Source organism: Rhipicephalus microplus, chromosome 7 (genome assembly GCF_043290135.1).
Source record: "Rhipicephalus microplus isolate Deutch F79 chromosome 7, USDA_Rmic, whole genome shotgun sequence".
NCBI classification, from domain to species: domain Eukaryota; kingdom Metazoa; phylum Arthropoda; class Arachnida; order Ixodida; family Ixodidae; genus Rhipicephalus; species Rhipicephalus microplus.
This window is the reverse complement of record NC_134706.1, coordinates 82,372,566-82,444,654: the sequence shown is the minus strand read 5'-3', so window position 1 is coordinate 82,444,654 and position 72,089 is coordinate 82,372,566. Positions and strand designations below refer to the sequence as shown.

General features: G+C 46.9%; 1 protein-coding gene across 1 annotated transcript; it reads right to left on the bottom strand.

Moving 5' to 3' along the window:
* Positions 1-23,129: 23,129 nt before the first annotated feature.
* On the bottom strand, positions 23,130-54,922 carry LOC119179169 (putative phospholipase B-like 2). Its single transcript, XM_037430241.2, has 12 exons — positions 54,745-54,922; positions 53,928-54,118; positions 50,815-51,061; positions 46,844-46,947; positions 44,262-44,479; positions 42,922-43,013; positions 38,435-38,592; positions 37,610-37,702; positions 33,537-33,608; positions 28,553-28,705; positions 26,669-26,828; positions 23,130-24,251 (listed from the first exon to the last, which is right to left on the bottom strand). Exons 2-12 carry the CDS (start codon positions 54,098-54,100, stop codon positions 24,006-24,008), a joined length of 1,716 nt encoding a protein of 571 aa, XP_037286138.2. The 5' UTR covers positions 54,101-54,118; positions 54,745-54,922; the 3' UTR covers positions 23,130-24,005.
* Positions 54,923-72,089: the final 17,167 nt, after the last annotated feature.

Below are 72,089 nucleotides of genomic sequence, written 5' to 3'. Positions count from 1 at the left end.
AAATGTACAACCGTTTTTTTTTTTGTCTTGAGATATCCGTAAACAACGTGTTCATAGGGGTGCGCACAGGGAGATCAAAGGGGGTGAGAAAGACGTGAGTGTACTAGCTTTAATGACCTAATCGGAGGAGAAGTCTTGCCCAGTTAGTAGCACCTGCCCGCTCCGGGTGCGTTTTGACCAGCTGGACTCGATATCATTTTCTGTAAATAAAGTTCAAGGACCTTGGAGATGTGCTTCTAGGGCCTAGAAATAAACTGAAGCACTACTGTAGCCCCTCAATGAAAACTTATCCGAGAAAACATATATGCGAGCTGGATATGCTCTCCCAAGTGTTCTTGTCAATCTCTCCATTTTCCTCTTTTCTTCTGCCTCTCTTTTCGCCGACTTTACCTCTCCCTGTTCCCATCCGTAATAAATGATCCGCTGTTCAAATACCAGATTACTGTAACACAAACGCTTACTAGTAACTACTCCTTAATTCACATCTGGCTATACACAATGTACAGAACACGGGTGTACAGCAATAGTGATAGGCACTGTATGCGTTTTTGCGCATGCGTATCAGGCTACCAGGGAAACCGTCGAAACTTTTGCATCCACAAAAAAGGCCCTACTTGTGTTAACGTGCATTCCATAGCCCTGCATGGCAGAATTTTTTTTTGCGAATAGACTCATTGTTTGCCACAGATCGTTCTTCAGTTTTATTACTTCCCACAGATTGTTGTAGGTTTTTGTTCGCTTATATAATCTCTGATGACGTCATCGACCTGCGTCCACGTGGTATATAGGCTGGGCTTTGCCATATGCGCTTCTGTGCTTTGATATGTGGGATTTAACGTCCCAAAACCACCATATGAATATGAGAGACGCCATAGTCCAGGGCTCCAGAAATTTCGATCTCCTGGGGTTCTTTAACGTGCACTCAAATCTGAGCACACGGGCCTACAACATTTCCGCCTACATCGCAAATGCAGCCGCCGCTGCCGGCATTCGATCTCGCGACCTGCGAGTCAGCAGCCGAGTACCATAGCCACTAGACCACCGTGGCGGAGCTATGCACTTCTGTGCTCATAAACTTCTTGGGAGACAGCGCTGTGGTTCCTGCCCCCTTCCTGATCTCTGTCCTTGTTTTTGTCTCGCTGAAAGCATCTGACGGGCTTAACTACATGCAACTCGCCAAAGTATCAGTCCCTCTGTAGTGGAAAACCTTGTGCTCACCTATGAAGTCTCTACATTATCATGGTAGCCGCAGCAACAACAAAAAAAGGGCTGATGACTCACTATTTGGTGTTTCCCTGGACGTGTTTAGTGCACGCGGACGATCTGTTCCCTCCGTGGGAATTGGCAACCGGAGGCGTGCTGCCGCAACGAGCTCAAGCAACTAAAATGAGTTCGAGCACAAAGAGGCATCTGTTGTTTGCAGAGTTCTACACCATCAACCCAATAGTGTGAGTGCAATGTATTGTTTTTTAGATATCTCTTGATAATGTCAAGGACCGCTGGGAAAAGTGCACCGTACGTTGCTTCAAACCAGCGTCAAGGTGGTGATTCGAGGCTGCAGCATTTTCGCTGATAGCAGGGATGTTACGGTTATCCTTTCTGGTCTTGACGATCGCTTTGGGGTGAGAAGGAAATGGAAAAAATATAGGTGGCAAATCTGTTCTTTTGCCACTTTTGTTCGACGTCCACTCTACAATAACACATATGTTCAGAAGCTCGAAAAATCCAAGTATTGGTCTTTGTGGTGGCAGCACTATCCGGAAAATCAGGGCACAGTTATATAAAATGTTTAGTACTGTTACAAGCTGCCACTCTAGCGTCGCCAGCGCGAAGTCGGCGACGGGAATGACAGCAGGTTGGTTCGTTCCGTACGCAAGCAGAGACAGTGAAGAGATCAGAGACGTGAGAAAACAAAACAAACTTTACTCTAGTGATATTGCAGCAACACGGGATCTAATACAACACTTCTATACAACTAACAAAATACAACGACACTTGATACAATTAAAGAAATATATAACAGAAACAATAATTCAGCTTACGAGAGAGAACTATTACAACCTACACAAACTAACAAGAATAGAACGACGGAGTAGAAAGTTCGAAGATATAAAACAGGTGAAGGCATACGTGTGATGACCGGCAGCGTTGTGTCCCCGACGATCGGATGCGAGAAGTCGAAGAGAGTTCTGGCACGACTGCGATGTCGGCGGTGTTGCAACGCTGGTGGCTCCGGGAGGCTAGTGCTTGCAGGTGACTTCGAGCAGGTTGAGCTAACTCGAGGCGAAGTCCCGATGTCTACGTTGCAGACGTTAATATCGCGTCACAACTAGACGAACGGCTAAGTTTAGGTGGCCAGCCGATACAGAGCCACACTAAAAACTTCTAGAAGAGATGCTTGTTGATCTGTTTCTACACCATCTTGGTCAGCGACTAGTCTGCCTAGCAGGGCAAAATCCTGTGCTTAAATCCCCCTCGTGTCTCCTCGCTCTTTTCCTTGGGGACAAGATACCTCTACCTGGGTCCAATCATGCGCGTTTAATTGAGGGGAAACTCCGCCCCAAAAATATTTTGACCCCACCCCTTTTTAATAGGGAGAGGGCCCGCAACTAGCGAGAGTGACAACCTGTCGGGTTGTTGTCATACGGCTTGGCCACCAGAGCGTTTCCCACGCTTTTCTCCGTGGGAACGGTCAACCACTTAGCTCTCAGCCGGGCGTCTTGTAGTCTAATCCTTGTACGGGGTATACCGCGGCCTTCTACGACCTTGCAGACGTCGCCACGGTTACAAAAGGATTAACTGTCGGCGGCGACGTTCTAAGGAGAGCACCCCAATTTTGCACTTATCGGTTCCCTTTCATGTGCCGCCGTTTCTCACGGTCAGTCGGGGAGTACGGCGCCCGTTAATTGCCGTGACGCGGTGTCGCCGAAAATAGCCGTCCGTGACATTGCCCCCCACTTTCAGAATGTTATTCATAACATTTGTTCGCACGGAGGGGAATTTTTCCGACAACAAGGAACAAAACACCACCAACAAGGGAGACATGAGGACTGTCCCTCTCATACACAACATAAGTAGGCAGAGTGCATCAAAGTAACAACAAAAGGAAAAACAAACAATGGTTAGAGTACCAGCTTCATTTACACGCAACAATATCAATGTGCCATACAAACAAGAAGAGGAAATAGCCGTGTACGGTAGCCATCAATACAGAATACACTGCACGAATGTATACTACAAAATAAAACGGAACAGGTGCACTCCTCAACTGTAGTGCAATCCTTCAATGTGCATTACAGCAAGTAAAAACAACCAATGCACCAAGCAACAAGAAAATAACTCAAAATACACTTCTTATACAATGAAATACGTACATACAAACGGAAAACAACCGACGGAAGGAAAAAAAAACAACATGCTCATAGACCTCAAGTCTCAATGCGCGCAACGACAACTGTGCCGGGTCACGCCAATCTTAATCAATTTACGAAATCATTCGGTTTATGCTAACATCTTCCTCAAATGCTCATTCATGCCACATCCCCATGGCAGTGGAGGCATACGATGCCACACTAAACCTTTGAAACAACTAGAAAAATGACACGTTTTCTCGGGTTTTACCTTCTGCAAATTTTCGCACTCATGATTAAACTAATTCGATGCTAACTTTCAGCTTTTGGCTCGGCGGTTTTCCTTTTGAAAACTTTACATCAAATCTCGTAACCTATACAAAATTAAAACGACTCAAACATGAATCTCCAATGTTGCCCTGAATAATTATACTTAGTACGCGCGTGCAACAATTACTCAACTGACCGTGCCCCCTTTTCTACAATATATTCGCCTGAATCGCACCCGATGGGGTCGCGGTCCCGGCGGTTTTTTCGAACACGCCAGAGGATACAAAATGCACAAACTCTAAGCAGTGCACTGTCGTCACACCTCATTTTCCACTTTGGCCTGTTCCCCTCAGGAATTTGAAAGGGACGCCAGAAACAGGGGGAAAACTGGGGCCACTGTCCCTTTGTGTTCGCCCCGACGCGGTTTTTAGCTTTTGTGATCTTTAGACGTTGACCCTTCGGACAAGGTCGCCTTCCTGAAGTTGTCGAACTAAAACGCGCCTTTAGTTTGGGTGATGCACCTCCTTTTCCTCCTCCAAAGCTGGCTCGCCGCTTGTGCCAGGCTGAACGCCACCATTGACGTTTCCTAAAACTGATTGAATGCCTACCCCTTCGTCTTTCTGGCGACGGGGTGGGACTAGTCCTAGGATTAGGCAGTGCCGAACGCTTTCGCTTCTTTCTTTTTCGGCGATGTTTGCTTGCCTCTTTTCTCTCAATGCCATCATCATGTCGCTTCGGGACCTCAAATGTTGGGAAGCTCGTTGGAGCTGGTGCTAGGTCTTCCCTCCCGATAACGCTTTTTGAACTCTGCGTCACGACGGACTGTCGGGCCAAATTAGCTTTGTTAATGCTGATGAAACCATTAACTGGGCCCTCTCCGATGGCATCGCTGCACTCCTGAAGCGTCGCGGTCTCGGTGTGTTTAGCCACTGTACTAACCCTATCTGCATGTGACGATCTCGAGACGTCCTCTCGAGGCATGAGGATGGTTTCCAGCTTCTTACAGAGTCCATTAGGGCTGCTGGCACACACCTCATCCTCGCTAGGACCGTTTTTTGATACTGTCTCTACCTCGAGACCGGCCAAGGCCTCGTTCTCTACATCATTTATATGGATGCATTCGAGAATATGCGGGCCCTTTTCTAGCGCGATTTCTGGTTCTGGCGTTTCATGACGCGCTTCAATGTCCAACGCTTTCCGACGCGCCTTGCTTCCAGACTCTTGTCTTTCTGCTTCGCGCTCTCTTTCAGACTCTTGTCTGAGCTGCCCTTCCCTTGTCCAGACAGAAGTTCCGAACATCCGGAGCATCTCTGCCTTAACTACCTCGTTGTTCGCGTTCTGCTGACTGAGTCGCGCAGCAGCTTCATTTGCCTCGCAAGGCAGAACCGTGGGTAGCCCTTGACACCATGTGTCTCGCTGAAATGACAGTTTCTCGCCGGCCTCGCCGTGCTCACTGCTGGATCGGCTCACCCTGCTACCCTCACTGAGGCGAATCTCTAATTGCAGTAACTGCACTTCCCGTTCTCCAGCTTCCCTTGCCGCTTCCTTTGCCGCTTCTCGTTCTTTCGCCCTTTCTTTCCTTGCCGCTTCTCGTTCTTTCGCCCTTTCTTCGCGTTCTCTCTCCCTTTCTTTTTCCCTTTTCTCCCGGGCCCGTGCCCGCTCTTCTCTGGCCTGCGCCAGTTCCTGCTGCTCCTTAATCCATTGTCTCAGTTCGGCGCCCTCGAGGTCTAACTGTTTACCGTACGCGATCCACTTATCAAAATTCATACACTCCATACTGCAACTGTCACTATAATGCCACTATAAAAACAGCGCAATCATTGCAGGATGCAACCGCTTCAACTGTGCGGCTCTATCACCATGCTGTCCGCACGGTTCTCATTCACCCCTCACTGTCCTACTCTTGTACGGAACGTCCTGTCTCGCGGACGCCAGTTTTGTTACAAGCTGCCACTCTAGCGTCGCCAGCGCGAAGTCGGCGACGGGAATGACAGCAGGTTGGTTCGTTCCGTACGCAAGCAGAGACAGTGAAGAGATCAGAGACGTGAGAAAACAAAACAAACTTTACTCTAGTGATATTGCAGCAACACGGGATCTAATACAACACTTCTATACAACTAACAAAATACAACGACACTTGATACAATTAAAGAAATATATAACAGAAACAATAATTCAGCTTACGAGAGAGAACTATTACAACCTACACAAACTAACAAGAATAGAACGACGGAGTAGAAAGTTCGAAGATATAAACAGGTGAAGGCATACGTGTGATGACCGGCAGCGTTGTGTCCCCGACGATCGGATGCGAGAAGTCGAAGAGAGTTCTGGCACGACTGCGATGTCGGCGGTGTTGCAACGCTGGTGGCTCCGGGAGGCTAGTGCTTGCAGGTGACTTCGAGCAGGTTGAGCTAACTCGAGGCGAAGTCCCGATGTCTACGTTGCAGACGTTAATATCGCGTCACAACTAGACGAACGGCTAAGTTAGGTGGCCAGCCGATACAGAGCCACACTAAAAACTTCTAGAAGAGATGCTTGTTGATCTGTTTCTACACCATCTTGGTCAGCGACTAGTCTGCCTAGCAGGGCAAAATCCTGTGCTTAAATCCCCCTCGTGTCTCCTCGCTCTTTTCCTTGGGGACAAGATACCTCTACCTGGGTCCAATCATGCGCGTTTAATTGAGGGGAAACTCCGCCCCAAAAATATTTTGACCCCACCCCTTTTTAATAGGGAGAGGGCCCGCAACTAGCGAGAGTGACAACCTGTCGGGTTGTTGTCATACGGCTTGGCCACCAGAGCGTTTCCCACGCTTTTCTCCGTGGGAACGGTCAACCACTTAGCTCTCAGCCGGGCGTCTTGTAGTCTAATCCTTGTACGGGGTATACCGCGGCCTTCTACGACCTTGCAGACGTCGCCACGGTTACAAAAGGATTAACTGTCGGCGGCGACGTTCTAAGGAGAGCACCCCAATTTTGCACTTATCGGTTCCCTTTCATGTGCCGCCGTTTCTCACGGTCAGTCGGGGAGTACGGCGCCCGTTAATTGCCGTGACGCGGTGTCGCCGAAAATAGCCGTCCGTGACAAGTACCCATAGATGGTATGTTGTTTTGTGTCGTGTTTTTCGTTTTACCTTCATTATTACTGCTTTGTTGGTATCGCATCCAGCCTGAAGTTGGAAAATATAAGGTCTTGGTACGTTCCCCTGGTGATTGTATGAAATGCTGTCGTATAAAATGCATCGTAGGGCATATCTAGACATTATATACTGCACGATCCAGTCGATGTTTGCGATTATCATCCTCATCTTCATCACTGCTACGGCACGCACCAACGCCGCCAACGGACAAGCCTCGTCCCTAATGAGTTTCGCCCCTAAAATTTCTTGCGACCCAGGGATCAAAATGTGGACCACCGACTTTCTGTGAACCCACCCGCAAATTATGTTACAGTGCCTTTATGTGTCTGCTCGTTCTACGCTATTCACAAGGGCATAGCCAGCAAATATTTTAATGATCGGGGAGGGGTCAAGCCAGACTTTATGTTTGTTTGTGCGTGCTTCTTTGCGCGTATATATGCGCAAGCAACATTGAAAACTTCGAATTGAGGGGAGGGAGGGGGAAAACCTGTCCCAGGCTTCGCCGCTGGCTACTCACTACGAAAATGGAGTACCAATGAGCCGAAACTGATGTGAGTTGAACAAGGAGACACGCACTTTTAAATCCAAAACATTTCTTAGTGAACTTTGGGGACTTCGAGCGTATCTATCTATCTATCTATCTATCTATCTATCTATCTATCTATCTATCTATCTATCTATCTATCTATCTAGCCGCCTACGACTTTTAGCTCTCCTGGCCGTTTCGATGATGATATAAATACCAAACTTGGTTTGCATAACATAACTGTATGAAGAACATATTTGTCTAGTCATAACATGAATATCATGACATGTATGTCATGAATGTCATTATTTACATTTCACTGTCCTGCAGCTCTTGCAGTGATTTCGTTCACATTGAATGTTACAAAACTGGTATAATATGACATGACTGCATGGTGAACACAAGCGACAGACCCTAACACGAAAATCATGACATGCGTGTCACGTAACAATATGATTACATGCCACGCTCATGATGCGCTGGTGGCCGTTTCGCTAGCTTCACTTATACCAAATTTGGTATTACGGGACGTAAAAGGATGACGGAGGTATGATACTGATGCAAACTTGATAACCATGAGATGCGTGTCATGTAACAACATGACTACATGCTACACTAATGGTGCGCTCACGGCCATTTCGCTAGCTTCACGTGTACCAAACTCGGTATTACGTGACGATAAGAGACAACATGGGTAAATGACACATGCAAACACGATAATCACGACATGCGTGTCATGTAACAACATGACTGCATGCCACACTCATGATGCGGTCGCGACCGTTTCACTAGCTTCAAATACGCCAAATTTGGTATTAAGTGACGCCAATGGATGACGTATGTGACTGGTGCAAAATTAATAATGATGACATGCATGTCATGTGAGAACGTTACTAGATGCCACAGTCACTGCGCTAATAAATTTCGACATGACGCGGTGCGCGTGCTCGCCGGCGTTCATTTCATCGCATCACTCCGGCGTTGCCACGGCCGACGCTGGTCCTGCCATATATATACTCGCAGGCGCGCACCTCGCTGCCTTGCTTTGACGCATGCGTCAAACATATCTTTTTGTAACAATTCTTGTTTCTCTGTGTATGTTGTGTTCCGTTTGCAAACGTAAACATATCTTTTCGTAACAGTATTTGGTGTATCTGTGGACGTTGCGTTCCGTGGCGATGTTCTGTTGGGTTGTAATTGATGTTCACTGTTCGTGAGAATAAATTTCTCTAAACACAGGCTCTCATCAAGTGTGAGGCCCACGGGACGGCTTCATGCTCTCCCATAGTAGAGAATCTAGTAATCAAAATTGATACGCACTTTTCCTAAGCACGGTACAGCTTATGGTTCTTCCAAACTAGAGTGCGTATCGTGCTCTAAAGCGTTTGCAATTCATTCTAAACACATTCCGCTCAAACCATCTTTTAGTTAGAATGGCTAACTGCTTTCCGATAGTAAAGTGGCAAGTGCTGTCAATCGTTAAAAATGTTTTCTAAACACACTTCAACAAGCGGCATACTCAGCTTTGCAGATCAGACTGATCATGGTTCAATACCTGACCAACAGATCAAAACGCATGGGTAAGAAACTTTTTGCAAAACGTGCCACTTCGGATTTATTGTGGTGCGGAAGGGGCACATTGGGCTTTCTATGCTGCTGCCTATAGCAATTATATGGACATGCGCGACTGTTTTTGGGGTGAAGCACCTTATATGCTCTCGGCTTGTCGGTGTGTCGTGTCTTCATCATGGTCCATCATGAACGGGTATCACTGTTGCGGAATCGACGCCCCATCTATTCTATTCTGATTCCATTCCGAATAATTGGTACTGGCCACATTTCCATTCCTTTCAATCTCTCAAAATGAAAAAAAAACTTGGCCCATTCCCACACCGGAAATGTCCGGGCAGTTCAATTAAATTCCTGTAATTCCAGTCACGTAAAAAATTATTACATCACCTCCCACAATAGGGAACCATGCGGGGCATGCGACGCAGTGCACGGGTCGACGTAAACTTCCGTTCATCACGGGCACCTTACCCGACGTTAACGCGTCCTTGCAAATAGATTACACCATGAATTCACTGTGTATTTTCCGTTGCTGTTACTCCTCCCGAACTCTTGTTGAAGCAGGCCACGCGAGAGTACGTGCCTACATCGCATGCCTGCAGAATCTCTATCCCCGACGCGATCTCGTAATTGCTGAGAGATTGTTAGGGGGAAAGGGGTCCACAGCCACTTTTAGCCACAGCCACAGTTAGAACGCGCTGGCACGCGCTGGCACTTTCTTACTAGGTTCCGATGCGTTGGTTCATCGCGCACATGCACAATCTCGTTCCTCGATGGACCACATGATTGCTAAGAGCGTGCAAGGGGAAGAGGCCACAGCGTCTTACCAGCCCCTTACACAGACTCGAACTTGTTGGCACGTGAGCGCGTTCTGGCAGTACTTGGGTCCGCTGTTGTGCCTGCGCAGTGAGGGTGGTTAGGCCCACCGGATTTAACTTCGCCGTAAGTTGCTTCGTATCTGAAAGACATCTTGACAGGTTCATCAAGTTACAAATGAACGATCCATAAATCGAATGTCATCAGGTGCTGTCATAACTGCGAAAGTGCGCAAAACACGTTCCCAATGTCCAGGGATAGTGGCTTGGTCACATATCTCGTGTAGTACAACCGCACTACCAATGTACTGTTATGCCAGCGAGTCCTCGTCAAACGTCCGTGCCTCTGAAACAGGCAATCTGGGTCAAGGCCAGCCCGCACTCCGCCGGGCGCGAACAACTCCACGGCGTGAACACGCGCGGCGCATCTGTGGCCCACGTGCATTGAGTCAGTTGCGCACGTGACAGCGAGCCGGCGTCCTCATGTCTGGTGGCCTGACGCATCGCGCGGCGAACCCCATTGGAGGAGCCTGCTCGGAAGACCAGCGGCGCTTCTGATTGGACATTTTAGTTGGGCCCGGTGTAAATAAAAGAAGCCCTGCGGCGCGTCGCGATCGGAGATCCTAGGAGAGGAGTCCCCGTGTCGGAGTGCCGACATGTGTGTGAGTCAGCGGTTCTAGGCGAAAGGCTGACCTATGTGTTAGAGAGAGGAGCTCGGCTCTTCGAGTCTCTGCCGGCCCCAGTGCCGAAATTGTAACGCCTCTGTATATATGCTGTACATAAACCTTGTTTAACTCACCGTCGTCTCGTCCGCTCGTCTCCTCAGCTCTGCGCAGAAGCAGTCGCGAGCTGAGAAACATACGCTACCAAACGGCTGGTGACCTTCCCGGCGGAGTTGAAAGCAGTGGCGCCTCCGGGGCCGTGTTGGCGTCGCCGTCTTTCGCAACAGTGGTGGCTTCGGCGGGATCGGTCCGCCGTTTCTCAACAGTGGTGGCTTCGGCGGGATCGGTCCGCCGTTTCTCAACAGTGGTTGGCAGCTGCGGGATCGGCCGGCGTCAGCGACATCGATGCGGTGAGTGCCTGATGTTTTCCCCTCAGTTCACCAGACTACTCTAGCTCAGGTTGTAGTAGTTTAGAGAAAGGGCTGTGTGAAGCATTGCAGTGAGCTTTGATCGTTTCAAGCCAAGTTGAAGTGCTTTGAAACCAAAGTTAATGCGGAGGTGGTAAACACGGGAGGGTGAAAAATTGCTTGCGCGTCTTGCTAGTAGGCTTATAGTGGGTACGGCAAGTAGATTCTTAACAGGGGCAAACAGCAAGAGGCTAGTGTGAACGATGGAGAACCTTAAAGTGAAGGAACTCATCGAAATTTGTGAGGAACTCGGCATTACTTTGGGCCGTGCGAAACGAAAGCAAGCGATCCTTGATATCATGAAGGATGAGGGAGTGTCGGCTGAGGAAGTCGATGAGGCCTGGGTGGATATTAAAGCACGCCGTGAGGAGGCTGAAAGGCGAGAAGTAGAAGCTCGCGAACGTGAGGAGGCTGAAAGGCGAGAAGCTCGTGAAGAAGCTGAAAGGCGCGAAGCTCGCGAAGAGGCTGAAAGGCGCGAAGCTCGCGAACGTGAAGAAGCTGAAAGGCGCGAAGCTCGCGAAGAAGCTGAAAGGCGCGAAGCTCGCGAACGTGAACAAGCTGAAAGGCGCGAAGCTCGCGAAGAAGCTGAAAGGCGCGAACGTCGCGAGGAGGCCGAGAGACAGGAGCGCCTTGAGATGAAACGACTAGAATTGGCAATCCTACAGTGTTCGCAGGCGCCTAGCGCAGCTTCTCCGACGATTCAGGTCAGCGGTATTAGAATTCGGGATCAACTGCCACCGTTCGTAGTAGGCGAGGACATGGCGAAGTATCTCGTCAAGTTTGAACACGTCTGTGAGCGAAATGCTTTGGAGCAGTCTCTTTGGGCGCGGAACCTGCTAGCTCTTCTTCCCGGCGAAGTGTCCGACGCGATAACTTGCTTGTCGAGGGAAGCGTTTGAGAGCTATGACGAGGTTAAGGAAGTGCTCTTGAGACGTTATAAGTTGTCACCCGAGGCTTTCAGGCAAAGGTTCCGGTATGCTAGAAAGGGGAATGAGTCACACGTTGACTTCGCGTTTCGTCTTAAAGCCGATTTGATTGAATGGCTCAAGGGCGAAGGTGTTTATGACGACCGCGATAAAGTGGTGGAATGCGTTGCACTGGAGCAATTCTACCGCTGCATCGAGGATAATGTCAGACTTTGGCTGCAGGACAGACTTGGGGAAGTACAGTTAAATAAGGCAGCTGAGTTAGCTGAGGAGTATTATACTCGCCGAAAGTTGCACAGCAGGGCAGTGCGCGTTGAAAAGGATGAGAGAAAAGAGGGCTTTTCAAAGAAACCTGATCAACGGAGACCCGCTCCGCACCGTAATTTCAAAAAGGACCCGTCTCTTACGAAGGACAGTGTAGGGGAAGGGCAAACAGAAGCGGAGAGATCGAGTGAGGTTTCTACCACACAGGCATTTGAATCGGAAAACAAACGGAAGCCGCTAATCTGCTACAACTGCAATAAGGAAGGGCACATCGCGAGAAACTGTCAGGAAAAGTTTGCCTTCGCAACAATCCGAGAATCAGAAAAAAACATGCGGTTGTTGGAGCCGTATCTCCAAGAAATTAGGGTGAATGAGAAAACGTGCCGAGCACTTAGAGACTCAGCGGCAACCATGGACGTTGTCCATCCTTCATTGGTGTCTCCGGATGACTTCACAGGAGAATGCGCGTGGATTAGGCAAGTCGCCGAGGTGCAGAGTGTTCGCTTACCAATCGCCACGGTTGTCATTGAAGGCCCGTTCGGTAAGCTTCGCACCGAAGCAGCTGTGTCTGCCGCGCTAAATGATCGTTTTCCTTATCTTTTCTCCAACAACTCAGAGCAGCTTCTCAAAGAGCAGGGCAAATCGTTCTTCCCCAACTTAGCGTGCATGGCTCTCACGCGATCGCAAGCGCGAAAGCTTTCGCGGAAGCTTGACCTGGTTCCATGCGGTGAACTCTCAAGTGACCTTGTCGGCGGGTCGACGGAACCCCAGAAAGGAAAGTTTCCGCATGAGTCATGTGAGCAGTCACGCGAGCGGCCCGTCGCCGAACCTAGCTGCGCGGTTTCCGGAGAAAGGGGAGACGACATGGCGCCATTGAGTCAGAGCGAGAGGGTTGCAACGCTCTCGCCTGTAGCGGAAAGTTGGAGCGAGCTGCCGAGAGTTGATCGAGAGACGCTCATCCGAGAGCAGCGTGAGGATCTCTCGATTGAAGCGCTAGTGGAAGGCCAAATTGAAGCGCGAGTGGAAAGCCAGAAAAATGCGGCAAAAGTGCTGTCGAAGGAGCACTACGAGGAATCGGTGAAGAAGAGTGCTTTTGAAGTTGATAATCAGATAACGCTGCTGCAGCCATCCAAAAGGAACAAGCTTGAGGTTGATTGGGAAGGGCCCGCCAAAGTATTATCGAAGCCTTGCGATACAAATTATGAAGTGAAATTAGGAAGGCGGCCGGACAAAATTTACAACTTGATGAAACCATGCGTTCAACATCAAGCGGTCGTAAATCTGTTGTTGAATGCTTCAGAGGAAGAGGAAGCAGAAATTTTGAGCTCTAGTGAGGTAATCGAAGGGGGATCGAAAGTAATCCGGGAGCAGATAAACCTAGAGCCTAGCTTAAGTGAAGAAGGACCTGAGAAAGAGGACCTGAGAAAGATTGTTTCCGAGTTTGGGTATGTGTTGTCGGACCGTCCCGGAGACACGACGGTGATCGAACACGATATCGAGCTAAGCGGTGAGGAGTCAATCAGTAGCGAGCCGTATCGTTGTTCCCCTGTGCAACGTCGAAAGTGTGAGCCGCTCTTGGTGCCGCATAGGTATCGTCGCCTAAAAGTGGCCGGTTACTGAAGTGGAGCATGTTGCTCCACAGCGCAACTTTGACGTTCGCTAAAGAAAAAAAAAAGGAAAGGTAAACGTTAATGCAGGTGCATTGAGCAGTGCGTTTAGTTAGTACCTTCTCAACCTTTCGGTTTCTGGCTGGCGATTCGGGGCAAAATTTTGACCTCATCACGACCTGGGCTGAGCGCTCTCGTTCAGAGGGATCTCAAGGGGCCAACTTTGTGGTATTCTAATTCGTTACGTTGTTGTACGTGGGAAAAAAATATTGAGTTGTCATTTTAAGAGTCTTGTGTCCCACATGTGCCTCTTGATGTAGAGGGAACAAAATTCCGATAGACATGTAGATAGGTATATGTTGTACTATACTTTGTCTGGTGTTCTGTCGGGTGACCGAAGGCACTTGCGTGTGTCGTGTGTTGTCTGTTGTCGATCCGTTCTTGGCAAGTTGCAGAACCATCGACAAGTGCTGAAACCGAAGATGGTCAGAAGAGACGAGTGAAGCTGGTCAGCAAGTTGTGGCGACAAGCCAGTGGGGCTGGGATCCGTCGTCAATGAGGGGATGTGTTCCCGGAACAGTCTGGAGCTGTATTCTCCCCATGGCCCTGGAGGCGAACCTGGAGGGACCTGGCGAACGAGCGCACCTGACATCCGAGCCCCGTGGAAGCAGCTCGTCTTTCCGGTGCATTGTCTGGCGGCGGGGGTGCTGTTATGCCAGCGAGTCCTCGTCAAACGTCCGTGCCTCTGAAACAGGCAATCTGGGTCAAGGCCAGCCCGCACTCCGCCGGGCGCGAACAACTCCACGGCGTGAACACGCGCGGCGCATCTGTGGCCCACGTGCATTGAGTCAGTTGCGCACGTGACAGCGAGCCGGCGTCCTCATGTCTGGTGGCCTGACGCATCGCGCGGCGAACCCCATTGGAGGAGCCTGCTCGGAAGACCAGCGGCGCTTCTGATTGGACATTTTAGTTGGGCCCGGTGTAAATAAAAGAAGCCCTGCGGCGCGTCGCGATCGGAGATCCTAGGAGAGGAGTCCCCGTGTCGGAGTGCCGACATGTGTGTGAGTCAGCGGTTCTAGGCGAAAGGCTGACCTATGTGTTAGAGAGAGGAGCTCGGCTCTTCGAGTCTCTGCCGGCCCCAGTGCCGAAATTGTAACGCCTCTGTATATATGCTGTACATAAACCTTGTTTAACTCACCGTCGTCTCGTCCGCTCGTCTCCTCAGCTCTGCGCAGAAGCAGTCGCGAGCTGAGAAACATACGCTACCAAACGGCTGGTGACCTTCCCGGCGGAGTTGAAAGCAGTGGCGCCTCCGGGGCCGTGTTGGCGTCGCCGTCTTTCGCAACAGTGGTGGCTTCGGCGGGATCGGTCCGCCGTTTCTCAACAGTACATAGGCTCAGTTCTCCCACTACCTGTAGTATTGGCATGGTCAGCATGTTTTACCGAATGGTGGTGTTTCAATATTGTTTAAGCTTGCCAACGTTAATGCTGAAATAATGATATAGCGTATCTTTACGCTGTCGAAAGCAGGGTTCACGAAGACTAAGCAGATTTTGTGAAATCCCTCATAATTTCCTTTTATGCAGGTCCCGTCTGGTGCCGTCTCTTATGGGCTATTACTTTCAAGAGCCTGAACATATTGATCATTTCTTGCTAACGTGCTGTCTTTTCACTCGCCATGGGAAAAAAAGCATTTCGAAAAGTTGTTCAGGAACTTGAAAATTACTCTGAATTTGCAGACTTTTGCACCTGACATGGCTTTGCGCGGCCTCCATTGGATTAGTTAAACTTATATTTGGTCCTACAAAACACAAATCACTGTGTTGCGGGCCGCTCCCACGTGGGAACTGATATGCCGAGCTCATCAGCCTCCTCGCGGGCTTGGTGGACAGCCCAGAGCTGACCTGCTAAGGACGAGCTGTGGATTTCTGCCTCCCATCTGGCAGAGGTGATGTTCGGTGAATGAGTGAATACCGTACACTGCCAGAGCATACGTTCTAATCAAGCTATTTCCCCACAATGTGAGTAAAGACTACTTGGGTATAAGTCAGGGTACATGATGTGTAACATTTTCCATGTAGGGTACATCCATGTTTGCAAAAGCCTTAATGTAAGTGCTTGGGACCGAGTTGGATTTCTGTGATGGGGAAGGAAAATCCGTCTGGACAGGTAGAAATGTTTAGTAAGTTCGTTAAATGTTGTGAGAATTTCCCAGTTATCCTTCTTCACCGGTAGAACGCATGCCCGGGGAGGTGCGGTTGAAGAGGTCTCGCGCCGCCTCGTGTGCTGCTTCATCGAAATTCGGAGTGGAGTCGTTGAGTTGTCCAAGGTGAGCTGGGAACCAACTCAGAAGATGATGCGTAATACCCTTGCCATGTAGCATTCTGAGCGTTTGTTTTGAGACCATTTCCTTTGCAAAGGCCCGTAGTGCTGCCATGGAATCACTGTAGACGACTTCAATGTTATCCATTTTGAGTGCTAAGGCGATGGCCACCTGTTCCGCAATGATTGGGTCTTTCATCCTGACCGTCGCTAAGTTGACGACACGACCAGCCTCATCGACCAACACTGCCACAAAAGCTTTCCTATTGGCGTAGGAAACCGTGTCAACAAATACAAACCCTCGTTCCTCGTTTGAGGCTTGACGAAATATAATCCTGGCCCTCGCTACTCTTTTTCGAATGTTGTGCTCTGGATGCATGTTTCGTGGTAAAGGAGATACCGTGACATTCTCCCTGATGTTATCGGGGATATCATTGTACTTGAGTCTAATTGTCATTGTGCGCTGGCCCAGCTCCCTCAGGATTATTCTCCCCTACCATGGTTTAGATAACCATGTAAACTGTGCTGTCTCTTAGGCTTCTGCTATTTCTTCGAGCGTGTTGTGAGTGCCAAGCTCAAGTAGACGCTTGGTTCTGGTGTGTCTAGGTAGGCCCAGGTCCTTCACCTTTCCTGAGGAGCACATTCAGTTTCTCAGACTCTGATCTAGGCCAGTGGTGCATTGCTGCCTCGTACGCGAAGTGACTATGAATAATCACATGCATCAATTGGATAAGGTTATATTCCTTGATCTCATTTCTTTTGTTGACCACTCTGCGTGCGAGGTGCACCGCACCGTCTGTTTTTCAAGTTAACTTGGCAATAGATTTGCTCTTAGCCCCGGTAGACTCTATCGACCTGCCCGGGAATTCGATGGAATCGACCCTCTGGATGGCATCATCCCCTTGATTTGTACGGAGGTGGATTTTCATCTGGTTTAATGGCTTCCATTCTCTGGGCTTCGTTCCCTGTCGTGTAGTCCGATAAAGTAAAAATTCTGACTTACTCGATGAATACTTGAGCCCAGAAGGACGAAGGTACTCTTCTACAGTGCTAATTGAGAGCCTCTCTTGCAGGGGGCTCTCAATCTGCCCCTCACTCCCCCCTGTGCACCAGATGGTAATGCACTCTGCGTAGATGCTGTGCTTCCATCCTTCTATGCTCGATAATTTTTTGACAGTCCAATCATGGCAATGTTGAACTGCATTGGTGAAATCACTGCTTTTTGCGGCGTGCCCCTTGCTTCTATATCGATTGCTGCGGCCTCAATATCTGCAACCTTCATCACGGCTTTCCTATCTGTAAGAAAAGACCATACGTAGTCATAGAAGGCTTTCCCAAGACCAAGCTTGGGAACTGCTTCGAGTATGAATGAGTGGTGGATGTTGTCAGACGCTTTTTCTAGATCTAGGCACAGAATGGCTCTCACGTCTCTGGTTTCGTTGTCGATGACCAGGTGTTTGATAAGCTTCATTGCGTCTTGTGTGAATAGCCCTGCCCTGAATCTAACCATGTTGTGTGTATAGATGTCGTTATCTTCGGAGTACTTATTTGTCCTATGCAGTATGACATGTCCTGCAACCTTGCTGATACATAATGTCAAGGATATTGGCCTCATGTTGTCTCAGTTAGGGGGCTTTCCTCTTCGGATCTCCTCGATGTTAAAGTCACCTTCAAGGCCTGAATTGGGCGTGCCGTGGTAATGTCAATTTGGTGGTGCCAACCCTGTTTAGATTGGGAGGTACTTATGCACGAGCCGTTGCGACTTGCTGTCCTGTAAAGAGCCCTATCTTTTGTTTAGAAAAAGGGTGGTAACGATTTAGAGTACGAGGTACTCTTACTATGGGAGAGCGTAAAGCCGTCCCGTGGCTTCACTCTAAGAGTGTGTCGCTAGCCATTTAAAGCACTAGGTGCTCTACAATGGGAGAGCCTTAAAGCGAAATTCGAGGGCTAATATGACTTTAATTTGTTTTGTGATGTTTTTGTTGAGAAGATAGTTTAACATATTCTAAGTCTTGCCATTGCGCATCTGACCATCGACGGAGTTGCAGATTTCGTCTTGTTGCTGCCTAGATAGTGCGTGACAGTGTTCCTTGACTGATCTGTTAACATCAGCTATCTTCTTCTTCAGTCTTGCACGGTCTCCATGAACTAAGGCATTTTACCAGGCTTTGCACTGCTGTCGTGACCGAACCACCGTTGATCAAGCTACAATTTTGTGCGATCGCGTCATCGTGCCGTAGTGCGCCAGGTGATGTCACAACGACGCTAGAGTGATGTCATAATTACGTGACAACATTTTGGTGTTCTTTGACATCATGATGCAGTCATGGGGTAATGCTATACCAACGACTTTTTTGCGTCACTTTTGTGGACGCCGCTGATGGTAGGCGCCAACACGGCAGAAATCTGCCGGTAGACTTCACGTGACTGCTATCGCGATAACAGAATGGGTGTTTGTAGGCTGGCTTTCTCCCGTTGTGTTGCAGTGAAGTCTTTTTAGAGCAACGGTGCCTGTGTCGCCATCGATATATTGCGGTATATTCCCCACAATGGTTTTGTAGGCCTGAGTGCTCAGATTTGGGTGCACGTCAAAGAACCCTAGGTGGTCGAAATTTCCGGAGCCCTCCACTACGACGTCTCTCATATGCATACGGTAGTTTTCGGACATTAAACCCCACACGTCAATCAATCAATCCCCACAGTCGTTTCGGTGCTGACAGCCGTGTGTTATGAAACAATCACAGAAGCTTAATCTGCCAGAAATTCATACTAGTGCCTCCTTGAATGTGGTTCGAAGACGGGAGCTGATGAAAGGGCTCAATGGCTAAAGCGCTGTGCTACTGCACAAAGAATTTGAATGATGTCTGCTAGGTGACGCCCCCCGTCTACTTCCCGTAAAAGGAAGCTGGAACGCTTTTAAATGCGAAGCATTTTCAGCGAACTTTAGCGACCTTGAGCGTATCTATCTATCTATCTAGCCGCTTACGTTCGCGTGCTCTCGTGGACACCCCTTTAACTTCACGTGAACCAAAATTAGCATGGAAGGGTGAGATGGTTTGAAAAATATGACATGCTGGTCAAAACATGAATAATGGCACAATCTCGTTGCGTCCATCGTCAAACAATTCCCGCCAAACAGTGGCATATACCCATGGGTGGGTATGTGCCACTGGTATGCGCCACAGGTGATTAACACTTAGTAGCTACCCAGGAACAGCGAGAACACAAATGGGAAATTTTAACGCGTGAGCTTCAAGCAATACCCGACAGCGCTAGCCTCGATCCAATGAAGGCACAGAATAAAAGTGTTAAAAAAAGCCTGACATAGTGTTCACCCCCAACACACCCCCCCCCCCCCCCCCGACGAAAACAAATAATAAATTTCAGGGTCTCAGCAGGATTCGAACCCAAGTATTTTGCGTGGAAGTCAAGCTTTCTACCACAGAGCTACGCCAGGTCTCAGAACTACTTTCAAATAAACGCTAATCTTGGTGAAACGTCCACAGTGGTTGCAGTGCTGCCTACCCAGTTTTATAAACATCACATATGTACTCCTTTGATGCAGCCGTCAAATCGGGTTAACATCACTTGTGGTTAGGTGACATGCGCTGACGTTTATTTATGTAGCAGTGTCTATGACCAGCATCTTCGCGTGTAACAGCCCTTCATATCAGCTTCTGGTGTTGCTAATACGCATGTTTTAGCTGACATTGTTGCGCGACTGGAAACAACTGGTTATATAAACATCTGCAATTCTTGAACGTATGTGTGGGCGTGCAACAATTGTACATATATTTAGCGTCATTTTATGACGTATATATATATCGCTCAATAAGAAAAAATTGCAACACAGCTACCTTCCCTTCACATGCTTCGCGTAACGCCGTTTCCCAGGCACGGGGGATCGGCCGAATTTTCTCAAGAAAAACTACACTCTCGAGTGCAAGGACAGATTTAACCCTGCTGATTCAAGAAATGAACCCTGCTACTTTGAGAAAAGATGTGACAGTCCTTAAAAGCGGACAAAAATAGCACATTTTGGTGAAAAGCGGTGGCAAAGCCACAGGGCTTTTTGAGAGGCCGGGCGAACGTGGTGGCATCATCCTTGATGTGTCGCGTTATCTGCAACAACAGCGCTGCTGAAGTGTGGTCTCATCAGTTAACTCCGGCGGCGAGACGTCACGAATTGAAGTATGGTTAAAGTACGGTTGAAGTACGAAAGACGTTTATTCACGTAGCGCTGGGTTGTTTGTCGTTATTTCACGTATCATGATCTAGTTGCCATACTCGTACAGTCGATATACTTACGTGAGCATTCGTCACATAAGCAATTCTGTCGCAGTCACGACCAGTTCACGGCGGAAACCATCCGTCGTAGTGCAGCTCAGCTGCACAAAATGAATCGATGATGACGGAAGTTTCCACACACTTACTTTGGGCGCGTTCATGTGGGCACAGCAAAAAAAAACTTCTTTGGCGTATTTAAAGCTCCTACTGCCTCCGCTGCAGAAAAAATATATACATATACATCGTGGGACAATGATGTCTGTCCTTTCTAACCACAATGTTTTCTCGAATTCTAAAGCTTCTTCAGCTTTCCTTTAACAAACACTTACAGCAAACGAGTGTAAAGGTTATTGACCCACGTTGTCGTGTCGTGCAAGGCCTGGCACAGCTCCCGTGGTCACAGAAGCTGCCACGATAACTGCATCTATCTCTTCAGTGCTCAGACGTTGGTGTCAGGTAAACAGAGATATTGAAGGCGTGTGTGCACACCTGTCCATTCACTTGTGGTCGTTGTAACTTATAGATCAGCCTAACTAACTAAACTTTAGGGCAAGCAAATGAACGCGAAACGGACGGGAAGAATCATTGATGGCCGTTTGCGTCACAAACCAATCATCCTTCTTTAGCTAATTGAGAACAGATTTTTTTGATATACCTAACCAGTGACTATGCTGGTATATAGCAGCCGTCGACAGTAACAAAAGATATGTGTTGCGATCGCGAAGATAGGGGCCTTAGCAAACATTAATTGCCACAAAGTAAGCGTTCTCGCGCACCATATGGCTGGTAATTCATTCGGAGTGGACAATAACTAAGCGATCCATGCCCACAGCTGCTAGAACACTACTTGTATAAGCTCTTCCAGAGAAAATCAACCATGTATGTGATCTTACTGAATAACTCATAGAATTGTTTCTTTTTTTTTCTGGCCCGCAGTCATCTTGTACTGTCCTAGCTTTCAGAAGCGTCGTCTACTTAACGTTGACCGCTATTTGAAAATGAAATGGTTTTCCCCATTTTCGGCTCCTATAGAAACGATTACACTTCTAAAAATTTAAATTGGTGTGGTTATTGTTGTTGTTTGTTATGCCGTGAAATGACCTGAAGAAGATCAGAGGACGCCAAATGCACTAACTCGACCGTTTTTGAGTGTATTCGTCTACCACAGGAGAAATAATCAGTTGCGGCCGCGTGCAGCCTGTGAATCTTCTGGTAGCGGCCCGAACCCACAGATGACTGTCTTTATCTAACATGCTTTGTGACGGAATTTTCGAAAGTTTACTCAATTTTACTGGCACTGCTTTACCGCCTATTCTGAGTATTAACATTTGTTCGGGCGTGCTACACACCTGTAACTGTCCTCAGGCATACTTTTTGCAAGGTGGCCTATCATGAGGTAGAAAAGTGTTTGTTGGGGCTAGTTGGAACACAGTGTAGGCAAGGGCATCGCTGCAAGGTTGAGTAGAGTTGTTCTTTATTTTTTCTTGTCCTCAGCTTAGCGGCACAGCTTTTACCTACACTGTTGTGAGGTTCCCATTTTTTCTGATGTTGCCTATTGTTCCACATAGTTACTGATATACATGCAATCATCATTCTTGTAGGGCCAAAGTGAACAATGGTTGCGTTATGTGCCCCAGTGCTATTTATGACAAGCTGCGCTACTTGATTTTTTAAAGTTGTTGACCAACTTGATTAGGGACCATTTTAGGGAGTAAAGGTTGTTGGACATTGGCCGTGAGCTTCAACTGCCCAGAGGGTTCCGAAGTCCACTGCGTGATGGTGTGCGGAGAATTAAAATACATGCATTGGGGCTACAGCGAGCAATACTTGTTGGAATCACACCGTACTCTCTTGTGGTCCAGGTGACTTGACTGGTAATTGTGACTTGGAAGTTTTGTATTGTCCATTAGTAGACAGTATTTTAAAGCGAAGGCTTTTATGAAATCGCAACATAGGTCAGGTATGGTGCCACCGCTGGTGTCCGCAACCAATGTCGCAATAAATAAGAAAGAAACTCTAGAAATAGAAAACACCTAGGACGCAATGGAATTAGAATCCGGGTTTGCTGCGTGCCTGCCCAGTAATCTACCACTGAGCCGCGCCATTGCTTGGAACTCGTTTGTAAATTTGTCTTGGGCAGGGTTGATGCGGGGAAAGAAATCGCGTTAATATGAGTAATAAAGCGTTTTAGAAGAGCAAAGCAACAACCAGGCGTCACACAATGCGAATTGTGTAACGAGTGAATTGTCAAATGCTCCAACTCATTACAAAAGCTTGTCCTTGATCATCTATTAACTGCGGCGCATACCCACATCAGGCATAATTCTGCATCGTTATCATCTCCTGCATGAAAAAAATTGCCGTAAATTGCTATAGCAAGTGTTTAGTGGATACCACGCTTCTCTCAACATTGATGAAGAATATCGTAGGGAATGCCGGCATACTACCCACAAATTGTGATTATTTATGGCATAGTGGGTACCCAGCAAGTGTGGTTGTAGCAGTTACTCAAAGCGTGTTTAGAAAAGGCTCTGAAAGGCCGCTGTTCCAGCTTTCGCTGTGACTGTGCTGCGTGTTCTGCGCAGGCCTGGCGGTTTCTCGTTCAGGCATAGGACTAGCAGCAGCACTAGTTCTCTGATTACCACAAACTATACTACAAGCTTGAATGTAATCAAGTTGAAGACGCCGGCAATCATTTTCAACCTCATTTCAATACATTTCTTCCAAATATTTGCGTGCAGTTTATAGCAGACGCCTGAAACAGCGTGTTTCGTACATTCGCTTCAGAAATTACTGTTTAAGAAACAATTGAGAGCACCCTGTGCTATTCTTTTCTGTAGTTATTTGTTTGTCATCAATATGTTGCATTTTAATAATACCACAAATATTTGAATTACAGCTCCCACCAAGACAAAAGACAGTCATCATGAGCTATTTATTTTATTTCCACTGCTGGACGCATGCAAATACCAAATAGTGATTGAATGGCTGACATGAATTCCATTCGCCAGCGAGGAATGTGTAGCCACTGCTACCAAGATTATATAAGGCAAGCCTCACTGCAAGAAAATAAATGAAATGCTTATGAAGACAGAAAGTTGAAAAACAAAGAACTCAGAAGCCACACTACCACCTAACATTATGCGTGTGCTTGTTTAACACTCCTTTCGAACAATAATATGGCAAGTCCTGAATCTATACCGTAAATACCTGAGCACTGTCTACAGTTAGGTATTTGCGTGTAGCCCCAATTTAGCAAGCTTTGGAAGAGATCCGAGTGCTGCGTTGCGTGCGACCAACGCAACGTTAGCATATTCGCGCTAGATCTGATTGCTCGATATTGAACAAGTATATCGAGTCTGATAAACAAGTGTGGTACACTGAAAAATAAGTGGTATGGATGCAAAGTCAAGTCTACATAATATTACTGTTCTCGCTCCTCGTAATACCATGAGATTACAGCGCCACTCTCAATAAGTGAACCGCTTGTAGATAAAATATTTACATAACAATTCAAAGCAAGCGCCACAGCAGCCTAACTTGTTTTCACAATGTTTACACTATTGAAAACAAAAAGCTGCTACTTAGTATCCGTAAGGCCAGCCAGACACAACGTCTTAGTTTAGGCACAACGTTCTGTAAGAAGCAACCTATGACGATTATGTTGTTTTTTCTACTCCATGGTCCGTCACGTTGATTATACAGAAAAGGCACTACATTATAATTCACCTTAAGTCGCAAGTAGCTTTCGCTACAGCCCACTAGCAGTGCTGACTGCTAGTCACAGCGTCTCGTGGCACTTAAAGGAAAAAAATAATTTCTTCGGCCATTACTGTGTTGCCAGTTTGTTCAATCTCATATCTGAGCCCTTCCTGCGGCTCCAGGAGCCAGTGGTGAATGAATGGCTCGAACTTCCAGAGGTCGGGGTGTCCCTCGTGGCGGTCCTTGAACCCAGATGTGCTCCAGCGGAATGGGGGCTGCTGCGTCCAGGTCGGTCCGCTCACAGAGACGAACTCGAGCTTCTCGAACAACAACGAGTTTGTGAGCTGAAGATGAAAGCCGAGAAAAAAGTATGGCATAAAGGAAAATGCATGCCAGCCATGAATAAAGAGCAATCGCTTTGATTTACTTGTGTGTGTTACAAGGAGTATGCATTTAAGCATATAAGACAATTACCTCACTCATGAATCGACTCACTAGATCTCACTCAGATTGAGGTTGACCCGTCAGTCTGAGTGAGTCAGGGTGTGTTAAATTTTAACAAGATTGAGTCTGGTTTAGTACAGTTGAACAAAACTTTCGTGAGTGCGAGTCCGAGTGAGTCCCGAGAGCAAAATATATTATGTGAGTGAGTTTTAGGGAACTCCACTGTTTTCGCCGCCATTTTGTTGCACAAAAACAGTGAAAGGCTCACTTTCTTATCTCGATGTGCTTATCTACAGAACAGTAAAGCTGCGAATTCAATAGAAAAATGGTCATGATGATGTCACTTGAATACTCAGCAATACTCATCTGAATGACACCAACAAACAATAGAACAAATAAGGCAATTAAGTTTGTCGCATAAAATCATTTTTGGACTTCTCCATATTGTACAAACGGAGAACTATGTTGATAAACGGCTGCGTTAGAACTGTCTTTAAAATTACGATTCGCCTTGGCATTTGTATCTCAGTGTGCCATGTCTGGTTTTCCGAACACCACTTTACTCTTTAAGCACCATGACATGTTCACACGGGGAGTCTCGGAAGCTTTTCAAGCTATAGCAAGGTTTGTTAATATTGTGCTTGCCCAACTTCAGTGATGCTGCACAACGAAGCAGCCTTCTTTTGATGAGCTCTTTTTTTTTTTTTTTGAAGTCGATCTTACTTCAAATGCACAGTTTTACACTCATAAGTTCATGTTGGCTGAGAATTATGGTAAGGAGTTATTTTATCAAAAGGCCCAAAACGAACAAACATTTATTAGACGGGTGGCTCAAGCAGATGTCGTGACTTCTAGGTTCGAACTTATTGACCTCTTCTTCTCTCAACGCGAACGCAAAGCATGCCGCCCGCTACCCCCTTCCATAGACGGGGCCCGGACAACCAACCTACGATACTCATGAAAATCAGGCGGGCAACAAGAAAGCGGAGGAAGAGCATGATGGTACAGGCCGGCACTAACAACTGATGAAATCATGCTTGAAACGAAAGCATATTACCACCGGGCACCATCATGCGCGTGGGTGAAGTAGCCATGCGTCATATAAAACACAATATTAACGAGATACTACGGCGTCAGTGAAGGTCATCTCCTTAGTCGACAGGTGCACTAACATGTCACTGACGCCATTCGTACAACCTTAGGTCGGGAAATGATCGAGAACGCAAACGAAATTTCGGGAGCCTTCTGCCTTAAGGAAGGAAAAAACAATTACGTCAGTGACACGTCAGTGTACTTGTTGGCTATGGAGAGGACCTTTCGAGACGCCGTGATATCTCGTCAGTATTGTGTTTTATATGGCACATGGCTACTACACGCATGCGCAAGGTGGCTGCCAGTGGTAATGTGTTTTCGTTTCAAGCTTGCTTTGATCAATTGTTAGTGCCAGCCTGTGCCGTCATGCTCCTCTACTGTTTATGTGTTTCCCGCTGACTTTTTATGTGTATCAACATGTACCAGCTATAGCCCAGTTCATCGCCTTGGCATCACATACAACCCTAGATTTACACATTCAAGAAAGAGTGTTTCCTCACTCGCCGCATGGATTACCAGTGACTCTGGCTAACACTTCCCAGGACTGACCGCACAGAAATGCCCAATAGAGTGGGCCAGGGAGTGCCCTTCAGCGTAACTTCATTGTTACAGCTTCGAACGCGTTCGGGTTCAGACTTCCTATACACAAGATGTGAATTTCTGTCAATTATAACTAACTGCACTGTGTGTCGCAATTACTACGCTGCAAATAAAGGGAGCAAAAATAATGTACCCTACATTCATGTGGCTGAACTGTCTGCTGGTTTCATTCGTGCAACACAAAAGGCGTGCATTTCAGTTGAGTGAGAAACCAAGTGCAAGGTCTCCACTAAATGAGAGATAAATATCATTCTAAGTACGTATTGTGTGCTGTATCTTGAATTGTTTCGTAGGACAGATTGCAGGGCTAGTTGGTCTCGTATCTTGAATATGCTGACTCAGTGCAAATGAAAGTTTTTTTTAGCTGTTATCGTCACCATTGTTGTCGTCAATGCATTCCAGTAACGATAATACCAGCAGGACCATCTAGAGCAAGACCATTATGCGCGAGGTCAAAGGTGTAGAATATTTTTTAGACTGTACCATTTATAGAGCGAGTCAGAATGTGGTGCCATCCACAAATCAGAAGTGGCAAATCGTCGCATAAGTAAGCGTTTTGTCAGGCTGGTGAATTGCTATAAACACGTTAAAAACATTAAAACTAAAGCAACAGAAAGTAGTGCACCTTCATATCGGTTCCACCATGCGGCCTGTGTCCCAGAGACGGGAACGGGTAGACGCCGTCGGCCGGATTCAAGTCGCTACGTGCAGAGATGGCGTTCTCGGCGCTGTACGGCGGTGTGCAGTTGCAGCGTGACAATGGGTCATTCTTGTAGTCATTGTACCTGGAGAAGCACAAAAACAATGTAGGTTGGCATTTACATGGTCTAAGCTTTCAGCTTACGCGCGTTTGCATATTGATTGATCCTGTCACTTCATGAATGTCATAAATTCTATGTCCCATGGAATTCCCAAGCAACGGAATATAATGTGCCTATCTGGCAACACGGCCATTTCTAGGTTCGCATCTTATCCATCTTATGGGCGAAGCTCTGTAAAATCTAGCCTTGTCTTTCGTTTTGACCATGGTATAGAACCGTTGCTACAGTCAAAACATATGTGAAACACAAAAGAAAACGGTTTACGTAGACATAGAGTTAGAATACATCTAAACTTACACAGAGACATAGGCTAACTACAAAAATAGATGACTGTTTCCTGCGAAAATATCCTATCGAGAGAAGCATTCACGAGCTGATCTCTAAATGAGCCTAGATGATGTGGCTTCTTAAGAGGACCTGTAACACAAAGGCACACGACAAGTGCTTTATGTCTTAACTGATTACTCCTATTAGAATGGTATCTTGCGATTGGCAAGATGGTGGGTTCTTGGATTCACTTACGAGGCAACTCCTTCACTCCAGCAATTGTTTAAGTCCTCCTTCAATTACCTAGGAGGGCTAGAAGGCAAAATAAATGTAAATGTCTATATACACCTCAATCGATTCACAATATATGAGGTGACGCTCGTGAAACGTACGGTTACTCACTGATACTATATTCAGAGCTTCACACGCTCGTCACGTCTCTTTCGTAGAGATGCGTGGATTTTTTAAAGACGATAGTTTTTCTTGCGGTACCTGAACGCAGACGTTTTGGTATGTCTGTCTGTCTCTCTGTTGCATGATCCAGTCACTCAGCCAAAGTTTAAGCGCTTGCTGAAAGCCCAGCCATTTCGAACTGGGGGCTGCGTTCATACTTGTGAATATTATCCATCAAAAAGCAAATATTCCGCATATATGCGGCGCAACATCAATACGTATTAGGTGGTGCGTTCATTTACTATATATTTAGAATTACGCATCATATAAATGCGTAATTCTCAAGACCGTAGTTTTTTTTTTGTTTTTTTTACGCCCCGCTTGAAATGTGACGCTATGAACAAAAAAATTCCTTTACCGGCGATATGGTGCTGCCACCTGGCAGTGGCCACGGGTTCTGCAGAAGCTCACGTTTCCCCCAACACTGCCAGGTGACCTCCGTTCTCACGCAGCGCCTCCTCTATTTTATCAATGCCAGCCAGCTGCGACTGATTCAACATAAAGGAGGCACTGTCTGAGAGAAACCAAAACATAAATAACCACTTGGTGAAATGCAACGGTGAAATACAACCCACTCGACAAGGCATGCCCCAGGACTCGTGTAGTACGCCCGGCAGAAGACTATCATCTTTCGACGACGTTTGCAGGGAAGCACGCAGTTACGCAGCCAATTTTTATTTATTTTTTTCTTCTCCTCTCGCCCAACATCCAACTATTATCACGGGAGGTGAGAGGGACACACGATTGTGTCATTACGTGAAGTCATCAGTTCCTCGGAGGAGGCTACAAGTTCTTGTTTATTTGTTTGTTTGTTTGTTTGTTTTTGTTAGTTTTCTTTCGTCCCTAATCGTGGACGAACGAAGACGGGTGCCACACACCAAGCAAGTGTTTTACAGCTCCGCTGTTAAAAAGCTCACACTATGTAGTTGTGCTGTTACCATTCATGCTCTTGCGGTGAGGCTGCTTACCTCATCAGATTCATCATGGACTCCATGTCTACAACCTTGTGGTGATCACGCATGAACATGAGAGCCCGCGGTGTCCTGTCGTAGGTGAACCAGTCACCGTACTTCTCCACCAGCCTCCACCATCCGCTGACGTTGAATATGAATTCGAAGGCGCTGCGTAAAGCAGTAAAGCAGGGCTGTTTTATAAGTGTGCCTGACAGCGAAAATATACCTATAACACAGACCTAAGCGCATTGAAAAGTACTTGGCCGCGGGCCCGTTCGTAGTTAATAGTAACGAAAGCAGTGAGAGGGTGAGAAACTTTCTATTAGAAAAAAAAGATTGTAGCTGGTGCCCTGTGTACCACTTTAATGCTACTCTGTATTAGTAGCGTCAATTGGAATAGGAGATCCCAGAGAATGGAGAAAATATGATTATAAAAGTATAAACAAAGAAATATGAAACGTGCAAGTGAACCTGATAAATAATTCGAGGATCCTTAAGCTTTGTTTTAAAGGGTTGAACGCGACAGCGATATCCTTTCCCTAGTGCGAACTCCAACAACTTGCTACATGCTTTTTATTGCACAATTTTACACCACGAAGTTTAAATTGTGCATTACTACAATGTAATCGATAAAATTGAAAGTGGCTTGTGTCAGTGAAGCTTTCGCGTATGACTGCATTCTATGTAATGGGCAGGATGCTTTAAACTATGAGCAATTATGTCCGTGAAAGCTTTTCGGAGTTGCTATACACCCACTACGTGCACGGTCTAAAAGGAGTATGCCCATTAACGTGTGTGCCTTTTGTAATGGGTGGACAGTTTTATACTACGAATTCATTATGTTAATCACAAAACATATAAACCTGGGGTGTCAGGTGAGTTAAGCCTTTTTTATGTAAGATCGTCAATCATGACAGCTAAATTTGCGTTGTCCATAAAAGCAAAAGATGTCCAACATAGACACTATAGGCTTTCTAGGAAAATTGGGAACGTCGGCATGAACTAAAAAAAAAGAGTTAAGCGCCATGCCTTGGTTACACGAATGATCATCCTAGCGATAATTAACTCGAAGGTAAACACGCTGTAATCAAGAAATAAGTTTATGCAGTGGCAAAAAGACAGAGTAATATTAAAACCAGCTGTAGTCACTGGATGTATAGTACATCTTCTTCCAATCTATCCCACTTCTGTCGAAAACTAACGAGGTAATGGTATAGAATGCCCACGACAGAACATTCGAAAACGCACCAATGGTAGCAGAATGGACATATGTGGCGGAAAAGAACAGGATTCGCCATGCTTATTCAAAAGCTTTACTTCCATCATTCTGCTTCGTGTATTGTTTAGCATTCTTTAACTGGCAACAGGCGAACACCGAGACTTGCATTAGCCGTGTTTCGATAGAGTCTAAAGAGATGAAACGCAATATTCGCCTGATTAGAGCCACAAAACAGTTTTGCAAGCTTTTGCAAGGGCTTAAGGAAAAGCTACCCGATCTACAGTCATAAAAGGCGACGTTGCCGGAAGCCTCAAGTAAATCAACACTATTGTGCATGGCCTTTTGTCATAAAGTCTCTTCCTTTTCTTATACTTGTCCATACACGCCACGTTTCCGGCGCACCTGTTGCGCACCCTAAATCTTCCGTCCTTCCCACGTACTAGCTCTTTCTGGTGTCACAGATACGCTGTTTCATCACATGACATTGTTCTCTGCGAAGCTGGGACAAAAAGTGGCTTTCAAAAAATACGAAACGTAAGGTGTTCAAAAGATAAAGGACGTTGTGTTGAATGGTAATGGCAAGATAGCGATGTAAATCGACAACGCGTACGACACGTTCAAAAAAAAAAACACACTCAACGTGGGCTAAGTACCATGGCCCGTATTCTAGAAAAAAAATCACAGCATATCCACTGATTGAATGATGATGAGTGGGGCGAAGCGCTGGAGGGTTGCATCACTAAAATAAGAGCCATCTGCGAATTTCGCCCACTACATCATCAAAGACATGACAATTACTTTATAAACTTATACAAGAAATTTTATTATTAGTTAGTGGTTGCTGTGCGTCGGTTACGTTCCTCCTTCATTATAACTGCTTTATGGTTGGTAAAGTGATGGATTGGTGATGGGGCTTAGCGGAACGTTTGCGAGGACGAAGTAGTGGGCACTTTGCAAAGGTGGAAAAGTGGAAGTATAAGTGGTCACGTAGAAACAAGGGATGGACCCAGTGGCAAATTCTATGGTTCTTTCACGCGCGCCTGGATACAAGTACACGACTATCTTGCATTTCATATTGGCTACTTCTCGACAGCGTTGGCTTTATAGTCGCTGATGTGGTGAATCGGTGATGGGGCCTAGTGGGATGTTTGAAAGGTGTCTACATATACCGACGGAGGAAGGACAGACCCCCACCCTAAGGATCGTCACCCCTAAAAACTTTTTTAACATCCAAAAGGCATCGAAGCTCTACAAATCAACACAATAAGATAGCAGTGCTGGACAAAACCTCCCGTCAGAACCATACCCACGTTGTACAATCAAAACTAACAGGATGTACGTAACGTGAATGGCGCACCCTGTTCAATATCTACACAGGTCTCCCTGGTGAACGCCTGTCCGCTCTCCTCTCCTTGAGAGGCGTCTTGTGCAATCCACGTTCACGCAGAGAGACACAGCCCGATAACACTCGTGGCACGGATCAACATGGGTCACAAAGCCACTGGTCCAAAAAGACTTAATCTTGTGCTTGAAACATGCTCTTACGGGAATTTTCGAAAAATACTTATTAGGCTCTAAATGTTGTCGTTAAAGCAAGTTTCAAGCAACCACGATGTGGAACATATCATTAGTGAAGTCGAATGGCCAATTCCAAAGTACATTTGAAGGAGAGACGTGTTGTGACTTCGGCCCCTCGTCTCTATTGCACCCAGTTTAAAAAAAAGGTGAAACTCGCATTGTGCAGCGCAGGACTTTAATTTAAACAGCACAACTAAAAAACTCTGAAGACTAACTTGATCACCTCCAGAGAGAGAGAGAAGGGATATAATAAACGTAGGGATACTAACTAGCTGTTTCCAGGTCTTAGCTGGTTGTTTCCACGTTGACTCAGCGCAGATAGGTTCGAGACGCTCACAGACGCGACAGGGATGTCCGAACTCCAGAGACAGGCACATGCGCTGAGGCCGAGCGTTCGCAACTCCCGTCAGTCTACGACCACGTCGTCGTTGACGTACGCCTTTCATAGCTTCGTTACCTGCTCGTAGCCGCCGATGCCTTTTCCGTTGTGCTGGCTTCGTTGTAAGTACTCGGGTACTTCGGCTTACCGCCATCGCTTCGCGGCTATTTGTTATTAGGCTAGCTGCTGTCTCCTTCTTTTATATGAAAGCAGTGTCGAGCCGATGTACCCAATTTCTGAGGTACGCATCCGTTTATGGTTATGATAGTTGTTTAGCTCGATGAACCACGAACGATTTGCCGAACGGCTTTGCCCTTCGTATCGAAGAGCACAACCGGCCCAGAAAAAACTGGCCCTTTCGGTCGTTCTTTAAGTGCCCGCGGCCTGCAGTTTCCGTGTGCCTTTATCTTTTTATCAAAGTTTAGATATGACGGCGTCTCCTTCCTGCGTGACTGCACTGTCTGAGTGGTGCAATACGCGTGACGTCCGTTCAATCGAGACAACGTTCTTAGCGCACACATCTTTCCGAGTTTTCCCGTGTCCTACGCACTGGTAACTCGCGAGTAGCATGAGTAACGCCTAAACAGGGATACGGTGAGGTGAACTAGGGTTATCAATAGGTGGTGTGTGTTAGAATATCGCCGAGCTTGTTGGTGGAAGGGAAAGGATTGTCGCCTCAGTTAAAGCCGAAGCTCTTCTGATACTATTGAATCGCTATATTCGCAGGAAGCTGACAGTGAACTTTTTTCGAAATATCACTAGGCCACACATCTTTCCACGTCATTTCGATTATCAAAATAGTGAAGCTTAAACGAAAAACTAATTCCTACGTTTCCAAAAAAAGTAGAATTCACAGAGCTACAGTTTTGTTAACACGTTTTCCTCATTTGTAAGCTCCTTGACTAATATTTTGAACTATATTATGATTCGCTGAAATGTTCTTTAACGCAATTTTTTAGCATGAGATACTTTTGTGAATGCGAGTCCACATCTGCGATATAGCTATGAGACATGTGACGCCATAGCTCACCAAACCCATTCATGTATCGACTCGCCCCGACAAACTCAGATGGTTTCATGAAACGGATTCTCAGTTGGCCCAGGGGTATTCTTTTTATGAAATCGAGTATGAATGAGTCTGTTTGAAAAGATTTATAGCGAGTCGGAGTTGGAGTGAGTCTGGTCGAAGACAATATTCGTGATTTAGAGTCTGAATGAACCCTAAACACAAAATAAACTTCGTGCGTAACCGAGCTACTCTTTCATTTTTTTTATTTGTTGCCACCCTGTAGACAAACGGTAAGTAGTGTAGAACGGCAAACTTATGTTCACCTCTCGGGAACTCCTATACTTTCATCTATTTACGCAACTATGCTTTTATTTAGCTACCATGAATAGTGCGCTCGAAAAATACTGAGCGATATAATAAAGACATGGCAGTTAACTGGACGTAGCTAGAATTATGCTTCTTTGTTATGTCTATAAAAGCACGTTACTTTGTTTACATGACGGATATTCATGTGCAATACGTTATGTGTGCATTATTTTTCTGTTTTGTTTTTTGTTACCACCTTTTACACTGTAACACGTGTATGGTGGCAAAAACATCCTCAAGCTAGTTGTATCAGCTTTTTTCCCCTGGTCGCACACAACATTTTTATGTAAACAAATAAATTAATAAATCAATTGCTACCTTGTGCAGGGGAAGGAGGAAGCAAGGTGAAAGACGGGGAGGAAAGACCCAACTCTTGCCTGTTACTTGAAGTCTTTAGACAGTGATTACCCACTGTTTGTTGCATGCAAATATATGGGTGGAAACTCACGGCACATTGTAGCTCGCCCAGTAGGTCTCGTCACGCAGAGTGTCGGTGGCATCCGTCACGTTGATGTATTCACTGGCGAGACATGTGAGAAATGGGAGGAGGGAGAAATGGGAAATGTATCTACACACAATATAAAATAACATACTCTAGAAGGAATTCGCACGCAGGAACACTGTTTACGGTCCCACAATCGTAATTATTCTAGTCATTATTTCTCAAGAGGATGTGAGGAATAGAGAAATACAGATTGAAAATAACTGAACGCCAGTACAGGTCCACTGAAAGAACAGAGACTTGGCCATCAGACAGGCTTAGAAGTTTCAAATGTTTCAGTAGTGCCCCCATGGTCACAGCTCTTTATAGGTATAGGTGTGTGCAGGATGTTCAATGATTCGTTGCCAGAGCAGTGTTGCAAATCTCGAAAAAAGAAATGCTCAGACATGACGTAGCCTAAATATAGGTTTGTGGTTTTAGTTCCCAAAATTGCGATATGATTATGAGACACCGTAGTGAGGAACTCCGCAAATTTCGACCACCTAAGGTTTTTATAGCGAAAGCTGTATATGGCTAGGGGAAACGTAAAACCATCCGGAAGCGGTATCACGAACTGTCTACGTTGGTTGTGTTATCAGTAACGTTGGTAGCAGCCTCGTACCCAAGCACTAGCGTCATTGGCTGCGTTCTGAGTGACATCGTCTATCCCGCTAACCGTGGCACTGAACACGCGCCCATCAGTTTCTCCTGAAACTTTCTACGTGGTTAAGCCACGGACAACTCCAGGAGAACGCCGACCATGGAAACGTGAGAGAGCAAGCATTCGCCGGGCCGATGGTCCAGTCCGGGCACAAAAAACTGCAGCATATCCACGGAGGGCATTATGATGAGTGGGGCGAAGCATCCGTCTATCCGTGCGTTCGTCCCTGCGTCCGGCGATGCACTCGTCCGTACATTCATCTGTGCGTTCATCTGTCCATCCATCTATAGTGAACACTCCAAGTACCGCCATCTCACATCTTTTCATCGTATATTAATCATATAGAAGTACCGCCACCCAGCGGACATTCCAAGGACTAAACGAGAGGTGGAACGACAGGACTAGAGGAGTGGCACGCGCGCACTGTCTTACGGCCTGCGCTTCCTGTCTAGTTCCCACCTTTCACCGCCGCTAGTTCATGGCACTGCGGCCCAACCTCGCTAAACCTTGTAAAACCAAGGAGGTTACGCCCAGCGAGTTTATTGTGGCAACTTTTTCTAGTCAGATAGTGCTCAAAGTGCGTCCTTTTAATACTAGTATTTTTTAGTAAGCACCAAATTCAAGGCAATGTTGTTGTTTTTTTATTATTGAGATTTACCCCCGTATTCACAAACGCTTCTCGACTCGATTTTCACCCTCCACTTGACAGAGTTGAGCACTGCGCCACCACTCGGCTAAAAATGTCGCTGGGCTATTCAAGAATCCCAGTAGACTATCGTGTATATGCAGTGACTTGCCGTACCTAGAGATGGCGCTCCCGTCGGCTTTCTCAAGTGAAGTCGAAGCGTTGAGTGAAAGGAGGCTCTAGAATACGGGGGTAAGTCACCGATACTCGTCTCTGTAGGTTATTTCATCAGAAACAACTATTTTTTTTATTTATGATTAACGTGCGCAGGTTTCTATATCAAATCAAAAGAGTGTGTGTATGTCGTCGCTTCTCTTGTCCAACCACGGTGGTGGCTACCTACTACTACTACTACTACTACTACTACTACTACTACTACTACTACTACTACTACTACTACTACTACTACATACATTGCAGACGCACGACTCACGCCTTAAGGAGCTTCACTCCTAAAAACAGTAACGAGAGGCTGAGTGCAGGCAGGAACTGCGCACTGATAATCCGGCAGCCTTTCAAGCCACACTGAATCGCGAACGGTAAATGCTAGCACCGGTGGCCGTTGTTCCTGCAACCCACGCAGCCTAGTTAGCTCGTCATGGCGAACGCTTGCAACAACGCCGCACTGCGGCTTTAATGTGATGACGGCGCGAGCGCCCACTGTCGGCGACTCGCCCACTCTCGGCGAGAGTTTCTTGAGCGGCACATCGGCTTCGGCTGGGATGTCTGCGACTGCCTCTGGTTCCAGAACATCCGATGTGATTAACACACAATGAACCGCTCACTGCCCTCCTCTACGACCATGATGATGCAAGACACTATGCGGGGCATGTGAAATGAACACTGTAGTAAACCAAAGCGAAACATCTGTCTAACCTCATTAGGAAGCACGAACGTGTAACCGATAATCGTGAAAGGCTTCAGTGCCGCGTCGTGTTGAATCCACTGCTAAACACCGGGGCCACACGTTTCAGCTTTCGCTGGTTAACAATTTGTACGGAGTGCATGGGTGGTGATTTTGTTAACGTGCACCTAAATCTATGTACATGGTCTTCAAGCATACTGGCCTCTACAGAAATTGCAGCCGCCACGCCAGGATTCGATTCTGGGATATTTGGTTCAGCAGTCGAGAAAACTAACAACTTCACCACGGAGGAGGATATGAAATAACCTATGCTATGTGCGGATACTTAAGAGGGCCAACAAATTGGTTTGTTAGCAGTTAATTTAAACAATAATTATTATTCAATCTTTATTGGTTAGTTAGTTAGTTAGTTAGTTAGTTAGTTAGTTAGTTAGTTAGTTAGTTAGTTAGTTAGTTAGTTAGTTAGTTAGTTAGTTAGTTAGTTAGTTAGTTAGTTAGTTAGTTAGTTAGTTAGTTAGTTAGTTAGTTAGTTAGTTAGTTAGTTAGTTAGTTAGTTAGTTAGTTAGTTAGTTAGTTAGTTAGTTTTTGACCTGTCTGATATTCAATAAGTACTATACCAGAAGTTATATCAGCTGGTTTTCATTAAGGTGGTATGAACACCCCGTAATATGCGCACGTAATTTGCGCACGAAAATTTGTGAACATAGAGTAAGACCTGTACCAACACCAGCCAAATGTACACAAATACATGTAATTACTATTTAAGAATATGACATTTAAAAAACCACGTTAATAACATACATGAGATTTCTGAGAATTGCGCGTAGTCATCTCAATTTTATCTCAGTATCAGTCTGCAGCAGCATCGCTCTACACGTCTGTTGGCCGTCCACCGCGGTTAATTAGTTTTATGGTATTCTCTGCTGCTGACCCGAAGGTGGCGGGTTTGATCCCGGCAGTGGCAGTCAAATTTTGGTGTAGGCAAAAGGGTTGAGGCCCATTTGCAGTGTGATGTTAAGACACATTAAACAACACCAAATGGTCAAATTTCCAGAGCCCTTCAATACAGCGTCTCTCATAATACTATCGTAGTTTTGGGATGTAAAATCACACATATTATTATTATTATTATTATTATTATTATTATTATTATTATTATTATTATTATTATTATTCGCTTGCTTGTCAAAATAAATTGAAATGAATATCAGACAGGTACTGTGGACTACTGTGTTATATTCCATCCCTCTCGCCACAGTCCATACAGAACCCACGCGCGAACATCTTGTTTGCAATTAAACACATATGTATTTTGTCGTTTCTATGATTTGGAGCATTTCGTATGCATGGGACGTCGGACTTTATGACCCTGGTGGGTTCCGACCGTCTCTTCATAACTGTTATTCCCTGAACAGATGAGATATCACTCGCTAGTGCTAAACTAGAACGAAAATCAAGCAGTAAATTCATGCCCTTTATATTTCAATTGCCCAACTCTAAATTTCAACATGTGATCACTTTATATTTAACAGTGCAGTAGTTGACCGCCTTCATTTTTATTGTTTTTTCTTCTTTCCTTAATGTTTCTTTAGGGGATAAAATTGATGCATGTATTCTGATCTTATTTCAAGTGTACACGCTAGAAATGCTAGTGGGAGGTTACCTTTAAAACTCGCTCTCATAATTTATTGGAAAAATCAAGCCCCCTGGCTGTCTCATAGTGCCAGAGAAATTCGGCTACGTGCTCTCGTAAAACGGTGGGGCATCAGAAATCCTTGAGTGCCGAATCGTGGTGAAAAAACTTCGTCGCACGAATTCCTAATACTCACGGCAGCTGTTCCAGCACGTGGAGGAGGCCATCCTGCAAGTCCTCTCCAGGAGTGAACTTATTGTAGTCCAGCACCATCCACTGGTTGTTGTACCTGGATGATGCGGTTTAGCTTAATCATTTGTCTCCTGAAATTGTAACGAAGTGATCGCTACGAACTGTTCATTTTTCGAATGCGTCCATATTTATATATCAAAGCAGGGGCCACCGAGTAACTTCCTGCTAACGGGCCTCAGTCATGCAATTTTATTATTCCGCAGGGGCCGAGACAGTGAAGAATATTTGATTGGGCAGGAGTGGGGACGGGGGGGGGGGGGGGGCATCACTGACCTGTGTGGGATAGTACTGATCGGCATTTCAAGTTCATACTTCTTCTTTTCTAATCCCGGTACTTTGTAAAATCTGTATTCTTTATTGAATAGAACTTCTGCACCACTCTCTCTTCATTTCAAGACGCCCCCTGTACTTGTTTGAGTCGCCACTGGGCGCCAGCGCAATCTTCGTTACGCGAACTACCACAACGGTATAAGCGTTACAATTATGAGCTGTGAAACTGCTTAGTCTAACAAGACGCATAAATATCTACTTATTCACTCACAGATTCACATTCGCTTATATGGTGTACTTGAGCGCGTTTGCATTTCTTCCCCTTCCATCGTCTATTCTATACACTAATTGCGAAGTTGCGCATTGAAATACGCTCCTCTTTATTGAATATGGATTTTCGATGTTTTGGAACTATGTGTAATGCTAGTTGATTCTGAGGAATATACCTGCCTCAACGTCCCTCTACAGCTAATAATCAATGACCTATCTCGGAACTCACGTGCCGCTGTTGTACCGGGAAAATATATCGGTCCACTCGTGGCCATTTTCCGCCAGTCGGTTGGCCACTACATTTCTGATGAATGCCAGAACGGATTCCGGCTTGATGGCCCGATACAGGTCGTCGTTCTCGTTCCCGATAGTGGTCTCCATGGTAGCCTGCGCAAGGATACCTCAAGTTATCCGGTTTCCAGCTTTTGAACTTGAAGCATGTTACCTCCGAAGTGGTACGGATGAGTCAAATTAGGAAAGAAAAAACAAGCAGGTGCATGATGATGACTATAAGGAGAGCCTCTCGGTTTATTTGTGTCTAATGATGGTACTCCAAATTTGACATCAAACGCCAACTTGCACAGTAAACTGTCCGTCTGGAAGAATACTGGCACAGAATCTTCAACATTTTGTTTTTTTAGTGTGGTGGGGACTCTTCTGGAAAGTCACTAAGTTAGAGTATGTATCTGAAATGAACCTCGGAAGGAAGGAAAATAGGAGGATAAGAACGGCAGGGAGGTTAACCAGCCTATATGCAGCCGGTTTGCTACCCTGCGCATGGGACAGGAATGGGGAAGTGAAAGATAGCAAGGAGAGAGTGAAGAGAGATAAACACAGCAGATTTGGCAGCGCATGCGCAAATGGAACCTCGGCCATTTAACAAATCAAAGGACCCATTTAACAAATCAAGGAACCTGTGTCGTCTAATACCTTCAGGCGCTGCCAATATACGTGTTGCCTGCTGTCTTGCCAAGAACACAATTTTCGATGGTAAACACGAGCATTCTCATGACGCAGAAGATCGAAACGAGATGTCGAAAATATCATCTATGCAAATTGCAATTATTCGTTGAACGCACTTTCATGACAAAGGATGTCGTTCACTCATATGGCTGGCTGTTTATCATACAACTTTATCACCGCTTTGCATTCTACATCAACTGCTAATCGATCAAGCGTATTAATCCCTTAAATGCTCATTTAAAGAGCTTGCTCCTACAGCTCCCGCCCTGTGCTGCAGCCACGCCAGTAATCCCTGTGTTCCCGGGTCGCCGCTCAGGGTCGCCGCTCCGGTCGCCTCTCCGGTGGTTCCAACAATGCTCACTATGTGGCACGCCACCACCCAAAACGTCGGTTTTCGGTGGCCTGCGCGCTCACCTCCTCGCGACTACGTCCACTTCGTTCTCGTCGCTTCGTAGGCACGGCAGCACCTGGCAAGTTCCTACGATGAGTGTTGCGCACGGGAACCGATATCCTCCCAAGCCCATTCACCTGCCTGCTCTCAACCCAGGTAAAAAACGCCTGATACCTCCACGTCTGCCATTTATGAGCGTTATGCATTTGACTCACGGCAGTGGCCACTATGGCGCAAACGGACAGGTGGTTTACGACGTGCCGATCGACGTGGCCAACACTGTGCGGTTGCGGCTGTGAAACGTGCACGACAATGGCGCCTTCGACGTAAACATCATGCACCGGCTAGTCGACAAGCCTTCCCACAGAAATGGTCTCGCCAAGAAACGCCCCGCGCATCCCCGAGCAAGCTCCTCTAACATCATTCACTTCGTAGATATGACAGTGATTTTTGTTGAAAATTTCCGGTCAAAAAGTGTCTCTTTTTTTATTCGTGATTTCGAACCAGTACTTAAATGACGCTGGTCAATATTGAAAAAGTATTTTCACCTCATACTTAGTCCACCCAGCGGAATAAAGTTTATTTTTGAACAGTTCATAAGAACCTAACTACCTGCTGCTAATAAAATAAAAGCTTATAAACAAAACAGTTGCAGACGCCACATTTTTCTTCACGTGTGTAGGCCCCGCACCTTTGGGCTATTTCGCTCGGGAAGCTTCGAGACTAAGTCAAAATTTTCTAAACGCTGAATAACGTAAAGCGGCTCTACTGGCGGGCGTTGAATGTTCGCGTCCGATCTGTCTTCATTATCACCAAAGGACCTACCCAATCCACTAGTATCGATGTCTTCAATTCAGGACACAATACAATTAATATCTGCACTCGAATGATCATCACTCGAAGATGACGATAAAATTTCGGAATAGCTTATTTTCTTTCGTGTTCGCGGGCCTGCTCTGCCTAGGTAGCCGCCACCGCATGTCATCTTTCCATACAAAAACCGCGCTCCTGCTGGAGGAGAAAACTAAATCCTCCAGCAAATGCTGCCATCTATTGTACGACACGCAAGGTAAACCCTGAATGCACGCTTCTCCGCCTGAAAGCTAGAGGGGAATCCTATTACGATAAGGGGAGGTCTGCTCATCCAAAGCAGTTTGGTGACATTTCGGGAAGGACGAGCTCTGCTCGTTCAAAGCACGTAAGGGGTAAAGCGAAAAGTGTTTATAATGCGGTAGGCGGAAGCTGTTTTGGGCACGTGCGACACAAAACAATATACACCTTGAGGAACCCAGTGCACAAAAAGAATCTGATTCGCATTACACAAAGTTTGTTTTTTCGCCTGCCGAAACCGAATTCACGATGTTCTTCAGCGTGTTCTCATTGACCGGCCAGCTTTGGCAATATTATAGGCAGTATCAGGATTGGCTGAATTTTGCTTATGCGGGTCATTCTACTCCAAGACACTCTTCTGAATACCAGCCATTTTTTCTAATTCATTTAGTAAGCACTGTATTCATTTAATGGGCGTGTGTACGTCGATATCAATTGAATTTATTGACAAGCAATCCCATGCTATCTTTCGTGCCAATACAATTAAAGCCCTACTGACACCCATGTCATGCTATTCACGAATGTGACAAACAGGGCAAAAGTTCCGAAGCCGAGCTGCCCTAGGGTAACACGTTGTAGCAGCCCTTCCCATATAATAGATTCCAAGTGCTTATGAGTAGATCTTCTGACTTCGGCATTTACGCCAGCAGTAAATTTTGGTTTGTGCCTCAACTAAAGACTGTTCCTTTGCAAGCCTCTTCACAATCGTTTACACACCGCTGAGCCATAAAACAAAAAAACATCTGCATGACAAGAATAAGTTTAAACATCCGAGGGCCTCCTTATGGGTCATTATATCATAGAACGAAATCACCCAGTCCACACGCACTGTTCTTGTCTGTCACACGAGTGAACGAAAGACATAAAAACGCCCCGCCGCGTTGTCGCGTGTGAAATAAACAATAAAGCACCTGTGATTCTGTATCTTTGTTTCCGTTAGACATTTTTTTACCGGTAAGAAGTTTTTTAGAAGAATCAACATGGCCCGTCGTCTCCTTGATGTAATAATTCCCTGCTTCCCGAACCCACGATATGATTATGATGGGTGCCGCAGTGAAAGCTCTGGAAATTTCAACCATCTGGTGAGTTCTTTAACATGTACCTAACTCGTGGCCTTCAAGAATTTCACCTTCGTTCGCTCGGGTGAATAGTACAGCATCATTACCACCAGGCCACCATGGCTGATCTCCGCTCGACGTCACAAGGCTTCTATGCTGCCCGCCAACAACGTCTGTCATCCCCTGTACGTTATAATTCTTAGGCTTTTTACCTTCCAAAACGAAGGTACGATAATAAAAGGCGTGGTAGTGGAGGGCTCCGGGCATTTCGGCCACCCGGTTCTCTTTAGCACGTGCACGTAAATCTGCGGACACGACTTTGAGACTTTTTGCCTCAAGCGAAATGCGGCGACCTTAGAGCCAGAAGCCGAAAACCATAATCACCAGGTTATTCTGGCCGATTAACCCTTGATGTCACAAGGCCTTCGTTTCTGGCTGTCGAAACGTTGTTGCAAATACGTCAGGATTGCCTCACTGGAGAGACGTTCAAGAAAAGCTGGATCCTTGAAATGAGGGGAAATTGTTGAACTGGGAACGTTACAGCAACCGGCGTTTCGGTAGGTACGTGTCTTCAAAGGCCTTCTTTTGCTCTGTCTTTTTCGCTACGGCTATTGTTTTTTTTTGCTTTTTTTAAACGTTTCCACTGTAATCATGTACTTAATTCTAACCATGGCTTTTTTCTTCTTTTTATGGTTTTGTTAGTTCATGCCTTTTTGTATATGACGTACGTCTGTTCGACTGCTGTGAAACTGCCCAGTGTACGAAGTGGCCAGATTCCAATCAAGCTGCTCAATTCAGCTTTCTTACCTGGTGCTTCTCGCAACCTTGATGCAAACTAAACTCAATCCAAATTCCAATTCAATCCAAGGCACGTTCACCTCCACTTCTATTAACATAAGTCCGCTAGTCTAAACGTTGGTTCAAGCAACGTTCATTGTTCAATTATTTTTTACACGATTAACCAGGCACAGCCACGTAGTGCTGCGCTTGTCCACGTCTCTTTACTGTCCTTGTTGTAACCGTTGCCTTAGGCACCCTCCAAGATGTCTCATCAGCAAGCCCAAGCGCCCGCATTGCAATGTGTTTTTTAACGAATAATTTCGCCTTAACAAAGTCTTAACTCTATAGCAACGCTATGCACTGTCACGTTCACAGTGAGCCTAATTCAACATCAGAAATCGCGTGACGGCTTACCAGACCCGATGAAATGAGGTAGAAGTCATCTCCGGAGAAGATCCTGCCCGGATAGGACGAGAAGGTTGTCGTGTGACCCGCTATCACGACATCTGTGCAGAAAAAGAGTTGTTGCGGCGTATACACACACATTTTCAAGTAAAGTGAGAAAGGCGACAGAACATGGCGCACCAACAGTTCAATACCCTTAAAAGTTCATACCAACCTCCTGCCACCAGTCATAGAAAGAATAGAATCAAGTGCGAATATCATTCGTCTATGACGTTCTCTCACGCCTCTTCGAACGCTATATGATGCTACGTATCAATCTTGAGTAGTCACCTTATAATACTAGTCGACGTTGCAACGATGCAAGGTATTGCGATGTTGTGGCCTAATTGAGGCCCGTACTCTGTAAGTAAAAGGTGCCAGTTTGGTAAGCTTACACTTTTTTCGACAAATCTTTGGAGAGTAAAATATTTTATATAAACTGTAGGGAGGCCCTCCAACAGTTTTTTTTTTTTTGTTCGGGGACTCCTTCTGAAAATGTCACACTTTTATATTTGAATTTTATTCTGCGATTCTCTCAATAAACTTGAACTTGAAATTATTATCAAGGGAAAAACTTGCTTCTAAGTACCACTCATCTGCAATTCTCGAATGCCCACACTCCAGAAAGTGCATCGCTTCAATGAAGCATTATGTATGTTTGTTGGATGCCTGAGAACAAACGTCTTTTTTTTTTTCGAAAGCATTTCGTATTGTTTCAATCTTGCGTAATGTTCTTTTAATTGTTACAGGCACCGATATAGCTTTTTTTGTTTATTAAGTTTGGGACGATGAGACATTGTATCGTAGTGCAATGTTCGAACGAAAAAATTCCGAGTCAGAAACGGCCCCCTTTCGTAGTGCATACGTCTCGAACGTACGCACGCCACCGTTGTGACAGCCTCGCACATCAATTTGCTCTCTCTGGTACTGTTCCTCATGGCCTCATAGCATCTAGCTTCGTCTGAAGCCTCTAAGCACTGTTTGTTTTTACTTCTTTTATTTCACTTTTAAACAGAATGGGCTGTCGAAGAAATCCTGCCAATGGAAAACCATGAGGAATTCCTTGATAGGCGACTGTAAATTGGCCTACACATATTTGTTATCGCACACGTTCGATTATATTGATCCTCTCGTGTTCAGATACGTAGCTTTCCCATTGATTTGTTTTTCGGCGCATAATTTCCTTAATAGATAGATAGTTTTTTTTTTTTTTAGCACACGCTTCGGGCTTTCTTAGGGTACATTGTTCGCTCTCACTACAACGCTCAAGTACAGCGTATTAGAGCTGGATGGGGTCACTGTATGCTAACCTGATTCGGGTGTGTGGCGGTATGGCAGCCTGTACTTCTTCAGGATCCTCAGCATGCTGGAGTAATGAGTCCACGTGTTGTGCGCGAAGTAGAGGTCCTTGTTTCCGGGTAGAAGCTTGACCAGCGCAGAGCACGAACCCTCGCCGAACGTCCTGCTCGGCACACGCCGCTTCAGGACCTTCTCCAGGTCTTCCACGTCGCCGTGTAAGTTCAGCATCCTGGTGGATGAGTGAGATCCAAAAGCTAAATGAGCGCGTGGACGACAAACTCGTATATATTTAAAAAAATGACAGGGCTCGCGCGGTCTTTTAATTGCTGAATACTGTACTTTTAAAAGGTTGCTGTGCCAGAGCCGACATAGAAGGTCGCCCTATTTTCACAATTTCTTTTTTTGCACTAATGTAAGAATTATGAACACTTGTTCGAGTGCGTACTTCACTGCAAAGGCTGATTTGTTCCATTAACCTTGTGATGAGAAAGCATATTGTATATACAATGGCTCTTTTCTTATGCCACATGTTGAAGTTATATTATTATTTGAAAAGTGATAGAGATACCAAAAAAATTACAGGGGATATTATTAAAACTGTAATGTAAACTTGAAGAGTGATTATGAAAGCATGACCTGCCACTGGCAGCGACTGACTCTGCAACCTTCGAATAACGTGTCCGATGCTCTACCAACATAGCTACGGCAGCGGTCATCCATCCCCTTACTTTATAAGGTACATATGTGCATTTAAATATGGAAGCTCAGTCAGCGCCACCAGTAGCCATAGCGGCGAATGTTGAACTCTATTTATTGCTTGTTAGCGTCACGTATACGTGATCTTATTACGAGGTGGCGGCGGGCCAGTAATATCGAAGCCATGTTTGAAATGCGCCTAGCATTCCATTATGCCCCGAATCGTCACCTGAAAAGAAACTGTTAGGGGAAGGGACATTACTCCGTGTATTTTCGAGATTCCACACTGCAGTGCCGCTGAATTTTTTAGGTTCTATGTATTCCACGTGCTGCTTACTTATGTTTCCTTCGGTATTACCTTGACAGTGCCGTTTCAGGGTTGTGCCTTAATTGCTTAGCAGTTAACGCACTCGCATATGTGTTTGCATGCAGCGGCGACGTGCAGTGCCAACACGATGCAGTTCGATGCTAGAGACTTCGAGAGAAGATCCCGCAGTTCGGAACCACGAAGTGTAAGCACACACTCCTTAAAGCTGGTCTAACTGTCTTCCGTATCCTTCCGTTTTACCCTTCCAGCAAAACTGCTATCTCTTTTTTTAGGTGCGGAGCACGTTAACAGGGCAGGCTGTCATGTCCTGTCACCGTTGCTTGGCATAGTGCAGGCAAAACCACTTATCAGAGCGAGCTATAACATACTTAGCGCGCACTCGCGCTGAATAGAATTCTTATATTGTGTTTCGAGCGCCTTAATAGTGATATAGGGTGCGAAAATTGACCAGACTTGGCCCTGACCGGCACTACGCGTTGCATGAACCACCAGAGCTGTACACATTGAGAGTTCGTGAGGACATATCATGCAACACAGCTCAATGTAGAAGAAGTGTACTGCGAAAGTTTACCAGCTTAAGCTTTTCGTGGCTTCATAAGAGGAAAGAGCGAAGATAAACTAGACAAAACTGACAAGACTAGGCACTGGCCCAACAGGACAAGAAAGTCCTGTTAACATAACAAAACGGGACAAGAAAGTCTGCACAGATCTGTTAGTTCGTGCTATACGGGCGGTGGCAAACTTTTTGTTCCGATAGCGATTGCATGGACACTAGCGGCTTTCGTCGTCGTCTTATCCCGTATAAAGTCCAAATTGATGACATGCCCTCACACATTGTGCGCTCTAAGCGGGCAAAAGCACGTGAAGGGGCGAATAACGCGGCTGAAGCAGAAATGAAACGAGCCGGCCATTCTCAGGTGCTCGGAGAGTGCATGGGATGACATCCCCCCGCTCGGAAAGTCTGTCTTCGAAGCATAAAGCAAACGTCTCACCCGCCTTGCATGATCATAAAAAGACGCGAGAAAGGAGGGTGTCACTTAACTTTGAAGTTTAAACTTTGATTTTATGGTCGCTGCTGGCGCGCGTGGTGCAACCATCAATAGGCGGCTTTTATACACTTTGGCGTGCTGCGCGATCAACGCGAACCCACCATGAGGAAACAGTCCCTCCCTGGAGCGGCCACATTTATTCACAGCAGTTCAATGGTGTTCCAACAGCTCCAAGATTGGTTCCAAAGGCGTTAGGTGCATAGGTACATTTTTTTTCTCTTCAGTGAGGAGAGGGACCCCCTTGAAGTGGTAATTTTTCGCTCTCTATGTTAAGGCGAAAAAAATCGGGGGAAGAGGGGCACGTGCCCGGTGTGTCACCCCCTGGCAACGCCCCTGTGGTAGCCTCACTCCGTATAGCATTACAATTTTGCTGCTATCGCATTCATTGATTAGCCCTTTCGGTGAAACTCACTTTTTTTTTCCTCTGCCGAATCAAATTTTCTAGGTACTCCCCAGCTTGCGGAGTTCCACCAAACGCACTTTGCCTGCTGAAATTCATCAAGATCGTTTTAAAACTCACAGCGTGGCGGTGACGTTCACGTCGCACTCGAAGGGGAAGTAATGTCTGCCCTGTGCCGTTCTACCATCCTCCAGGCCCTGCATCTGTTGTAGTACCAGGTAAACCTGGGAAGGAGAGAACGCCAAAAAGGAATGATTCCGCTCGACACATGAGGTTTCGATATTATAGCATCACTATGACAATTGTAACAAGGTCTGCACTGCGTACACTTAATCAATTCTCCCTTAATTATCCTTGAATATTTCATTCGTCACCTGTCCTCACACTGCACCGCCGCGGTGGTCTAGTGGCTAAGGTACTCGGCTGCCGACCCGCAGGTCGCGGGATCGAATCCCGGCTGCGGCGGCTGCATTTCCGATGAAGGCGTAAATGTAGTAGACCTGTGAGCTCAGATTTGTGTGCATGTTAAAGAACCCCAGGTGGTCGAAATTTCCGTAGCCCTCCACTATGCCGTCTCTCATAATCATATGGTGGTTTTGGGGCGTTAAACCCCACATATCTATCAATCAATCAACCTGTCTTCCCATTAAGATGTACGTACTATTAGTGACCTAATTATTTGTTTTCAAGTGTAACCAATGTCGCTGTATATTTGTATTAATTATTCTATCAGCCACTGTCATAATAAGGTGTTCATTATTAATTACTTTTTATTCTATCACAATATAACATATTTGCTTTTTAAAGATGTTTCTGTAATATGATAGCGCGGCTCACTGTCGTAATGTAACGAGGGCTAAGGGCACGTTAAGCTGTCTAATTGCACCTTTAACCTTGGTCAGCGCCATCCCTCAATCTGTCGGAAGGAAATAAAGAATTGCAAAGAAATGAAAGAAAGTGCTGTTAATTATATTTAATAAAGCCAAAAATTGTATATGAATGATCATTTAATCTCTCAGAGAAAAATACAGAGCCTAATCCAAATTATTAGCATGGCCAGAAAGTTTTCGGTGGAAGGGGGAATGCGTTAACCGGAGTTTATGTATGCTCGTGCGTGTGTTTGTATGTGCGTGCGTACACATGCTAAATTTAAACTTTCGGGGTGGGTTGTTTTTGACCCCCCCCCTCCCCCTCTGTCTACGCCTGTGGTTTAAATACAAGGCAAAATCAAGCCTATGCACGAAACAACTAGTAACACCACTTATACCTTTGTCTGCTGCGCGATCGCCATTTTCGAAGCTGCTCGGTGCAGATTTCAAATTGCGGTGGACACTGTGTCTTTAGAACACCTGCAGTGTGCGAAGACATGGCTTCCGATATCTGTTTCACGTTACTCCTATCTAGTTCCGTTAATGCTCTACGCAGGCACATGTCTTGTAATCACCAATTGGTTTATGTCATTAACATAATGAACTATGAGAGTACTGCCAATGCTTGAATGAATAAATCCCCCGCATTAGACGCTATCCGAAATCTCTGGGTTACCCATGGAACGAATTTGTTCACGTTTCACACCAAATAGAGATACTATAGGCGCAGCGTTCAAGGTTGCGAGAAGACCTACAAAACAACGTTTTTTTTCTTTTACTTTATTGTGCACGTGAATGCTGCAGTTATCTACCTCTGCGAATGGCAACAATTACTTTCATCTTTATTGCTAGCTAATATCGGGCTCTGTTGAGAAGAAAGGCCCACACGGATTGCCAGTTCATGGTGTTTTTCTCACTCGTCCTCTTAAACCAGTGCACACTGAGAGCCGCTTTAGTAAGGCGAAGTGCCAAAAGTTGTCACACCCATCTAAACGAACCGATTATAGGAGACGGAAACACTCGAATAGTGTTCTTGACAACATCTCTGGCCCAATAGACACGCACCACGCTTTCCGTGTGTACGCATTTGGCGATGGGATCTGCTGTGAACGCGCTCTGAGTGGCCGTTATCTCCAACACCTTATTGTGCGGCTTTCTCCTGGTATTCATGGACAATCTATTCGACCTGAAGGTTACGGCGGCTTTTGTTTTCTAAAGCTCGTTGTCTATATGTTTCTCTTAATGCGGTTATTTGTCTAGCCCACCATGTTGCCGAGTCGGTCGGTGAGTCTCTATCTCGACAATTACACTTTCGCGTGTCAGTACACAGTGTGCTACGTGCCAAAAGACAAAATGCACAGTTGAGACCTGATGCCCGCCGTGCTTATGGTCTTTTTTAGCGACAAACCATGAGCATTTTGTTCTCATATACAATTATTTACCCAAACTTAGTTTTGTCATTTGTTTTCAAACTGACAAGTCTCCATACGTTCGTGACCCCACAGAATTCGCCTCTTTCATTGACCTGTGCGGCCCTCTACCGTTTTGGTAGTGGTAGGGTAAGCGTCGGGGCAGCCGGTATTGCTAGAAGCAGAGCCTCCGAGATGAACGGACACATGCGACTTTCGTGCTATGAAAAGGGTGCATGCACCGTGACGTTGTGAAAAAGGTGGATTGCGAATGACGCCTCTGTTTATGGTTTCAAAGAAGATGCATATTTACTGCTTAGGATAATACAGAAAAGAACCAGTCTGGAAATGTATAACAATACCGCATGACCACGCACCAATTGGTGTAAGTGCGAATGTAAAGGGAAAAGGAAATAAATGTAACTAAAACGAACAAAATGTTGAAGTATGGCAAACATCCCGCCTATTATGGAAATAAGGCGCAGAGCATTCAAAGCTTTTTTTTTTCTTTTTACGTTGACCACAGTTTTCTCTTGTTCGTTTCAGGTAAATAGAAATGTGAATGGGAAAGAAAAAATTTTTTTCAGGTGACTTCTGTCAGCCCCCTGCAGCCATTCTTCCTCGCCGAGATCACCACAATGTCAAACGAGCCATATGTAAGACTTATCATTTCGCTAATTCTTTCAGACCACGCAATATCATTAAATGAAACCACTTATCACCTCACGTAGCCACTGAAAAAAAACATGATGAAATTTCAAAATTTTCTACGCACTGAGCGCTTTACCTAAATGTGGCGCTGCACGTGGATTTTAGCGTGGTAGACACAGTATGGTAGACACAGTTTAGCGGGGTAGACACAGTATGCAGTGCGTGTGGAGAGGAAGAAGAAACTGTCGAACACTTGATAATGTTCTGTAAAGGGCTTCACCCTATAGTTCAGGATGGCGCAGAGTTTTTCAAAGCACTGGGGTTTAGGGACCGGGAGGGCAAAATAAACTTTAAGCGGGTAGACTTAACCAGAAGGAGGTTATCTGATTGGTGGCTAAAGTCAAGACACGAGTGAAAATTAAACTCTTCACTGCAAAGTACGAATCCTCAAACTCACTTTTTAAGGAAAAAAAATATAGTTTTTGGTTCATTAGGTATTACGGCTTGGTGGCGCTAGCCACCGCCCGATCTAAAGGGTACAGCCATATCCATCCATCCATCCATCCAGCGTATCCTTTTTGTTACCCTCGGTGTACTTCCTTGTATATTTCGTGTATTTTATGTACCCTGTTTGAGAAGGCATTCTGTAACTGTCTTTTGAGCTTGCGCTCCTAGCTTTTTTACCACTTGTGTCTAGCTTGTTCAGTTCCTAATTTAAATGTTTGTTGTAGTTTGCATTTATTCCACTGCCATTGCTGTTGTTGTTTTCTTACTGAATGTATGCCAGCCAATCGTCATGATTGTACTTTTTTACCGTTACTTTCACTCCATTATTTTTTACAATTTATTGTTATGTCACCCTATGTAATACCTTCGTCGAGTTCTTTTAGGAGTATTTTGAAAAAAAAATAATAAAATTTTGCCTAGTTTTCTGTCATAAAATCCGGTGGACAGAGAGCTACAGAAGCGCAAGAATACCTGACCGACTAGCGAGACTGCATGCACCACGATCATCATTGACAATCATCTTCACGAGTTCGCATCAGTGTCCTATCTAGTTTCGTGACTTGCATGGCACCTACTACAAGTACTACTACTACAGTGACGAAACAGGTTAGACTAGGAGAGCTTCGGTGTGAAAACACTTCGTCAAGCCACGCACCTGATGCCAGTACGGGACACGCAAGTGGTGCATGTTCACATTCTTGACCATGAACCGCATGTTCTGCTGTAGAAACGAGGAGAGCCTCTCGCAGTAGGCCTCCTCGTCCTTGCAGTAGTTGGCCCACATGTTGTTGTAGTGCATGCGGATCAGGTCTTGCGTCAAGTAGCCCTCCAGAAATCCGGCTGCGTACGCCTGGTGGTCGTCCGGCAGCTCTTCATTGGTGTAGAGATCCAGAAAGCTGAATCTGCCGGGTAAATATTAAGTCACTTCAGAGAGAGAGAACAGGGCCCGGCAGAAGTGGCGCTTCAAAGAGTGTGTGGGAGAGAAAGAGAACAATTGACGAAAACTGAGGAGGTATCCCGTAATTCAAACATCCAGCTTGCTGCCCTAGGTTAGCGGTGAAGACAGACGGAAGGAGAAGCGGGTGGTATGTCAGGAGTGCGGAAATATACATACAAGTATACAAAGAAGACATGAGGAAATGGAGTATTTATAGCCTGTGCCCCTGAAAAAAGTTCAATAAGGCCTTAACAGAATTACGGTACGAAGACAGCTCGACTCGACATTATAGCACCGTCTGTACCGAAAGCGTCTGTCATCAAAGCAGGCGGAAGAATATTTTATTGTGCAGGCTAGCTCATATGTTTAATTTATTGATTTAGTATCGACAGTGTTCATTTCGAGACTAATGTGTGTGTGTGGGGGGGGGGGGGGGTAGCTAGTACTTATCTGAATTATTATGCACAAAACACAATTTTAATGCATTCGATATTACATTCCTGGGAAAAAAAGTTACGAAAGAAGTTTTTCGCAAGCTGTGCCAACAATTCCTAATTAGCTTTTATTTGAATGTTCAATTGTTGGGTCTCCAGTCATGTTCAATTTCCACACAAAAAGAAGGAATTCATAGGCTCAAAGTACACACACAGTTCGTTTTTGGCTGCGTTCATTTTCAGCTAAGAAAATATAACTTATCAAGTTGCTTCTGAAACGCGGCATATCGAGCGATCCATCGAACATCGTAGTGCCTTTATCTAAATGATCAGCTACTGACATAAGCAGCGCACTCGGGCTAAGTCAAGACAGGTTGACAATCCTGGAGGTGCCTCGCCGTGGTGGTATAGTAGCTAAGGTACTCGGCTGCTGACCCGCAGGTCGCGGGATCGAATCCCGGCTGCACCGGCTGCATTTTCGATGAAAGCAAATATGCTGCAGGCCCATGTGCTCAAATTTGTGTGCACGTTCAAGAAACCCAGGTGGTCGAATTTTTGGAGCCCTTTACTACGATGTCTCTCGTAATTATGTGGCGGTTTTAGGACGTTAATCTCTATACAATATTCAATCAATCCTACGTGATAACGATGTCAGATCGTGAATTTACTTTCTTTCACCCAGCGTGTATCCAGGTTATTTCCTCATGAAGTAAAATTGACGGTGGAGAACTTCATCTTCCAAGCACTCCGCACAGTTGGTCTACAGGCGAAAATGAAACGGCCGGCTATGGTGTTGTATCAGGGCCTTCATCTGTTTATCACTGTGTTAATACCAACTGTTCATTAAGGCGTTGTCCATTATTTGTTACAATTTTACAGGCTGCATATCACCGGGAGTTCGATCCGCGCGTGACGTACCCATTTTTCTGGCGCAGAGAAACTTCCAAAACTTCCAATCCATAAGTTCACATTTCCTCTCCCGCACACCTCAAATATCTCTAACATCACCGAAATTTCTCTAACTTACTTAAAATAATACAATCTTACAAAGAACAAACACAACATATATGAAGTTATCTTCATGTCACTTCTGTTATTTTAGCACAAGTTTAACAATCAGACATTTATTTAGCCTAATTTCAAAAGTGATTTAATAGAACAAGAGCCTTGCAATCAAAAATACACAGCACTACCGCATCACCCTTTGCAGTGGCGCCAGCTTGCGCCACCTCATGGGAAGGTGCAACAGTTGTACTCTCATTTGCCCACGCAGCATCTCCTGCTAAAAGACGCGGCGTGCAAATAACGACACGAGAGCGAAGTCACTACACCACATGTGCCGAATAACAACTGCAAAGGCGCTCAACTGTGGAAAAGAAAAAAGGCACGTGAACTTATCAGCACACGCCCATGAAATAGGTGAACCCATCAATTCCACACTCGTGGAGGTCTACGTCACAAGTAGTCGTTGAAGCTTTTGATTTTATCTATCATTATTTTTGGTATGCCACGCCTCAATTTTACAGGTGTGCACACAGTTCCCCTAAAAGGGGCCCTAAACACTTTTTCAACTAACTATGGAATGAATTCACTGGAAGAGCATATTGCCTCCCTAATTTGATGCCGCAAACATTTTAAGAATCCGTCCATGTGCGACTGGAGTTACAAAGGTTTGTCGCATGCTTCAGTTGCATTCTCTCTTCTCTCGTCCCGACGAAAGCGGTGGAAGCTAAGCAGGAAGGGATGGCAGGGCCACAAAAAAAAACGTCACGTGTGCTTCGCGACCTTGAGCATTTTTTTTCTTCGAATGCGCGGCTTTCTCAGTGCGATCGCGCGCGCACGCATCAAGTAGCGGGCTCCTGCGGCAATCTCTGTAACGAGCGAGCGTGACATGTTCAAAGCAGCTAATGGCTAATAGATGTGCTTGTTACGTGTCAATTTTGGGCGTATATCGGGATTTGTCAAGGCAAGAGAAAACAATTTTAGCTGACTTTCATAATTTATTGTGAATTCCAGGCCGCGTGCAGCACTATAATATTTTGCTCGATTGTTGTCGGTGCTTCTACTACCGATCTGCAGCGTTTTCTGACTGTGCTCAAAAAATGTTGCAGGGCCCCTTTAAAGAGGTGTGTGTGTGTGTGTGTGTGTGTGTGTGTGTGTGTGTGTGTGTGTGTGTGTGTGTGTGTGTGTGTGTGTGTGTGTGTGTGTGTGTGTGTGTGTGTGTGTGTGTGTGTGTGTGTGTATGTGTGTGTGTGTGTGTGTGTGTGTGTGTGTGTGTGTGTGTGTGTGTGTGTGTAACCATGAGATGATCAGTGAGCCAAACAGGCTCCTCAACGCACATCAAACGAACGCATGTGCGTTTCACACAAAAACAGCTCTATCGATGGCTTCGTATACCCGGTTTTGTTGATGGCGTTGTGGAACGAACCCCAAGCGGCGATCTTGTCGTTGGTGTCGGGTGGTCCCACCTTGACCTCGAAGCTCTTTGCAAACGGGTCGTACTTCACCCAAGCTTCCAGACTCCAGGCCGCTTGGGCAAAGATGACCAGTGCCGCCAGCGTCAGTTGCATCCTTTTCTTCGACTCTATCTGCGAAAAGCGGGCTGTCGGTCATTTATAGTAACGCAAGTGTATAAACAATGAGAATATTTAAAGGCTCGATTTCATTAGTTGGACGCAGCCCTAACTTCGGGCTGTCGGTCATTTATAGTAACGCAAGTGTATAAACAACGAGAATATTTAAAGGCTCGATTTCATTTGTTGGACGCAGCCCCAAATATAGCTAACGAACAAAGAAGACAAGGAAAGCGCAGGAATCGTTTTTTTTTCTTTATAATATAGCAATCACTATATAGACGTGAAGAAATTAAAGCGAACGTGAACTAAACTTGCAACCGGCACGGATCAAGCCTTAAATTTTCGTATAACGCGTTCGATTCTCTGCCAATTTAACTACGGCGGCGGTTGATGAGACGAACCCTATATCAACGAAAGGACGAATTCCTCGAAAGGTGGCGTTGAGACTATTGAGGCCTCTCTTCGATTTGCTTTGCATTTATGGCAGGAACACTCCACGTAATCGTTTCCAAATCGATTCTTCCAAAGAACTGCGATGCAACATAACGACACCACGTGCAAGCACTGTCAGAAGCCTAGGTCAGTTCACGAATTTCGCTGGAGCAAAACTCCAACAGCAAGTCAAAGTGCCACGTTACCTGCGTGCACCAGTGAAGAACTTTCCAACAGGCGCGCGATTCCCGCGCTTCGCCGGTGCTTCCGAAACTGCAACTCTCGTTGCCCGGCACCGTATAGACAAGCGCGCTGCACCGGAGGGCGCTCTCTTCCGTCGGTGGAGTCACACAAGCCTTCTGGACCCGCGTGATACGTGATGCCCAGTACCCATCCACTCCGTGTTATGGCTACACGTATGTATATCGCCCACTAGCCGGCGCGCTGGAATGCCTGTCTCCGCTGTCGACAGACTCACGTGCCTGCCCTCCTCGCCGGCACGAAACAAAGGTCGTATGGAAGGATCAAGGCATGATAAACGCTTTCTCGTTGTCTATACAGCCTCTGATTTCCGAACGCTCTTATCAAGACGCTCTCTTTAGAAGGCAAATTGATAAAGACAGTCATCAAGCGACCAACAGCTGTTCCTGCTTTAGTACGCGGAGCTTAAGCCGTTTGAACGATAACGGGGTAAGGAAAATTAGGAAATTGAAGAGACGTCCAGACCAATTAGAGTTTGCGCATATCTTTATCTCCCCCCAATCAGCCATCAGATTTTGTTCTCAGAAGCGAGGCCGAGGATGCAGGCAGCCGGCAAAATAAACAATTGCTTTCGTTTTACGATTAGAGCAAGGAGTTCCTTGAATAGTAGAGGCATTTTGTAACGCACCACAATGAACTCAAAGTTATCTCGCACGTCATTTCCATAAGTCTTTCAGTCGGCGGATGGTTGTCACGTGGGCGAAATATATATGTTTTTTTTAAGACACAGCACAATACACAAACAAGAACTCATCTTTCTGAACAATTTACTGGCCAGCAGCCTGGAGCAAGCTGACGCTAGGAAAATGAGCTCGGCAATTGAGTTTGTCTTCTAGGCGAGAACACAGCCATAACAAGCTAAATGGTTCCTAATATTGTTACGGGAACCACGAGACACTTGTTCAGCTAACTAGTCGTGTTTTTTAGGTGAATTTAATCAAAATATCCGGAATGATCCGCTGTGAAGCCTCTCACAATGATATCGTGGTTCTAAGATAATTTTTTATTTGAACATACTGCAGGATTTTCACGGCCCATGCAAGAGTCTGGATAAGAAAATACATACAAAACATCGAAATAAAATACACAACAAAATAACAAGAAACAAGATACAATGTCAACAGCTCATAATTCAAATTGGACACACTGTATTATGTTCATGAATAAAAAGCCTGACAATTAAAAATATAACCCTTCGCTCCCCACAACTGATCTACTTGTGCAAGCAAATATTTCTTTGCGCATGCGTAGTAACGATGCATGTAAAAGTGGGAATAAATTGAAAACCTGAAAAATTGAAATTTAGTTCTAGAACAAACAAGTGTCCACATATCTGGGTGCTGGAAACACCTAGGTGCACCATCGTTATTCATTGTAGGTAATAATTTCATTTGCCGGCAACTTATTCTCAATTCATCGATTATTATCATCATGATTATTTACCATAAAACTCGCGGTCATCGTAAGTTCAACTCATTCATCATTAATATCACCATCATACTCCCAAACATTCATGTGGCCGCTTGCTAACGGCTCTGACTCAGCATCTTCATCATCATCGTTCATTATCGCCCCCATCAACATCCTAATCCCTGCGTTCAATGCTTTAATCATCAGCATCGTTATCAGCGTTCAAGACCCATTTGCTTGCCCACAGCTCTACCTGAGCTTTCTCATCGGTTCATGGTTACGTTCAAACTGAATGCTTTCATCAAAAGGAAAAGCACACCTCAAGATGCCCTTGCTTTTTGATGGCTCTGCTGCAATCCACCAATTATCGCTGCTCTCCAAATCAGAACGTTCTCTTTCGCTAACTCCAGAGTTATGGCATGTATATCTTCTCCGCTTAATATACGTGCACAATAGAGCAAATTACTTGTAAAAATAGCTTTTAGAAGTCATGTTTTACCTATAATACAGATAACGAGTTTTAAAGAGCCACACGGCAACGAAGCGGATCCTAGTACTATTCGGCTTTCTATCAGCCTCTTACACTTACATAGTCTGCATCATGTCCACAAACTTACACAACTTTCGCGGTTCGTAGTACCGCAAAACTCGCACAAAAGCGACATCAACCCTTCCTTCCTTTTTTTTGATGAAGCTGAACACGTTGAAATGTTCTATGAATTTAAAGTGAACTTATCAGAGCAATGTATGCATACACCTCCACAGGTGAGCTGACAAAAATGCTGTTTTGTGTGTGTGCGCGCTTGTACTACTGTTTGTTCTCAGCCTGTGGACAAACATGTTTTTTTTTCAAGCTTTTCAAGCAATACCAGCATTTTGAATTGATTTTAAGACCACACTATACTCATATATTTTGTCCACATATGTGCATACTTAGATACCAAGGGTCATGTAGGGTAAAAAAAATGGCCTCGTGTCGGCATGTTACACTGCAAATGTCGTCTAAAGACGATATTCTTGCGTCTGGAGAGAGTGAACAAAACATTTATATGATGTTCTGCGCAAGAAAATCAGTGAATGGTATTCTGGAGGCGCTACGTTAGAGTGCCTCGAGCATGCAGTGGAGGCGAACGAGCGCATCAAGTCACGTCACACGTGAGACATGAGCGCTATCTGGCACTTATCCTGGAAAACGGAGCCCATGGCATGCGCGCCTGTCTCTGAGGTGTTAAAGTGTAGAACGCAAGGCGACGGGTAGGTGCCACCACCATGTCGTCTTAGCAAAGCGTCGGAAACACTTTTGCATGATAAGCGCAGCGTGATAAACGCCATGGTCCTTAGACTTACTTATGCATGCCTTTTCCAGTAAAAAATACACATACATAATATTGAAGTGTTGTTATGGTGCCTCAGATATGCGCAATAATTGCTTTTTAATTAACAATTGCACAAGTATGAATGCTGAAACTTCAACTATATGGGTGGGCGCTGTGGATGGGGTCGGCCGTTTGGAGTATCGTTTGGTCACTTTAAGGCCATTTAGGGTAACGTTAAGGGTGGACAAACAGACAAATGTACAGACACACGGACGAAAATTTTTGGGTCAAAGCTTCCCAAGAAAAAATATTAAAAATATCTATTTGCCTCAGAAATAAACACATATTTGAGAACGAGTCATTTTCGACTCGCCCGTCGAGGTCCTGCCCGCACTTTCCACGCATCGCGTATGCGTGTTCCATGCCGTCGCGACCATGTCCAAGGGGAACGCCAGCCAGACATCTCAGCGCATAAAGTCATAGTGGATCCTATACCTCAACCCACCGATCCGCCCAACAAGCGCCATGCCGTGGTACGTTAACCCGTTCCGATTAAGGTAGCGACCCTTCGCCCAAGCCCAGAATTAACCTCCGAGCCAATATGTCCCCTAAGGCCTGTCTTAGGGCACACATTGTCCTTTAGGTAACGTGGGCCCGAGCTGACCCTAAACACCCAGCCTCGCCCAGTCGTGCAACGGAGTTTGACTGAGTACCCGCGGACCTCGTCGTGCTCACGAGAGCCGAGTTTCGTTTCAACCGGGGTCCATCCACACGACCGGTGGTGATCCTTGCCACAGCGGAACGAAGTCTCGGGGAGGTTTACGCAGCTCCCATTGCCGAGTGCAGATATTCTTTTGTTCTAGCCACTCGGCCAAAGCTCTCATGCTGAACTGATGTACATGACTGGGTTTTGTGTTTTCAAACATGACTTGTGCCTGCTACTGTTTGAAGTTCGTAGAAGTTTTTTTAGCTACTGAATAAGAAACACGTGTCTCCGTTCACCTGGTGGTCACGTGCGGCAAGTGGGACGAGAAGGGGAAAGAGGGTGGCTTCCATGGCCAAGGTCTGGGCCTAGGACCTGAGTGTAATCTTGGTACGGTTGCCTTAGGACAATATGACACAATTTTGTGTAGCCGTGGGTGCAACATGGCGACGGTGATCAAGGCATTTCCTTGAAATTAAAATGCGAAGCAATGCACAGAATAGTTGCTCGAGCGTCTTGTTTGCCCGGTACGCAGGTGGCAAGGCTCTTCCAAGTCGATGACGCGTGGCTGCAGGCCAGCAGCAGATGATGCGAAGACACGGGAGGATTTAGAGATCGCTACCTACTTACGAGACCTCGGTCAGGCAGCTGGGTTGGTGGTGCCATCCCGACAACACGTTCGTCTCAGGTGGCTACTGTCGTGGATTTCACCGCTGTTCACTAGTTCTTGCGGCTCTCAGCGCTGTTCACCAGTAGTCATTCTGAAGCCCAGCGCTTATCACCAGTTGTTGCGAACCGGAGCCTACCCGGTCTCTTGTGGTAGCGTAGTGTAGCTTCGGGTTGAGGAAACGAACGCTCACAAGATGGGGATACGAAAAAACAAACAGGTTTATGGCATTATTTACACTTATTTACAGCATAGAAAGATTAGGAGTTCACAAACCACGAACGTGGTGGTTGAATCGTTACATGGTTCAGAGCGACGCCCAGCACTTTGCGGCATCGTTTTAAGCCCTGTCGGGCTCCTCCTTCTTGAGTGGAACAATAATCACACACACACACAACAGGCGAGGGGTACGAGCTTGCACGGCCCACGTGAACGTCCAGTATTGAGTCCAATATTGAAGGTGGCACCAGCGGGGCTCTTCCTCGTCGTACGTGTGCCGCTGATCAGGGGTCCCAAGCTTCTGACAGCATACATCAAACAGTCCGCCGATCTGTTCGCTCAATTAGCAGGGTGATTTGCGGTGGCTGCCGCGGTTTCTTCCAAGGAAGATGCTGTCTTTGTTATCCTCTCTGAAACGGCTTACGGCGTCGTGGCGACACGACGTCTCCTCCTCCGGCTACGGCTAGCAGGAACAATACCTGGCGGGCATAGGCAGCCGGCCAGTCAGCTACTTGTTTGAGGATTAAAAGAGCGCCGCTCCCCCGTCTGCTATGGCGCCGGTCACGGTGTTATTCTAACACCGTGGCGCCGGTCATAACAGCTTCCCCCTCGCCAGATGAGTCACGGAGGGCAGCAGTCACCACTGGTGCAAGAGCACTCCTGAATGGCTTAGAAAGAGCGGCTAAGCGCGTCAGCGTTTCCATTCCATTTGCCATTCACCTAATGCCAAAATGATATTTTCGAAGAATTAAGCTCCGCCTCACAAGGCGACTGTTCTTTGATGTCACGGTTTGCAGCCAAGTAAGGGGATTATGGTCTGTCCCTACTTTAAATTTAGCACCTCTGAGATAACACTGCAACTGATGAATGGCCTACACAAAGCAAGCGCACTCCTTTCTTGAAGCGCAGTAAGTTATCTCTCGAGCACTCAATTTCTGGCTCAAGTACAGCGCAGTTTTACTTGTTACCATTGTCGTCCTGACATAGAACAGCTGCCTCCTTCTTTTCATTGCTGACCCCTTTCATCGGTTCTGTCCCGCTGAGAGCATCGGTTCGGAACTCGGATTCAGCGAGCACTAAAATTGTCCTGATGTTCGTCCGTTTACGGTCGCCAATGACAGTCTACTACTGAGACATGAAGCTCACCAGCCTCTCGAAAGCTTAACCTAAGCTGTGACCTAACGGTCTACCTCAACGGTTCGGGAAAGCTTGATGATCTGCTCGTGATCACTAGATCAATCATTCTTCAAAGAAGACAACAAAAAAGTAACAAACACTGCCTTCTAGCAGGTTTGTTCGGTTAGTTACCTGCCTTTGCTAACGCCTATGAATAAAAAGAAACACTGAGTTCATCTGAGCACTTTCAATTATTCTCATTTCTACAGCATGGCAAAAGACACGGCACTAAAAACATTTGGAAATACTAGAAAAATAAAACAACTTTCCAGTTTTCACCTTCTGCAAATTTTTGCACTAATGAATAAATCTCTTTGATGCTATCTTTCAGCTTTTGGTTCGGTGGTTTTTTCTTGCGAAATATTTACACCGCAGCATCACGTAACTTACAAAAGTTAAAGGACTTGAATACGCATCCTAAATGTAACACTGAGTAACAATATTTAACACGCCTGTGCAAAAATACTCGAACTGACCGTTCCCCTTTTCTCAACTAGATTATTTTGAATCGCACCTGATGGGGTCATGTTCCCGGCGGTTTTCGAGCACGCCAGAAGCTACAAAATGCACTAACTCTAAGCGGTGCACTGCCGTAACACCTCATTTTCCACTTCGGCCTGTTCCCCTCAGGAATCTGAAAGAGACGCCCGAAGCAGGGGTGAAACCTGCGCCATTTTTCGTTTGTGTTCTCCCCTACGCGGTATTTAGCCACTCGGCGCTTTCGACTTTGACCCATCGGGCAAAGGCGCTTTCCCTAAGTCATCATACGTAACCGCGCTTTTCGTTGGGGTAACGCAACTTGGTTTTCCCCTCCACGTCTGTCTCGCCGCTGGCGCCTCCATGGACGCCACCATGGACGTTTCCTGAAACGGATTAATGGCCTACCCTTTCGTCTTTCTCGGGACGAAGTGGGACATGCGCTAGGCTTAGGTGGTGCCGAACGCTTCCGCCTCTTTCTTTTTCAGTGATGTTTGCTTGCCAGCTCGATAGTATCGCTGCACTGCTGAAGCATGGCGTTCTTGCTCTCATCAGGCACTCTCGCTCCGTCAGTTGACGAGATCGGAGGCACCATGGCCCGCTGCCGGTGGGACTAGCGCCGCCCTTTCGTCGTCGTTTGAAGGAGGTTTTGGCTGGTTCGAGTGGGACGAGACTCACTGGTCACATGCGTTGACCCGGCGACTCCCACACTGGTTTTTCGTCAGTTTTTCGCAGGTTTTTGGTGAAGTTTTTTGTCCCCTTTTTTCTTTTTTTCTCTTTTTTTTCTTTCGTCAGGTTAGGCTAGTTTTTTACCTAGACTTCGTCAGGTTAGGCTAGCTTCTAACTGACTTGGTAGCCTCGTGGTGGTTTTACCACGATGACTACCAACCTTCTCTCGCAGATTAGGCCGCGGGTGCACTAATCGCGCGTGCCTAAGGGCGTCGGCAGTGCTGACATTTGCAGGGAGCTTGTAAAGCGTTTTAAGCTCAGTCAGCTGAAATGTGTGCAGGACTATGGAATGAGAAAGGTTCGCGAACGATGAGGCGAGTCGGCGGTTTTCCAACGATCCATTCCTCGTCAATCGCGATGCGAGGATCAGGTTCCAATACCGAGGTGTTCGGATGAAGGTAGTGCGCGTTATCGGCTTCCCGGTGGACGCGGATGTGCGCATCATAGTGCAATTGTTGGGAAAGTATGGCGTTGTTCTGGATGTGTCACGAGAGGAATCGGCGTTGCCGGGAGTCTTGAGCGTCATCCTCGTGGTCCGTATGAAGATGCACCAGAGTGTCCCCAACATCCACCAGGTGAGGGACGTCATCGTCCAGTTTGGGTACGAGGGTGTCACGCGAATTTATTATATATATATATATATATATATATTGTAATGACGAAAACCGAAACTGGAACTCTCTCTGGCACAGACTCGCATGCTAGGAGGAAGAGGACGAAGACGAAGCAGAATAAGAACAGCCGGCCGGCAGCAAAGGCGTTGTGTCTTATTTCTCGTCGTTACAATGGCGCAGCCGACGAAGAAGACGTCATACGTCCCGGCTTCGTCATCCAGGACGCCCGCCGACATGCAGATGCGGTAAGCGTCGCTTGGGGACGGCGTCAAGGCCTCCTCAGCAGCTGTTCACCTGCCGCCACTGCCACCACCGTTCGGGGATGGCGCCAAGGCCTCCTCGGCGGCTTTAGTATACCCATCACCGGTATTTCTTCATGAAAAGGGACACCGTCTACGCGTCCTTCGCCACGGATTGTGCCGTGAGCACAGGTCGACAAGTGAACCCTGCGGCACAAGCCACCTGTCCGTACCCTCGTGGATCATCGGCAGCGTGGTTCTCTCATCGTAAAAACGCTGTTCACGCTTCCTCGATCATGGAGCCGACAGCCCTCCTGCAGCCGGGAGCACCTGTGCCGCCATTCGGGGACGGCGTCCAGGCCTTCTCGATGGCTCCTGGGCAGGCTTGCCCCGGCCCCACCACGACAGTACATGGCCTGTCGTTGACCGGGAATGCCGTTCACGCTTCCCACTGCGACAACGTCCTGCTCAGTGCTTCATCGGCACCTCAGCCGCTCAGGGGTGCTGTTCAAGCTCCCTCGGCCGAGGGTACCACAGCAGTGAGTACGCTGATCGGGGAACACGTCCCCACTGGCTCCGCATGTGGGCCGCCCGAGAGTGCCACCGAGCTTTCGCGCACCATTGCGCGACTCCGCCTCGAGGTCGGCGCCCTGACAGCGTCGAGTTCTGCGATATTCCCTGCTGCCTTGCCGGGACTTCACATTATCGATGAGGCGTTGGCCGCGGCCGCCTCGCAAGACCATTCAACAACTTCCCCCGAGAGCCGCAGCAAGCTCCAGTATACTCTCGCGGCTCTTTCACACCAACTTGGCTGTGTGGCGTCGCTATTTTCTGGAGCTTCGCCTGCCGTGACACCACCACCGGCTGCCTCCGAGCTACCCGAGTTTCGCGGCTTCCAGGACGATGCCGTCGATTGGGTGGCTACCATCAATGCTCTCGGAGCTCGCAAGGGATGGAGCGACAATCAGAAGTGGTGCGTGGCCTTAGACCGCCTTCAAAATCCTGCTGCTGCGTGGCACAGGTACGAAGGCGTGCGGCAGCAGTCCTGGGCGGACTGGAGCGCCAAGCTCATTGCTGCGTTTGGAAGAATTGAGTCTGACCTCACTGCTACCTCTCATTCTACCCTCGCCACTACCGAGCAAGGGGCTATTGAGAAGCACAACGACGAGGCAGCTGCACCCTCTGCCAACCTGCCCTACCTCGGAGATCAACCTCACGAGGCGCCGCGCCCCCCTACAGCTGTGCCGCGTGCCCCCTCCCCGGACAGCTTCCCAGAGTACCCTGCGGCAATCATCGAGACAAGCTGGACGGTGTACTCCTCCGGGCAGATCTCTGACTCCGCGTCGACACCTGACACACAATTACCCTTGACCCAACTTAGGACCGCCTATAAAGCACAGAAGCCAGTGAGCCAGCCTCCAAGCTGGTCAGCCCCAAATGGCCTGGATCCATTGACCTGCTGCGTGACGACGGCGGCTCTTTCACAACCAGCCGGAGACCAAGCACACGTCACAACGGCCAGTTTGACCCATAGTAAGGAGCCGCACCATCCCCTGCCACCTTTGCCGTCATTGGCCGAGTGCGTGGACGCTCGTAACTTGCCAAATGCCGTCTCCCCTAACGAGCCACAAGTGCCTACTCCACCTGAGGAGGATGCCATCGAAGTCATTCCGGTGCAGTTCACGGTTGCTCCGGATGGCGAGGCAACTGGCCATGTCGACATGAACGCACGTGACGGATTGGCAAAAACCTCCACTTCGACCAGCAGTGCATCAGCGAAGACGCTAGAGCACGACTTGCGTCGCAAGTCTACGCGCAAAGTCTACACAGCGATGTCGCTGATATCTATCGATATAGCCCATCGTACCTTCCCTCGCTCTGAACAACGCAGGCGTCCCCGCTCAGTGTGGGCCGCAGTACTGCATACTGGTGTCCCTGCAATGTCATCCAAGCAGCGAAGGGGTAGTCATCGCGATGGTCCGCCACCAATGCGATCACTCCGCACCAGCCAGTATCACCTGCTGGGTTTACATTCTCCAGGTGACTACATTAACTTGCCGCGCGGACGCGACCTGCAACGACCACCTCGACACAGCCAGGGTCGTCCACCAGAGTACAGGACAGTTCCACAGGACAGCTCGAGGCGTGCACATGACAGACTACCACGGCACTCCCAGTGCCGCCCTCCAGAGAAAATTGCCCTTTGCGCGCTAGCAGTCATGGCCGAGTGTAATGACGAAAACCGAAACTGGAACTCTCTCTGGCACAGACTCGCATGCTAGGAGGAAGAGGACGAAGACGAAGCAGAATAAGAACAGCCGGCCTGCAGCAAAGGCGTTGTGTCTTATTTCTCGTCGTTACAATATATATATATATATATATATATATATATATATATATATATATATATATATATATATATATATATATATAAACTAGAAAGAAAGACATCCAGAAAAAAGACCCCAGCGTGCCGAAACGAACGTGGGACATCCGCGTCGTGAATGCAAGGCGTCAACAACTGAGCCACGAGTGGTACCTCCTCGATCATTCAAACGGGGAGCATTCATATCTACGACTTTTTTCATTGCCCGTTGGCATGAAGCAGACCTGATATTATTACGAGCTTATTATTAACAGCTTCCATGACATCATTGTCTGTAAGTTCTGTTTAATGAAGAAAAGTTTTAATGAAGACATGGCATTTGAAAACATTAAACCCGACCATATACATGTGTTTCGCATGAGAGCATTGGCCGAGGGGCTAGAACAAAAGAATATCTGCACTCGGCAATGGGAGCTGCGCAAACCTCCCCGAGACTTCGTTCCGCTGTGGCAAGGATCACCACCGGTCGTGTGGATGGACCCCGGTTGAAACGAAACTCGGCTCTCGTGAGCACGACGAGGTCCGCGGGTACTCAGTCAAACTCCGTTGCACGACTGGGCGAGGCTGGGTGTTTAGGGTCAGCTCGGGCCCACATTACCTAAAGGACAATGTGTGCCCTAAGACAGGCCTTAGGGGACATATTGGCTCGGAGATTAATTCAGGGCTTGGGCGAAGGGTCGCTACCTTAATCGGAACGGGTTAACGTACCACGGCATGGCGCTTGTTGGGCGGATCGGTGGGTTGAGGTATAGGATCCACTATGCCTTTATGCGCTGAGATGTCTGGCTGGCGTCCCCCTTGGACATGGTCGCGACGGCATGGAACACGCATACGCGATGCGTGGAAAGTGCGGGCAGGATCTCAACGTGTGAGTGGACGGTGACGTCTTCTCGCGTATGAATTTTTTATCTAGCGACATTTACCTGGCAATATCAGAAGGATCGACATAGCAAAAAAGTTCGATGTTGAACGCACGGAAAAAGGAGACATGTAGCGATATGTTTAGGGCTGAGTTTGGAGCCTACATTTTCACGGGGAATACTATAAACTTCTTTGTGCATGTGATGCAGCGCATGTTAATCAATCATACCAGAAAGAGAGTGAATTGACGATGGATGTGTGAGGTTTAGCGTCCAAAAACCACCATATGATTATAAGAGACGATGTAGTGGAGGGCTCCAGAAATCTCGATCAGATGGGGTTCTTTAACGTGCACCCAAATTGAGCACACGGGCCTACAACATTTTCGTCTCCATCGAAAATGCAGCCGCCATAGCCGGGATTCTATCCTGCGACATGCAGCTCATAGCTGAGTACCTTAGGCACTAGACAACCGCGGAAGGGCGGGAGGGAGTAAAAAGACATGTCATGTCTACTTTTCATATTACTGCCAACACTAAGTTAAGTCATTCTGAAGTAGGAGGTTTGCTATACCATCAAACTAGCTCCTCAAGCCTTCCATTGAACTCTCTCACATAAGAAACGTGGTGCCATTGATAGGACAGTAGCGGCGATGCAGACCTTCACGGACGCTAACGAGCACCGACGGTTAGCGTTGCTGTGGTATCAAAATTAAGCCTTTAACGCCGTGGCGTACATATCCGTAATTGTCTGCCATGCTGCGGAAACGCGCACGCACGCACACAAACACAGCGCGCATGATTATGTGACAAAGAAAAATGTCAGGTCACAATACTGAATTGAGATGCGTGTCATGAACGGCATGCCATGATATTGGTGCTCTTGCGGCAGTATCGTTTATTTGTTATGTATCAAAACAGGTATGGCATGACGAAATTTGGAGCCTGATTTAAACAACAGGTCATGACGCGCATTCGTGACATATGTGGGTCAAGTACAATAGCATCTACATGAGATGGTCTTGGGGTACTCACAGCTGTTGCAGTAAACGGGTATGTACAAAAATTGGTGCGCCGTGACATTTCGGCATGATGAACACAAATGATATGGTATAACTTGGAAGCCGTGACCTATATGTCATATATGGCACAATTTACATGCCATGCTTATGGTGTGCTCATGTTTTTTTGAAAATTGGCTCCGAGTAACGTGACTACTGTATGACAAACAGCAATTACTGGTTGTAACGAAAGAATTACGATATGCATGTAGTGTACGGCATGATTTTCATGTTAGGCTCATAACGCAACTGTTGAGATTCAATACTGCGATCTTACCAAAATTGGTATTGGGGCGGTCTATATGAAGAAGGACATAGCAAAATAAAAATCTTGAAATTATGTTATGTGCGTCTTAATTTACATCGCACAGTCTTGAGTGGTGCTGGTAGTAAAACGTTTATCAAAAATAAAACACGCGAGGTATGCAGGCATCACCTCATAAAAGGATGATACCCACAACTCGTTGGTGAGAACCCCTAGTACGGGACCCCATGGACGTCGGCTGCTGTCCGGGCTCGTCGAAGGAAGGTCTTCTGGGCCTGAAGACTAAAACAGCCAAGAAAGGTCGCCTCCCACTCCTCCTGCGTTGGGGATGTGAAGCGCTCGCGCCCGTTTCATTCACTGAATATAACACAAGATAGCTATTACAAGACTTTTGGACGGTATGAAATGAGAGAACCTAATTTGCAAAGCATGACAATAATGTCCTATACGAATGTATTAGCATGTCACTGCCTTGATACGCTTCCGGAAGTTCTGTTTCCTGGATATATTGTGAATTGGTGTGGCATATGACATGAGTACGTGAAGAACATAAGTGGCAGGTCATGTATTTTATATACCAGATGTTATGCCTGATTACCATGGGTTTGCTCACGATAGCTGCAACTGACTTTGCCACCAGCTTGCCAAGATGACCCCGTGGTCAATTCCTCGAGCAGTGAGGCACCAGTAAGGCATCACTCAGGAATTTTTTATAGCACTGAAAGAAACAAAGTAACCCATCCTGCGCATGCTCACGTGAGACAATTACGGCTGATGGAAAGGGCAAAGAAGGCTACGACGGAGAGATAGGCTGTCTGATTCGGTAGTTGAATATTGCAGTTATTGGCGTATTGTCAGGTCACTCCACTCTGTAATGCCATCGGTCCCGAAAAGTATGAAAATGATAACTAAATAAATAAGCCTGACCAGAAGCCCGACCAGAAATATGTGCGCTATTGGGGCAATCTTTCAGACGACGGTGAATGCTGTGGTCGGCCATATCACATCTGTGAGTCTGGCAGTCTTTTCGACAGAAACCAAGGCACTTGTAGAGGACGCACAATTTATATGGCAGCACAATCCCGTGAGATACGACTATGACCTTTCCTTGGGCTTCACATCGACCACTCTCTATCCTGGGCTCCCGACACTTCATGCAAATTGGCCCTCTGCTTGAGAACGTTGCCTAACTCTGGCCTAGAAGGAGTTAGCATTCACAGCCACTGGCTCAGACACAGCCAACTGCGTATGGCCAGCATTTGGTAAGACGGCTTCCGGTCATCTGCACTTTGCGGCCTGCTCTACCCCTTCAGAGACGGCCGGTCCCCTCCTGGCCCTGGCGCACCTTGCCGGGGACTCCCGTAATTACCCGTGCTTGTCGCGTGCGACTCAAGTGCCTCGCTACTGGCCATAGTGAAACCGGAACGCGTAGGCTTTCGAGCCCAGCTACTCGTCGCTATACACGTTGCATGCCCTCGTTGCCAGGGGCGTTGATGTCTCCGTACATTGGGTCCCACTTCACGTGCAAACAAGGAAAAAAAGCAGGCAAACGCACTGGAAAAAAAATTGCCCGCAGCTTCCCTCGGGGGAACACTGAGGAGGATGCGGACCATATAATTGGTTAACGGGGTGTTAAAGTGCGACTTACTTGGGTCGATGGCTAAATTGGTTAACGTGGTTGTGAAATGGGGTGTGAAATTGCGACTTACTTGGGTCGATGGCTAAATTGGTTAACGTGGTTGTAGGAGGGGGTGTTAAATGAGTGAACACGTACACATGTATGCGAAAGGGCGGCGCTGGTCGAAGGGACGTCGATCATTGTGTTTGTGGATTCGTTGGAATTAATTTCACCGCGACCTTGGATGTCGACGCGCCGTACAAACCAACCGACGAGCGGCAACTGAGCGAGCGAGCGCCGACCTTGAGTATATATACAGCACGACGGCGCATGCACTGTCAGCTGTTGAATGATCTCGAAGCGCGACGCCACATGCGCGTCCACTGGAGAATCAGGAGAATTGTAGATGTCGAACGCGGTGTGTAGAGGAGGAAGGGTGCACAGATGGTGGAGGAGTGAAGCGCGCGCGGTGTGTAGAGGAGGAAGGGATGCACAGATGGTGGAAGAGTGGGCAACGGCGCGACGGCGCATGCGCGCGCGTCAGCTGTCGAATGTTCGAGAAGCGGTGCGGACGGCGCGGACGGCGCGGACGGCGCACTACAAGGCGCGAGTATAAGATGCTCCGCATCTAAAAGCACACATCACTGCACCACCATCGTGTGTTATGCGGTGGTGCCTTTTGACCATTGAAGGCTCACCTTAAGATGGCTACTGCTAAGCAGTGTTATGACCGGCGCCAGAGCTAACGGGGGAGCGGCGCTCTTTTAATCCTCAAACAAGTAGCCGACTGGCCGGCTGCCTATGCCTGCCAGGTAGTGTCCCTGTTAGCCGGAGGATGAGACGTCGTGTCGCCACGACGCCGTAAGCCGTTCCAGAGAGGACAACAAAAACCGCCTCTTCCTTGGAAGAAACCGCGGCCGCCACCACAAATCGCCCTACTAATTGAGCGAACAGATCGGTGGACCGTTTGATGTACGCTGTCAGAAGCTTGGGACTCCTCAACCAGCGGCACACACACGACGAGGAAGATCCGCGCTGGCGCCACCTTCAATATTGGACTCAATATTGGACGTTCACGTGGGCCGTGTAAGCTCGTACCCCTAGCCTGTTGTGTGTATGTGATTGTTGCTCCACTCAAGAAGGAGGAGCCAGACAGGGCTTAAAACGATGCCGCAGAGTGCTGGGCGTCGCTCTGAACCATGTAACGATTCAACCACCACGTTCGTGGTTTGTGAACTCCTAACCTTTCTATGCTGTAAATAAGTGTAAATAATGCCATAAACCTGTTTGTTTTTTCGTATCACCATCTTGTGAGCGTTCGTTTCCTCAACCCGAAGCTACACCACGCTACCTGGAGGAACTATCCCTCGGCGCGAGGCACTTTGCGGTCACGGCCCGTCTCCTTACGGCAGCTGCAGAAGTCAGACTTGTTGCTGTTGTGTGAGGAATTGGGGATTGATACAAAGGGTTTGGCACGAAAAACCATAATCATAAAAGCGATTAATGATTTGGGGGCTGATGATGAGGAACCAAGTGAAGAATGGACCTCATCATTGAAAGTTAAGAGCAGCTCAGATGGAAGGAAAGGGAGAAGACGAAAAACTAGACCTCGTGATAGAGCTTTTCAAACAAGATAACGAGTTGAGTAAGAGGTTGGGACCCCAGCGAGGAGTACTTCTCGAAAATGAGGCAGAGTTCTAGATGTCTAGGTACATGCAGCCATATGAAGTATCATGGCATATGGGCCTGTATCTTAGACTGTTTGAACAAAAGTGTAGGCAACTGTCATGTGAGCTTGACACGTGGTCTCAGAAGCTATATACTCACGGTTCTGCCCTGCGAGGCAGTAGATGTTGTGCGCGACTCAGTGAGCAGCACGCAAACAACTACAAAGTTGTTAAAGCAGAGCTAATCAGGAGATTCGAAACTTCCGTTAGCAAAAAGATAGAAAGACTCAGACCGGAGTTTGAAAGCGAGGCGCGTCACAAAGCGCCGGAAGTTGAGGTGCGTCATGAAGCGCTTGAAACAGAGATCGCGCCAGTAAAGGGCCTGCGTTTTCTAGAATCCATCAAAGTAGAGTATGCCGAGAATGAGGCTGTGGCCGGTCTGGCAGTAGGGACGATGTCGAGGGATGCTCCTTGCGTGGATGAGGAAAGTGCCAGCAGCCCTAATGGGCCCAGTAAAGAGCTGAAAACCTTCTTCGTGCCTCAGGGGGAGCTTTCGACATCTTTAAATGTAGGCATTGTTAGCGCAGTGCCGTTGTCAGATAGGAAGGAGGCGCGGTGCCGAAGCGCATTGTCCCAGAGTCGCACTTAACTCATCAACCCATCATCATCTTACATCTGTCCCGGCACTGCCTCCCCCCCCCTCCCCCAGGGTCGTGGGGAGGACGTTTTGTTTCGAGAAGACGGCCATGCCCTGGCAAGGGGGCCACCGTTTGGCACCAGGCGCCAAACAGACGTTGCCTGCCTCCCCGCGTAGAAGCCAGGGAGGCCCGACAAAGGGCGAAGCAACTTCGGCGAAGCAACTTCGGTCGCGACGCGCAAAGTAAACGTACCCTGGCAAGGTGGGCTATCGCAGCGCGTGGGGTGCGCTGCGGTCATGGCCCATCTTCTGACAGCTAGGGCCCAACGAGACTTGACACACGGGCTACCCTTTGGCACGGTGGCTTTCGACACAGCACGCAAAGCGGACGTACCCGAAAACGTGGCAGCGGGACTGCCCTTGGTCGTGGTAACTTCAGTCACCACAATCAGAGTGCCCATGGCCTCACACTGTCGTGCAGCTGAGAGCCTGCGACTACACCCCCTCAGTACGGATGAACTATCCCTCGGCGCGAGGCACTTTGCGGTCACGGCCCGTCTCCTCACCACAACGGCGCAGTGAGACACAATCCGTCTTGTGGGTTCTACGGGACTACTATTTGGTGCAGAGGCCAATGCCGCTGCACGCAAACCAATCGTACCCACGGAAACTGGCCCGGCGAAAGCCGGCTTAGTCCTTCTCGAGGAAGGGAGCCACCTTCCGCCTGGAGGAGTAGGGTCGCCGAGCCGGCAGAAGGGGCCAACATGGACCTTGCAGGTAAAGCCCGACAAGGCGACAGGATCACCTTAGCACATACAAAGCTCGGGTGAAAGACCATACAGACCAAACTCGGGGGCGACCGGCTCACTAGGCCTAGTCGTGGAACCTTAGAGAAAGCCATAATTAAAAATTGATAGTTATCTGCGCTCCTGCCTCACTGAAAATCACTGCCGGACGGTGTCACATCTCATAAAACGCCTTTGCACCTAGGCGCTGCCACTCTCGGTGGAGAACGAACCACACCTTCTTCGGTACTTTCGCAAGCACTTCGTGAAGCCCGGGTCGCTTGCCGTCAAAAACGGCACAGCCCCATGCCACCCACACTTGGTAGGAGCGCTCAACAAGCAGAAGCACGTATTGGTTAGCCGCTTGTCCCGACAGGGGATGAAGAAAACAAACGGTGTTGAAAGAAACACCTGGGTGGCCAAACAAGCTAGCTATCCTTCGATGGAGGGCAGCTGGTAGT

What these genes read in the sequence shown, in the direction of transcription:
- LOC119179169 (XM_037430241.2), bottom strand. Translation starts at nt 54,100, where the DNA reads ATGCAACTGACGCTGGCGGCACTGGTCATCTTTGCCCAAGCGGCCTGG. An exon ending in TCCATGATGAATCTGATGAG is followed by an intron (nt 26,829 to 28,552) that starts GTAAGCAGCCTC and finishes GTGCTTCTCCAG; the next exon opens with GTACAATGACTACAAGAATG. An exon ending in ATGGTGGAACCGATATGAAG is followed by an intron (nt 24,252 to 26,668) that starts GTGCACTACTTT and finishes TTTCATCTTCAG; the next exon opens with CTCACAAACTCGTTGTTGTT.